The sequence below is a fragment of the Triticum aestivum genome, chromosome 2B (assembly GCF_018294505.1).
Source record: "Triticum aestivum cultivar Chinese Spring chromosome 2B, IWGSC CS RefSeq v2.1, whole genome shotgun sequence".
NCBI classification, from domain to species: Eukaryota; Viridiplantae; Streptophyta; class Magnoliopsida; order Poales; family Poaceae; genus Triticum; species Triticum aestivum.
Window position 1 is genome coordinate 741607947 of NC_057798.1, and position 72089 is coordinate 741680035.

At 45.1% G+C, this 72089-nt stretch overlaps 2 pseudogenes; one reads left to right on the plus strand and one right to left on the minus strand.

The window, feature by feature from the left end:
- The first annotated feature begins 6396 nt into the window (after nt 1-6396).
- LOC123039531 (uncharacterized) lies at nt 6397-11980 on the plus strand (annotated as a pseudogene).
- A 36248-nt stretch (nt 11981-48228) lies between these two features.
- Nucleotides 48229-49189, minus strand: LOC123039532 (probable inactive receptor kinase RLK902; annotated as a pseudogene).
- Between the last annotated feature and the right edge of the window lie 22900 nt (nt 49190-72089).

The window sequence follows — 72089 nt, forward strand, 5'->3', positions numbered from 1 at the left end:
CGAGTATTTGAAAGAAAAATTGAATTGAGGGGGAGAAGATGGAATTGGAGTTGCATGTTGCCGATGTCGTCGATGATCACAAGATCAAGATGGAGAAAATGCGCTTAAAGATTAGAAATATTAGAAAATATGCCATTGATAGTGAGGATTGGTATCATTATGCTGTTGGATCAATTGTTACCTTAGTTGCGATCTTGATCGCATTTGTTGTTGCATTTAAATGCTTTAGCTAGAGAGTTATTTGTTTGTTGCATTTAAGTGTTGTATGAACTTTATATGTATGAACTTTATGTATGAACTTGTATTAATTTGGTCTTTTTGGTGTTGTGTAATGAAGATGAGCCGACAATGGATGTACGATGACTGACGCTCTCCCGAGTTCATTAATGGCGTGCGTGCTTTTCTGCTTGCGGCTGAGGCAAACAAGCGAGCGGATGGTTTTATGCCTTGTCCATGTGCTGGCTGTAAGAATGATCACAATTACTCTAACTCAAGAACCATTCACATCCACCTATGTGAGTCCGGTTTCATGCCCCACTATAATGTTTGGACCAAGCACGGAGAAAGAGGGGTTATGATGGAAGACAGTGAAGAAGAAGAGGACGACAACAGCTATCCTGGCCATGGGTTCCCTGAATACGATGATACAACAATGGGGGAAGAAGCTGAGCCGGCAATGCGGGAAGAAGCTGAAGAAGAGGCATCAGATGAGCCCGCTGATGATCTAGGTCGGGCCATTGCCGATGCAAAGAGAAACTGCGCAAGTGAAAAGGAGAAGAAGAAGTTGCAGCGCATGTTAGAGGATTACAAGAAATTGTTGTACCCGAATTACAAAGCTGACAAGAAAAAGTTGGGCACCACACTGGAATTGCTGCAATGGAAGGCAGAGAATGGTGTATGTGATAAGGGATTTGGAAAGTTGTTGGTAATGATAAAGAATATGCTTCCAAAGGACAACGAATTGCCCAAGAGTACGTACGAAGCAAAGAAGGCTATCTTCCCTCTAGGGTTAGAGGTGTAGAAGATACATGCATGCCCTAATGACTGCATCCTCTACCGCGGTGAGTATGAGGATTTGAACGCGTGCCCAGTATGCGGTGCATTGCGCTATAAGATCACCCGCGATGACCCTAGTGATGTCGAGGGCGATCTCCCCAGGAAAAAGATTCCTGCCAAGGTGATGTGGTATGCTCCTATAATACCACGGCTGAAACGTTTCTTCCAAAACAAGGAGCATGCCAAGGCGATGCGATGGCACAGAGAAGACCGTAAGAAAGACAGAAAGTTGAGAGTACCCACTGACGGGTCGTAGTGGAGAAAAATCGAGAGAAAATACAGGGAGGAGCTTATAGGTGACGCAAGGAACGTATGGTTTGGTCTAAGCGCAAATGGCATTAATCCTTTTGGGGAGCAGAGCAGCAACCATAGCACATGGCCTGTGACTCTATATATGTATAACATTCCTCCTTGGTTGTGCATGAAGCGGAAGTTCATTATGATGCCAGTGCTCATCCAAGGCCCTAAGCAACCCGGCAATGACGTTCATGTGTACCTAAGGCCATTAGTTGAAGAACTCTTACAACAGTGGAATGGAACAGGTGTACGTGCGTGGGATGAGCACGAACAGGAAGAATTTGACCTAAAGGCATTGCTGTTCGTGACCATCAATGACTGGCCTGCTCTCAGTAACCTTTCAGGACAGACAATCAAGGGATACCGTGCATGCACGCACTGTTTGGATGATACCGACAGTATATATTTGAATAATTGTAAGAAGAATGTGTACCTGGGACATCGTCAATTTCTTCTGAATAGGCATCCTGTAAGAAAGAAAGGCAAGCATTTCAAAGGTGAGGTGGATCACTGGACGAAGCCTCGCCACCGTACTAGTGCTGATGTACATGATATGGTCAAGGATTTGAAGGTAGTCTTTGGAAAGGGTCCTGGCAAACAACCTGTTCCGAATGACGCTGACGGACGCGCACCCATGTGGAAGAAGAAATCTATATTTTGGGACCTGCCCTATTGGAAATACCTAGAGGTCCGCCGCGCAATCGACGTGATGCACGTGACGAAAAATCTTTGCGTGACCCTTCTTGGCTTCTTGGGTGTGTATGGGAAGACAAAAGATACACCAGAGGCACGGGAGGACACGCAACATATGCACGGAAAAGACGGCATACATCAGGGTCATGCTAGCTACGCTCTTACCAAAGAAGAGAAGGAAATCTTCTTTGAATGCCTGCTCAGTATTATGGTACCGTCTGGCTTCTCTTCGAATATAAAGGGAATAATAAATATGGTAGAGAAAAAGTTCCAGAATCTAAAGTCTCATGACTACCACGTGATTATGACGCAACTTCTTCCGGTTGCATTGAGGGGGCTTCTACCGGAAAACGATCGATTAGCCATTGTGAAGCTATGTGCATTCCTCAATGCAATCTCTGAGAAGGTAATCGATCCAGAAATCATACCAAGGTTAGAGAATGATTTGGTGCAATGTCTTGTCTGTTTTGAGTTGGTGTTCCCACCATCCTTCTTCAACATCATGACACACGTCCTAGTTCTCCTATGTGAAGAGATTAACGTTCTTGGTCCTATATTTCTACACAATATGTTCCCCTTGGAGAGGTTCACGGGAGTCTTAAAGAAATATGTTCATAACCGTGCTAGGCCAGAAGGAAGCATCTCCAAGGGCCATGAAAATGAGGAGGTCATTGAGTTTTTTATTGACTTTATTCCTGACCTTAAGCCGATTGGTGTTCCTGAATCGCGGCATCAGGACAGACTGGATGGAAAAGGCATGCTAGGAGGGGATCAAATAATATGTATGGACGGTCATTCTCTCACTCAAGCACACTACACAGTTCTACAGAATTCCGCCTTGGTGGCTCCTTACATGAACGAACACAAGAATTTTCTACGCTCCAAACACCCGGAGAAGTTTGTTGACTAGATTACACATGAACAAACGGGGACTTTCACCGACTGGTTGCAGACATGTGCCATGCATGACGCCACTATTGAAGATGACCTGTATTTCCTGTCCCAGTTACCATCTTCGGATATAATGACTTTCAAAGGGTATGAGATAAATGGGAATACATTTTACACGATCACCCAAGATAAGAAGAGCACCAACCAAAATAGTGGTGTCCGCTTTGATGCAACAACCTAGACGGGAAAGGAAACATATTATGGTTACATAGAGGACATATGGGAACTTGACTATGGACGTGGTTTGAAGGTGCCTTTGTTTCGGTGCAAATGGGTGAATATGACACGAGGCGCGGTAACAGAAGACCCACAGTACGGAATGACAACAGCGAATCTCAACAATCTTGCGTATGCAGACAAACCATTCATCCTAGCCAATGATGTGGCACAGATTTTCTATCTGAAGGACATGTCCACCAAGCCGATAAAAAGAAAAGATAAGGTAGCGAATGCATCATACGATGAGCCAAAGCGCCACACTGTTCTTTCTGGAAAAAGAAACATCGTGGGAGTGGATGACAAGACAGACATGTCAGAAGATTATGAAAAGTTTCATGAAATTGCTCCATTCACAATGAATATTGACCCGAGCTTCCAGTTAAATGATGAAGATTGTCCATGGTTACGGCGCAAAGGGACACACGCAAAGAAAAAGTTTCACACGGCCCAAAGATCCCACTCTGGGATGTGATCGGCTTCTCACTGTCATCACTTTCTTCTCTAGTGAGTATCCAGACTTATATATCTGGAAAGTCCTGCGTCGAACAAACCGGAGGGAATCTTTGCAATAGTTAGGGTACTTATGGGTTTTGGCATTTGAAACGCGAAGAAATTTTATGTGCAAACAAATTCTTTCATGCATTTACTAAATTTTTCAGCTAAATGACCCTGAAACTGAAAAACACTTCAAATGAACCTCTGTAAAGATTGAAAGTTGGCATGGTATCATAATTTTACACACATAGCATGTGCAAAAAAGTATAGAGGGTTATGGCAAAAACTGTATGCACTTCGTGTATAAAATGGACAATCTCTTTCGAAGTATCAGGGTTTCAAACGAAAAATCATCTGTTACAAAGGCATTTCATTTTTTAAATAACCTAAGTATTACCAGATTGAATATAATGATAAAACACACTAATATTAAACATAAGAAAAAAGAATCACTGAAAAATCTATTTTTAAGGTTAAGTTATTCACAAACTAGTGATTCACACAAATTTCAAATAACTCAAATATATTCAAATTTGAAAATACCGGCACTAACAGAAAGTTTGTAATTTTTTGTACCTAAAGCAAAAATATTCACAAAGAAACTCTAAATATAGCAAAAAACATCTCAAAAATAAATAAAAGAAAATAAATAAAGCATAAAAGAAAAAGATGAAGAAAAAAACTAAATAAAAAAGCGCGCCTACTGGGCCACAGCAGCCTGCATACGACTAGAAACCCAACCACGAGTTGGGCCAGGATGCAGGCCCGCTAGTCCAGTAGGCCCTACAGGGAATCGCAGCAGAGGTAGGCCCAGAAGGCCTACTTTAGGGAGGAGCTCGAGACAGCAGTGGCGGCAGGGCTTATAAGCAGGTGCAAGCGCCCCTCGGCTAGCGAGGTGGGACTAAACTTCTGCGCCCCTCGCCTGGCAGCGCACCACCTTTACTACCGGGTGGTCGCGCCAACCGGTACTAAAGGGGGTCTCTTTAGTACCGGTTGGAGCGACCACCCGGTACTAAAGGGGTGCCGTTCCCGCCACTTGGCCTGGCCAAATTTGACCTTTAGTACCGGTTGGTGGCTACAACCGGTACTAAAGGTCCCTCCTATATAAACAACACTTGGAAAAATTTCATTATCCCTCTGTTTCTTCCTCTGTTTCCTCAATCGATCGACGCCGTCGCCGCCCCCGTCCCGCACCATCCCCGTCGCCGCCCCCGTCGTGCGTCGTTGCCATTGCCGCCCCTGTCCCCGTCGCTGCCCTAGTCTCCATCGCCGCCCCCGGCCTGTCCCTGTCGCGCCGTCCCCGCGTCGCCTCCCCCGTCACGCTTCGGCACGTCGCCGCCCCCGACCGTCGCCTCGCCATCGCCGCCGCCCCGCTGTGAGCTCTCCCCCATCTACCCCGTCTCCCTCGCCCCCGGCCACCATGGGCGCCGCCCCTCCCCGAGCCCATACACACACAAGCATGAAGAACACACACACACATTTCCTTAAGTTAATTAGTAGATATGTATTTTTGTATGTTTAGTTAGTTTAGATGTTTTAGATTATTATTTTTTCACTAGTATATATGTATGAATGCATGTTAGATGGATAAAATTAGTGTTTAATTAGTATGGAATTTTTTATATAATTTTGTTTTTCTATTTTTTAATGGATGTATAGAAGTTGCTTTTTCTGTTTTTAGTGTTAGATGCTTAATTAGTATGAAATGACATATAGAATTTTGACATGTGCAATGATAGCATTCACTACAAGAAATATGTCAACTAGTGACCTTCTGTCAGTGACCCTGGAAGAATTGGTCATAGATCTATGACCATTTGAGACCAATTGGTCAAAAGCTGTTCGGGGGGCTCCAAACACTAAACTATAACGACCATTTTGGTCAGAAAGGTCGTAATTTCCTTACACGAAATGGTCATAAAGCAGATAGCACTGGCCCGCTGCCTTATTTCTAGATGATCACGACCAATATAGATGGTCATAACCTTGTAAATTGTGGTGGGTTGCTATGACTAGGCGCCACCTCATCAGTTTTGCCTATGTGTCAAGTCCATGTGGCAATTTTTGCCCCAGGTTGTGAAGCAACCTATATTTTTGTCAATCCCAAAATTCCCAAAAAAATCTGATAAATTCTTTGGGTCATAGCTTCGTCAAATATGTAAAAAATCTTCCTTGCCTAGTTAAAAAATAATTCAACAATATTCATTTTCCTATTCTGTTCAGAACAACACTTTGTGAAGGAAGTACCACTTTGGCATGTCCAAATAGTATCCATTTTCTACGGTGCTTTCCTATGCCCAAATAAACATCCTCCACCAAATGCCACCTCAATCCATTCATTATTTTGAGCACAGCTTCAACATTCGTATTTATGTCCAGTGTGGTACTTTGCAAAGCAAGTACCACCTAGGCTCCTCCTTTTGAGCTGAAAATTTGTGAAGACGGTCTTCTTAGTAACTGATCATCCTCAGCCAAAACTCACGGCCATTAGCCATGTATATTTCTCGTACTGCTAATCAAACACTTGGCTGCTAATTCATGTTTGAGCATCGATCGGTCTCCTCGTGAGAATCTTATGTTGTAATTTTCTTCCTAGCACCTACTTGGGGAGTGCCCAACCCACTAGACATGCCTAGGCTGCCTAGAACACATGGCAACGCCACGGTCACGCGGTGACCACGCGGCGGACATGCGAGTTTACGCGCTCTAGAGTTGGGGGCCTCGGCCACCGCCCAAACCTCGACGTATCGCCACCAAACCATGTATTTATGATTAAATAGGTACTTATGTAACTAGAAATGATTATTGGAAAAAATAAATAGCAAACTATGAGGCAGCTACAGTTCAAATTTGACCCGCTTCCAACTAAATCGGCAGAAATTTGTCTTTTTCACGAGAGGTGGATCAAAACTTTTTACACCCAATCATTTTGTCAATTGTGCATTAAATATGTCCTAGTATTTTAGAAAATTGATTCGGTCCAATTTTGCAACATTTTTTTGGGAGGTCCTTCACAAAAAAAACCTCCTTTTGGGCACTCGAAAAATGGAAAATGGTTTTTTCGTCCAAAGAAAATGAAAACTTCCTTAGGCAACATTGTTTGCCATTCCAATATGCACCCTTGTGCACAATATGAGATCATTTGAACAAACTATGCCATGAATGTGGCCATAAGATTGATCATTTCGCTTGAAAGCCATTGACCTCCACACGTGATAGCTCGTTTTTGAGAACTCTTTTTAAAAATAATTGCCGTATTACAAGTTTATTATTTTTCCTGGGAACTTGGCCACATATAATGACACAATGCGAAGGTTTCCCAATTTTTTGATTTTTTTGAATTTTTTATGCCCGTTTCAAAATGCGGTCAAAACGGCGGGAATGACCGTTCCTAGATAGTGGCTGAATCTTGGAATTTTTTTGGTGTTTCTATGATTAAGTAGATACTTATGTACCTAGAAATGATTTTTGGAAAAAAATAAAGAACAAACTACAAGGCAGCTACTGTTCAAATTTAACCCGCTTCCAGCTGAATCGTCGAAAATTTGTCTTTTTCACGAGAGGTGGATCAAATTTTTTTACACCCACCATTTGGTCAATTGTGAATTAAATACTTCCTAGTATTTTAGAAAAATGGTTTGGTCCAATTTTGCAACAATTATTTGGTAGGTCCTTCACAAAAAAACCTCCTTTTGGGCACTCGAAAAATGGAAAATGGTTTCTTTTCCAAAGAAAATGAAAACTTCCTTAGGCAATATAGTTTGCCATTCCAATATGCACCCTTGTGCACTATATGAGATCATTTGAACAAACTATGCCATGAATGTGGCCATAAGATTGATCATTTGGCTTGAAAGCCATTAATCTCCACACGTGATAGCTCGTTTCTGAGAACACTTTTTTTAAATAATTGCTGTATTACAAGTTTATTATTTTTCCTGGGAACTTGGCCACATATAATGACACAATGCGAAGGTTTCCCAATTTTTTGATTGTTTTTGAATTTTTTATGCCCGTTTCAAAATGCGGTCAAAACGGCGGGAATGACCGTTCCTAGCTAGTGGTTGAATGTTGGAATTTTTTTGGTGTTTCTATGATTAAGTAGATACTTATGTACCTAGAAATGATTTTTGGAAAAAAATAAAGAACAAACTACAAGGCAGCTACTGTTCAAATTTGACCCGCTTCCAACTGAATCGTCAAAAATTTCTCTTTTTTGACGAGAGGTGGATCAAAACTTTTTACACCCAACCATTTGGTCAATTGTGCATTAAATATGTCCTAGTATTTTAGAAAAATTATTTGGTCCAATTTTGCAACAATTATTTGGTAGGTCCTTCACAAAAAACCCTCCTTTTGGGCACTCGAAAAATGGAAAATGGTTTTTTCGTCCAAAGAAAAATAAAACTTCCTTAGGCAATATTGTTTGCCATTCCAATATGCACCTTTGTGCACAATATGAGATCATTTGAACAAACTATTCCATGAATATGGCCATAAGATTGATCATTTGGCTTGAAAGCCATTGATCTCCACACGTGATAGCTCGTTTCTGAGAACACTTTTTTTAAATAATTGCTGTATTACAAGTTTATTATTTTTCCTAGGAACTTGGCCACATATAATGACACAATGCGAAGGGTTCCCAATTTTTTGCTTGTTTTTGAATTTTTTATGCCTGTTTCAAAATGCGGTCAAAACGGCGGGAATGACCGTTCCTAGCTAGTGGTTGAATGTTGGAATTTTTTTGGTGTTTATATTATTAAGTAGATACTTATGTACCTAGAAATGATTTTTGGAAAAAATAAAGAGCAAACTATGAGTCAGCTACAGTTCAAATTTGACCCGCTTCCAACTGAATCGGTGGAAATTTGTCTTTTTTGACGAGAGGTGGATCAAAAATTTTTACACCCAACCATTTGGTCAATTGTGCATTAAATATTTCCTAGTATTTTAGAAAAATGATTTGGTCCAATTTTGCAACAATTATTTAGTAGGTCCTTCACAAAAAAACCTCCTTTTGGGCACTCGAAAAATGGAAAATGGTTTTTTCGTCCAAAGAAAATGAAAACTTCCTTAGGCAATATTGTTTGCCATTCCAATATGCACCCTTGTGCTCAATATGAGATCATTTGAACAAACTATTCCATGAATGTGGCCATAAGATTGATCATTTGGCTTGAAAGCCATTGATCTCCACACGTGATAGCTCGTTTCTGAGAACACTTTTTTTTAAATAATTGCTGTATTACAAGTTTATTATTTTTCCTGGGAACTTGGCCACATATAATGACACAATGCGAAGGTTTCCCAATTTTTTGATTGTTTTTGAATTTTTATGCCCGTTTCAAAATGCGGTCAAAACGGCGGGAATGACCGTTCCTAGCTAGTGGTTGAATGTTGGAATTTTTTTTGGTGTTTCTATGATTAAGTAGATACTTATGTACCTAGAAATGATTTTTGGAAAAAATAAAGAGCAAACTATGAGTCAGCTACAGTTCAAATTTGACCCGCTTCCAACTGAATCGGTGGAAATTTCTCTTTTTTGACGAGAGGTGGATCAAAACTTTTTACACCCAACCATTTGGTCAATTGTGCATTAAATATGTCCTAGTATTTTAGAAAAATTATTTGGTCCAATTTTGCAACAATTATTTGGTAGGTCCTTCACAAAAAAACCTCCTTTTGGGCACTCGAAAATTGGAAAATGGTTTTTTCGTCCAAAGAAAATGAAAACTTCCTTAGGCAATATTGTTTGCCAATCCAATATGCACCGTTGTGCACAATATGAGATCATTTGAACAAACTATTCCATGAATGTGGCCATAAGATTGATCATTTGGCTTGAAAGCCATTGATCTCCACACATGATACTCGTTTCTGAGAACACTTTTTTAAAATAATTGCCGTATTACAAGTTTATTATTTTTCCTGGGAACTTGGCCACATATAATGACACAATGCGAAGGTTTCCCAATTTTTTGATTTTTTTTGAATTTTTTATGCCCGTTTCAAAATGTGGTCAAAATGATGGGAATGACCGTTCCTAGCTAGTGGTTGAATCTTGGAATTTTTTTGGTGTTTCTCTGATTAAATAGATACTTATGTACCTAGAAATGATTTTTGGAAAAAAAATAAAGAGCAAACTACGAGGTAGCTATAGTTCAAATTTGACCCGCTTCCTGCTGAATCGGCGGGAATTTGTCTTTTTCACGAGAGGTGGATCAAAACCTTTTACACCCAACCATTTGGTCAATTGTGCATCAAATATGTCCTAGTATTTTAGAAAATTGATTTAGTACGATTTTGCAACAAATATTTGGTAGGTCCTTCACAAAAAAGCCTCTTTTCGGGCACTCGAAAAATGAAAAATGAATTTTCCGTGCAAAGAAAATGAAAACTTCCTTAGGTAACATTGTTTGCCAGATGCACCATTGTGCATAATATGAGATCATTTCTTTGAATTTTTCATGTGAAAAAGTTGAAGAAAAACAAAAGAATGCCGAGGTAGATGCTTTTTTGAAACATAATTTGTCTTTTTGATGAGAGGTGGATCGAAAGCATTTTACATCTGAAGATTTGGTCAACTGTACATAAAATGCAGTCTTGTAGTTTTGGAAAATGGAGTGGTGCTATAAACATTTTTGGCACTCCGAAAATAGAAAATGACCCCCCCCCTAAAAACTCATTTCTCATAACAATTTTTAAAAGATAATTGTCTTATTCCAATTACAAGTTTGTTAGTTTTCCTAAAAACTATGTCACATTTGGTGACACAATGAGAATGTTTCTTTCTGAATTTCTCATATCATAAAATTGTTTATATGATTCAACACGTTTTTTTGAAAAAAATATATGGTTTAACACCTTATTTTTAGTCAATTACGACCAATTTAGAAGGTCATAACGTGTACTGGTTTATGATTGGTCCATGGACATGTCACGCGGATCGTGCTCAAACACCGTCGGATGCTCTCAGATCGGACGTCAGCCCTTTCTCCCTCACCCCTCCCCCTATTTGTCTCAAAAAAAGGAAAAGAAAAAAGAAAACTCCCTCACCCTCTCACCCCACGAACCCTAGTGCTCCAGATCCACCTCACGCGCTCCCTCTCCCACATCGCCGCCGCCACCCTGCCGACTCAGATCCGACATCGCCGCCCGTGTACCACCACCCGCTCCTCCTCTCCTCCCGGAGGACGTCCGCCGCTCTTCCTCCGCCCGTCCCGGAGGCCTCAGTCGGCGCCCTCCGCCGCATGGCCGCCGCGCTCGTCCCGCCCTCGGCGCCGCACCTCCACCGCCATGTCTGTTGGCTCCTCGCCGATGCCTCTGCCCCTTCCTCGTCCAGCGCGCCGCTCGGGAACAAGCACTAGAAGGACCTGGTGGTCGCCGTCCGGGACGGCATGCTCATCCTGCGGCCCGAGACGGAGGCCGTCGTGGACATGGTTGCCACCACCGACTACGAGCGGGGGTCCTGTTCCTCTCCCTTGTCGTCCTCGGCGGTGGCATCGCGGCTTGGCGCCATCGTCGTGCCCTGCGTCGACGTCTCGATCAGCTTCATGGATCGACGTCTTCACGGTACGCACGAACACATGTGTGAAATCCACAGTCAACAGTTTGGTGTACGCGCTGACTACTGAGTCATGAGCCATGCGTGTGGTTGTGCTTGTGCAGAGGTTGGTCGAGTAGGGCTGGAGTTCATGCCGTTCTTGCTATCCCTGTCCGTGTTCCTCTTTGGCACCTCCTGGTTCATCTACGCCCTGCTCGGCCTCGACCCCTTCATCTTCGACCTCATCCTGGTGAGATTTCCATCCAACCCTCCCCGTCCCCATGTTGCTCTTTCTAGTTAGTACTCATCCGAGAGAGTTACAGTACCAACCGTTAGAATCCTCTTTCTATTATTCAGTAGGTCTCCCGCTGTCGACTTGTTGCGCATAAACATCACCGTTGATTTGCTTGATATTCTGGTACATGATCATCATATATTGAAATCTGGGACTTGTTTGAGAGTTCAGACTCCCTATTTCGGGGCAGCAACAAGGAAATTTCAGGCCTGTTTGTAGTGATTCACAAGGATTTGCAACAACTCTTATTTTTGTGTACTTAATACGGAGGTTGCAACAACTCTTCTACAACACTAGAGTTTTGTTTCCCTGTACTTTTGTAACATATTTAGTCCTGACTGAAATTTTGTCATGATTAGGTTGAAAATATTGGAGCTGAATTGGTCAGGTTGAAAATACTGGAGCTAAAGAGGTTGATTATTGGGTAGTTAGTCCAGTTTTATTTAGATTAAATGTCGGGTGGTAGGTGCGACATATGCCAACGGGTGGCTTATCATTGTGGGAGCCAATAAGACGTCGCCGGTGCCTAGAAACGGGATGAGGCGAAGACATGCATGCCGGCAAATCTTACCCAGCTTCAGGGCTCTCCGTGGAGATAACACCCCTACTGCTGCTCTACGGGGTCTCCGCATGATCACTAGGTGAACAAGTAGCTACAAGAGGCTCCTTGAGCTGTTTTGGTGAGAGGAAGAAGAAGGGCACGGCTAGCTCTCCTCTTCCCTCTATGTCATGTCTAAAACTCTGAGAGATCAACCCTTTGCATGGGTGCCCTGGGGGGGTTTATATAGGCCTACCCCCCAGGGGTACAATGGTAATCCGGCTGGGCGCGGGTCCTAGCCGTTAGTGTCTACGCTCGCCGGCTTCTCCGCCGGCCGCTGGGGCCCGCCGACAGGTGGGTCCTGCCGGCTGCCGGTTTCCTGGTCGACAGGCTGGCCCGCCGCTGGGGGCCTTGTCGGGGGCTGGTTACTGTTGCCTCAATCCTGATGACGAGGGCTTTGTCGAGGTAAGCATGGCTACAATGCCGCCGCTTTGGCGGCGATCACTGTAGCCTTACCCCATCTTGTCTCCTTAATGAGGTGCCTCCTTCGCGGGAGGGAGCAAGCCGGCTACGGGGAGCCGGCCATATCTCAGGCCGACTAGAGGCGGCCTGGCTGCCTTCGGGTATCTCTCTGACTGGAGGGGCCCGCCGTCCGCGGGCCATGCTAACAACCTGCCGCGCGTGACATCATGGTCAACATGGTAACAGTGCCGCGCCGGACGGGTGATGGTCGCCCCGTACGGCGCACTGTGGCCATGCGCGCTCCGGGATTCGGGGGTGAGAGGCTTCACTGTAGCCACGCCCTGTCTCATCGCCGTTATGTGGGTGCAAAGTGTGAGGGTGCGGTCTTGGCCGCATGCTGGGGGGCCAGCTTCTTGGAGTCGGCCTTCTCGTGGCCGGCTTCGTGGTGTCGGCCCTCTGGTGGCCGGCTCCTTGGGAGTCGGCCCTCTTGTGGCCTTCTTCCTGTAGGTTTTTAGGGCCGGGCCGACTCCCGGTAGCCGGCCTGAGAGACAGCCGGCCGAGGGAAGGCGGCCCCGCGTCTTGGATGTTTGAGGGCTTGATTGGCCCATAATTTTTCAGAAGTGCTGGGGGGAGCCGACTAGGCTACCCGTGGTCATTTACTCCGACAGTAGTCACCGAAGCTTGTTGAGCTTCGAGGCTGAAGAGAGACGAGAAGCTCGATCAGCTTCCTGCCCTGAAGAGCTGGCAGCTAGGAGCCGACTTTGAGTAGATGCGTTGTCTTTGGAAGGTCTGGCAGCTTGAAGGCGGGAACCAGATGGCACGCGAGCCAAATCATGCGCTGACCGCCTGCCACTTGCGCGCCACATGGCAACCGTCAGCAGGGAAGGCCTGCCAGCCCACGCGCGCGACGGGACGTCACCGCAGGCCGGGGCCCGCCACTCCTAGGCCTCGGCCCATGTGCAGATCTTCTGCGGCCTGAACGGACCGCTCACCTTCCCGCAGCGGTTTCAGCACGCCTTTAGGGCGCGATAATCACGGGACGTGGGGGAGTGGCGTAGTTAATCCCACGTCCCCCCATGCCTCGCCTCCTCGGCTCCGCCGCACAAGCCTATAAGTAGGGGGAGGAGGGGGAGCGGCAGACGCTCGCACGCTCGCCCTCGCTCCACCCTTCCTTCTTCTTCCTTCTCCTTTCCTCCGCTGCCGCAGCGCCTCGCCTTCGTGCTGTCTCGCCGTCGACCTTCTTGGCTCGCTGTAGCTCCGCCGCGGCTGGTTTGCGCATCCTTCGTCGCTTCCTCGTCCCCATGGCGCTATCGAGTTCTTGGGATGGTTCCAACGTCCATGAGGACCACATCGACTGGCTCCGCAGGACGCGGCGGCTGCCGGGCACAAGTTACGTGCAGGCTCGCCTCGCACCGGAGACGGAGGTCTCACCGGCGCCGGAGGAAGACGAGCGGGTAATCTTCCGCTCGCACTGCCTACGCGGCCTTGGCCTGCCGGCGAGCGGGTTCTTCCGCTCCTTCCTCGAATTCTACCATCTCCAGTCGCATCACCTCACCCCCAACACGGTGATGCTGCTGTCGGCCTTCGTCACCCTGTGCGAGGGTTCTCTTGGCGTCCTCCCCACCCTCGAGCTCTGGGGGGATTTTTTTCAGTGCAAGCTCGGCACTGTCACTGCGGGCGTACCCGCCCCCTGTGGCGCCTTCATCGCCATGTGGAGGTCGAGCGACAACAACCCGTTTCCGCCCATTCCGCTGATCCAGTCGGTGAAGCTCTGGTAGCAGTCCTACTTTTACGTGAAGAACGTCGCCTCGCAAGGCGACTTTGTCAATCAGCCGGCTTACGTAGCCGGCCCGCCGGCTGGGAGGCAGCCTTCATGGTCCTTCCGAGACAGGCCGCTGTCTCCGGCTGGGGCTGCTGCCGTCACCCAGCTTCGGGTGATGGTCCAGTCGGAAGGCCTGGTCGGGGCCGACCTGGTGGCCGCCTTCGTGGAGCGCCGGGTGCTCCCGCTCCAAGGCCGGCCGCATATGATCTGCCAGATGAGCGGCCGCTTCGACCCAAGCCGGCTGAGCACCAAGGAGATGCCTCATGATGAGGTATCTTACATGGTGAACTACATCTCCAACTGCAAGCTCACCGAGGACTGGCAGTACGACAAGGGGCCGTATTCTCGAGCCGATCCCCCGCCTTCGATAAGTTTCCCCTCACTTCTTCACTTGTTGCCGGGCTCACAATGGCCGACTCCTGACCGGCCAGCTTATTTTTTGGCAGAGCCCCCTTCTTCGACCAGCAGCCGGAGCCACAGGGCCAGAGCACCAATTTACGCCTGACCGCGTGGCGGACGACGTGGATGATCCGGACTTGGGGGCGGCCGCCATGGGCGACGCCATCATAGGAGGAGGCGGTGAGGCAGGAGGCGCCGAGCTCGGAGCCGGCTTCGGGGACTGGCCGGATGACGACAATGCCGAAGTTGTTCCGCGTCGTTAGCTGGCGTCCGATCGCCAAGGGGCGGGCCCATCCGCGGCGCCGCTGCCCGAGGCGGCACGCAGAAACGCCGGGGCGCGCCGACTCTCTTTGGAAGCCGGCCGAAGAAGCCCATGGGTTCCACGGCGGCCACCAAGCGGGACGAGGTGGCCGTGAAGGCGGCCTGCTTCCGCAAGGTGGTGAAGCAGCCGAAGGCGGTTTCGGTGTGAGTATCGAATTTCCACACTTTTCTTTCTTCTCTTTGGTTGAGGCTCTTCTGAGCCTTTTCTTGATTGGTCAATCAGGGCGCTGCTTTCCCTCGAGCGGGTTCCTGCCGCCTCCATAGTCGGACCGCCGGGAGGGTCTTCGAGCTCCCGCCGCGTGGATCCCCGCGCCAACCTCATGGAGGCAACGGAGCGGAACGCGCGGGAGGCGCGGGAGGAGCGGGAAGCGGAGGAGCGGAGGGCCGCCCAGGAGGCGAAGGAGAAGTCGGCCGAGGCGCAAGCCGATGCGACGGCCAAGGCTCAGGCGGAGGCCGCGACTGCGGAAAGGGAGGCGGAGGCCCTGCGTAACCAGCCTCCGCAGCTCATCATCCCCCTCCGCACCGTGGCCCCCAATGTCCCAGTGCCTCAATCGGAGGAAGCCGGCCGTGACTGGCTGGCGATGGAGAGGGAGGAGGGCGACGTGATCAGTCTGGAGGGAGAGGTGGTGCCGTCGGCGCCGATTGGAGCGGGCCAAGGTGGCCGATCTATCATGCCGCCCGAGCAGCCGGCTGGAGGCAAGCCGGCCGTGGGGGCGGATCTCGTGGTTCAGTCGCCGCCTCGTCGGCGCGCAGGGGAGGCGACCTCAGCGCCGGAGCCGCAGAAGGCTGTGGGAGCCAGCTCGACGGCTCAGGATCTGGAGGCGGCCAGCGCCAGCACGTCTGAGTGGACATCCAGCGGTGGGATGGATGAGCTGAACGTGGCGGCTCTGGAAGTCCGGAGTCGGCTTCAGGCCCAGGACGCCTTGTTGAAGCGTATACTCAAGAGTTCCTCACGACACGGGCGGTCATCCGGGTGAGTCCTCCAGCCTTGGTCGATTGCTTTCTTGATTTCTTCCGTGGGGGCGCGTCGGTGGACCCACTGGATGTAGTCCCCGAGTTCCGAGTCGGCTGCTGAGTAGGCGGCTTGGAACTTCTAGTAGGCTTCGATTGCTATCTTGTTCTTATTCGCACCTCCGTCCTGTTTCTAGGAATATATAATCTCCGCATTGCTGCCTTCAACTCCCAGGCCCAGGAGCTGAACCAGAAGACCGCTGATCTGACTGATAGCCGGAGTGAGTGCTTTGTTTCTTTTATCTCACGTGGGGGCGCGTCAGCGCACCCACTGGGTGTAGTCCCTAAGATTCGGGCCGACTGCTGAGCAGTCGGGTCGGATATTTCCTGACGACTTCTTCCTTATTGCTTTTTTCTTTTTCTCCATGTTTGCAGGGGCCAACGCCGACTTGAGGGAGCAGCTAGGCGGGATCCAGACTGCCCTTCGTGCCAAGGAAGCTGAGTGCAACGCCTTGGCCCAGGAACGTGACCTCCTGGCCAAGAAGCTGGCCGACCAGGAGGAGAGCCATAAGGCGACCCTGAAGAAGGCGCAGGACAGCGAGGCCGCCCTCAAAGCCGAGTACGAGACCGAGGCGGCGGGCTGGGCTGAAGCGAAGCAAGCGCTGAGCGAGGGCTATGTACGGGTTCAGGATTTGATCGACGGTAGGCCGCCTTCCTCTTCGTCCCTTTGCTTGCCCTCTGGTTTATCTTCTGATTTTGTGCTGCTTCTTTCTTCTTTGTGCAGATTACTTTCCTGGTTACTCCGTCGCCGCCTCCCAAGCCATTGAGGCCCACCGCGAAGCACGCCGGCAGGCAGGGGTCGAGATCGTGCCGGATGCTAGCCGGATGCTTGAGGAGCAGCTTCTGGCGATCTAGGCCTGACTGCAGCCGGCTCACCGCATGCTCCGCCGCCTTCAGCGTGCCGGGGCGCAAGTGCTGGTCGCCCTTTGGCCCGGCGATGCGGTCCCTCGCACCCCCAGTCGAACTGCCGACTGGCTGGAGGTTGCAGTCGGCCGCTTCAAGGCCTGGAAGGCTTCTGCTGCTTGGTCCGGTGCTAGGCGGGCGCTGGAGTTCGTCCGAGCATGGTATCCTGGGCTGTGCTTGGCCTAGCTGAGCACCTGGCGGCAGGAGGCTGACGAAGAGCTGGTGGCGGTGCGGCCGGCTATCATCCAGCGCGCCTCGGCAATCGCCGACTACACCGACACCATCGCCTTTTCTCCTGAGGTAAACGATGACGGCGTCGCTCAGCCGGAGGAGTGGTTCGGGCTGAACCCGACGGAAGGTGAAGACTCAGCGGAGGAGATCGCTTCCAGCGATGAAGACGAAGATGAAGGAGGGGAGGGTGGCGAAGACGTCATGCCAGATGGCGAAGCGACCAGCTAGCTTCAGCCTGATCGTGCCTCCAGCAACGAGGCGCGCGCGAGCGTGCCGTCTGCCAGAGGTGATGATCAAGTCGAGACCCGCCAGCCGGCCACTCCTCCGGCTGGCACTGCCGCCTCCACCGACCTGCCCGACTCGCCCGTCGTTCCCTTGGACTGATCTGCCGTCCTTGCTTTCCTGCTTGTTACTCTTTGAACAACTATTTATTAAGTTTGCGCAGTTCCACCCACTGGGGGTGTATTCAAACTATGTTGAATGCCGGCCTTTCGAAGGCTTTTTGTGTAAATATAATCATGCATGTGCTTGACTTCCATTCATGTTTGCTTTTTATCCTTAGGCTGTTTCCTTTGCCGCCTTCCCCTGGTCACCGCCCTCTCAGCCGGACAGCTGCTCTGCAGTCTGTGGCTAGGGAGGGACTTGGCCGTTTTTTGGGAAGACAAGTACTTGAGCTATCTTAGATTGTAGCAAGGTGAATGGGAAGCCGGCCAGCCGGCTGCTTTGGCAGCCGGTCGGCGGGGGGGGGGGGGGGGGGGGGGAAGCCGGCTTTCGCTATATAAGTTTGTTAGTCCTTAGCCGTTTTTCATGTGGGCATCCTTTCCAGCCTTTGACTCTTGCCAGCCGGACAGCCGATTCTTCGAGCTGCGGCTTTCGACAAGAGGGGGCTTGGGTGCTGGTACACTACTTGTCTAACTGCAGGTGGAACTTGAATATAATTCAAGGCGTCAAGTCCCCGGGCCGACTGGTCGAACCCGGTGCCAAACGAGAAGAATGAATGTAGTGACATAATCATAAGCATGATACTCATCATTCATAGATAAAAGAGGGTAGTCCCCGAGTGCTCCTCGGGGGCCCATTGTCTCATACTTAGTACAAAAGGTAGCGTGATACATACTGTATTTTAACTGTAAAATCTTCGGAGGAGGTTGGCGTTCCATGGTCGTTCCGACTCCTTGCCGGAATCATCTCTCTTTCGTGCCTTCGGCTTCTGCGCGTCGATCAGGTAGTAGGAGTCGTTTCCTAATGCTCTGTTGATGACGAAGGGGCCTTCCCAAGGGGCCGAGAGCTTGTGCTGGCCGGCTATTCGCTGGATCAGCCGGAGCACAAGGTCACCCTCTTGGAAGGATCTTGGCTTGACCTTCCGGCTGTGGTAGCGGCGCAAACCCTGCTGGTAATGGCGGACCGGCTGAGTGCTAACAGCCGGCTTTCTTCCAGCAGGTCGACGCCGTCTTCTCGTGCTACCTTGGCCTCCGCTTCCGTGTACATGGTCACCCGAGGCGAGTCGAACTTGATGTCAGTTGGGATGACAGCCTTAGCACCATATACAAGGAAGAAAGGGGTGAAGCCGGTTGACTTGTTCGGGGTAGTGCGCAAACTCCAGAGGACGGCCGACAGCTTGTCGAGCCAACAGCCGGCCGAATGTTCCAGTGGCACGACCAGTCGGGGCTTGATGCCGGAAAGGATGAGGCCGTTTGCTCGCTCGACTTGGCCATTTTACTGCGGGTGGGCAGCGGACGCTAAGTCCAGTCAGATGCCTTGTGTCGCGCAGAAACGTGCCAATGCTCCCTTGGCAAAATTCGTGCCATTGTCGGTGATGATGCTGTGTGGCACACCGTACCGGGTTGTAATATCTGTGATGAATGTCATGGAAGTCGGCCCATTCAGCTTCTTGATCGGCTTCGCTTCAATCCACTTGGTAAATTTGTCCACGGCGATGAGCAGATGTGTCATGCCGCCGCGGGCCGCCTTGAACGGGCCCACCATATCTAGTCCCCAGACAGCAAAAGGCCAGGTGAGGGGAATGGTCTTAAGTGCAGAAGCTGGTAGGTGTTGTTTGGAGCTGGAGACTTGGCACCCTTTGTAGTGTTTGACTAACTCCTTGGCATCATCCAAAGCAGTTGGCCAAAAGAATCCATGGTGGAAAGCTTTGGCAACAAGTGATCTTGAGGCCGCGTGGTGGCTGCATTCGCCTTGGTGAATGTCCTTGAGGATTGCTATGCCCTTCTCCGGCTCGACGCAGCGCTGGAAGACTCCAGTGACACTGCGCCTGACGAGCTCTTTTTTAACAATTGTGTATGCTCCGGCTCAGCGTTGGACTTGTCTTGCCGCGATCTCGTCAGCCGGCAGTTCTCTGTTTACCAGGAAGTTGAGGATGGGCTGGGACCATGATGGAGCTGTGACTTCTTCTATAGCCAAAAAGGCTACTGCGACCAGGACGGGTGGGCTGGGTGGTGAAGAGCTGGAGTCGGCCACCGCCTGCTGTGTTGATGCTGTCCCCGGGTCGACTGCCATAGTCCCCGGGCCGGGTTCTGAAGTCCTCGGGCTGGGTGCAACTATGGTAGTTCCCGAGCCGCCTGTTGAAGTTCCCGAGCCGCCTATCAAAGTCCCCGAGCCGCCTGCTTGGTTCCCCAAGCCGGGTCTGACCGCGTCGGGGTTAGGCGGCACGAAGATGGAATTAGATTCTGGAGACGGCTTGATAGACGGCTTGAGGAGGCGTTGGAGAGAGACGCCGGTTGGTATAGCTTGTCGAGTGGAGCCTATTCGTGCCAGGGCATCTGCTTGCTCGTTGTCGGCCCATGGCATGTGGAGGAACTCGCATCCTTCAAAATACCCGCTGATTTGCTGAACGAGGAAGTGGTAGCTTGCCATGTTTGTGTCCTTGGCGTCCCAGTCGCCAGATGATTGCTGGACTACCAAATCCGAGTCGCCGTAGCACAGGATCCGGCGGATGTCGAGTTCTTTGGCTAGCCGGAGCCCGTGTATGAGCGCCTCGTACTCGGCCACATTGTTAGAGGCGCGAAATGAATTTGCAATGTGTATCTGAGCTTGTCACCTTTGGGAGAATGAGGATGATGCCGGCTCCCAAGCCGGTGCGCATCTTGGACCCATCGAGTGCATCCGCCAATGAGTGGAGTCGGGAGGTACTGGCTCTCGGCCCAGTCGACAAGGAAGTCGGCCAATGCTTGGGACTTGATGGTGGTGCGAGGCTGGTAGAAGATCGTGTAGGGGGCCAGCTCAATGGCCAATTTTGCCACCTGGCCAGATGCATCCCGGCTGCCTATGATCTCGGCGAGCGGGGCAGTGCACACGACCGTGATGGGGTGCTCTTGAAAGTAGGGCTTGAGCATCTTGGCGGCGAAGTACACACCATAGCACATCTTTTGGTAGTGCGGGTAGTTCTGCTTCGAGGTGGACAGTACTTCACTTAAATAATACACCGGCCTCTGGACTGGCTGAGCTCGGCCTTCTTCCGGGCACTGGACCACGATGATGGTGCTGACTACCCGGCTGGTAGCGGCAATGTAAAGGAGCATGGGCTCTTTCTCAGTCGGCGCCGCCAAGACAGGCGGCGTGGCCAGCATCTTCTTCAGCTCGTGGAAAGCTTGGTCAGCTTGGTTGTTCCACTCGAAATTAGTGGTTTTCTTCATGAGTCGGTAGAGGGGGAGAGCTTTCTCTCCAAGCCGGCTGATAAAGCGGTTCAGGGAGGCCAGGCATCCGGTAAACTTCTGGACGTCTCGTAGTTTAGTGGGAATCTCCATTCTCTCAATGGCTTTGATCTTCACTGGGTTGCATTCAATGCTGCGTTCAGAGACTAGGTAGCCTAGAAGCTGGCCGGCTGGAACCCCGAACACGCATTTCTCGGGGTTGAGCTTGATTTGAAACTGGCGCAGGTTCTCAAACGTCTGCTTGAGGTCTTCCAGCAAGGTGCCGCGCCTCTCTGTCTTCACCACAATATCATCTACATAAATGTGGGCATTTCTGCTGAGTTGCTTGAGGAGGCATTTCTGCATGCAACGCTGAAAAGTGGCACCGACATTTCTCAAGCCGAATGTCATAGTCAGGTAGCAGAAAGCTCCGATTGGTGTGATGAAGGCGGTCTTCAGGCGGTCGGCTGGATCCAACTTTATCTGGTGGTAGGCTGAGTAAGCATCCAAGAAACTCAACAGCTCGCATCCTGCTGTGGAGTCTATCACTTGATCAATCCTTGGCAGGGCGAAGGGATCTTTGGGGCAGGCTTTGTTGAGGCTAGTTTAGTGTATACACATGCGCCACTTGTTATTCTTCTTCAGCACAAGGACCGGGTTGGCGAGCCATTCCGGAAAGAACACCTCCATTATGAAGCCGGCTGCCAGAAGCCGGGCTATCTCTTCTCCTACAATCCTTCTCTTCTCCTTCGACAGTCGGCGGAGGGGCTGCTTGACTGGTTTTGCATCTGCTCGGACGTGTAGCTTGTGCTCGGCGAATTCCTTCGGAACACCCGACATGTCCTTGGGGGACCATGTGAAGATGTCCCGATTCTCACAGAGGAAATCGACGAGCTCGCCTTCCTATTTGTTGTCCAGGTTTGCCCCAATGACGGCAAACCTTTCTGGGTGCTTCGGGTCCAGAGGTATCTTCTTCGTTTCTTTGGCCGGCTGGAAAGAACCTTGGGCATCACACTCCTTGGGGTCGGGGGACAGGGCTGGCTGCTTGCCGGCCATGGCCATGACTCGGTCCAACATCTTCTTTTCTTCAGTGATCACAAGGGACTCGGCCAGCCGGCTACTGGTTGCCGCGCACTCGGAGGATTTCTTGTAATCACCAGCTATGGTGATGATGCCCTTGGTACTCGGCATCTTCATCTTGAGGTAGGCGTAGTGGGGTACAACCATGAACTTGGCCAGGGCAGGTCGGCCAAGCAGTGCATGGTAGGGGCTCTCGAGGTCCACCACTTCAAACCAGATCGCTTCTCGGCGGAAATGATCCTTGTCCCCAAAGAGAACATCTATCTTGATCTTGCCGATTGGTGAGCAGGATAGGCCGGGTACAATGCCATGGAACACGGTCCGACTAGGCATGAGCTGCTTTGTCTTGATGTTTAGCTTCTCCATGGTGTCATGGTATAGGATGTTGATGCTGCTCCCGCCGTCTATCAGCACACGGGAGAAACGGGCAGCACGCCTGTCTGTTGCGAGGGTGGCGTCCAAAACCAATGCATAAGAGCCGGGAGACGGCATCACCTCTGGGTGGTCGGCCCGGCTCCAGCTGATAAGCCTTTCTGACCAGTGCATGTACTCAGCACTACTAGGAAAATGCCTACTAATGGCGCACCTAATTTGGCCATTAATGGCGCATTAGTGGTGCGCCATTAGTGCCACGCCATTAGTATATTTTACTAATGGCGCACCAGATACTAATGGCGCACCATGTGGTGCGCCATTAGTATACCATTCGGTGCTCCACTAGTATTCCCTCCAGGTGCGCCACTAATAACCTTATAGGTGCGCCACTAGTAATAAAGGAAGGTGCGCCACTGATAAGGGCTTAATGCACCACTAGTAATGTATTTGGAAAACAAAAAAATCTAAATTTACAGAAAACAACCTATAAGGAAAAATAATTTAAAAACAAAAAATGAAATAAAATCATAATTTTTATTATAGTAAGAATATTACAATGTCTTTACAAGTTTCCAGTAAAAGGAAAATTGCAAGGAAATAAAAGAAAATCCTAAAACTAATCTTCTAATCTTTTCTTCTTTTTCTTCACTTTATCCCTGCAAAATGGAACAAAATAAACAGAAACACAAACAAACTATTTATAACATGTCAATACTGTCATTTTTTATGCAGAACTAGATATGAGCATATATTTCCAGAATTACATGGTGTGAAAATTGTATGAGTAAGATTATAATGGAAATGAATTTCGATAGGAGCCCACTTTCGACGAGTATTTATCTGACAGAGCTAAATAATTAGGGCATTTACCTTTTGATAATATTATTATACTATACTACCAGTATACTACTCCACTTGGATTTTTTAGATGAGTAGATCTGAGATAGACATTTGTTCAAGTGGCTATAGGTAGGCTTGAAGAATTCTCATCGGTTCAAGTGGCTACAGGTAGTTGCACAGCTGGAATATAGACTACTAGTACTATTTGAAAAGAAAACAAGAGTAAATCTGAACGTACTAGTCAGATCCGATCACATTGAGCTAGAAAGAAAATTCATCAGGAAACAGATGGCCGGTGACTTACTTCCAGACGTTGAGGATCTCGTTGTGCCCGGCGAAGACGCCGCGGAGCGCGTCGTGGACGGACTGCTCACAGTGATAGCTGCCGCAAATGAACTCGTTGTCCTGCAGGTAGTCCAGCAGCCAGGAATTAAAGATAGGAGGGCTAGAACTGAAAGAACTAACATCTTAGAAAGCAACAGGAGATAATTCATATATGCAAAATACATATGAAGTGGTCTTCACCAAATTTGTTGAAACATGAACGAAATGTTTTAGCAGTACCAATGATACATGTCAAATTAATTGTTCCTGTCATGAAAATGTAAAAGTAGTACTTGCATGCCAATGAAGACTTGCTAGTGTCAGATTCTATGAGGTTCAGGACATGTGTAATTGTGCCAAGTTCACTTGTAATGCCATTATTCATGATCTGAACTTTATCCTCCATAAAATAAAATAACCGTTGATCCATGCGAATGTTACTTAATTTTGAAGCTACTGTTAATTTATAAACTGAATATAAAGTGAGTTTATAAATTCAGAAACAGAAAATTCAGTTAGGCTACTATTAACTAGATTTTGGAGTGTATACTTAACAAAGGCTTCATTTGAATGTACAGTCAAATTAAAAAAAATGTGTTCATGGGGCAGCAGCACTAAGAACTGAAAGAAAAAGGTGCAGAAAAAAGCCACTGAAAAACAATATCAGAAGTAGTGCAGACGCTGTTGAGGCGCTGACTGAACCATTGATAATACTACCGGCATTGTCATGTTTTCAATGCTACAACCTACTTATCAATCTTACCAGAATAGCTCTGATATTTCATAGTACTGCATATGTGCATAAGATTCTATCATTAAAGGGAATAGAACGTGAATGCACACTGACTGACCTGCAAATCTTTCATTTTGATGCCAGCGGCAATGGAGATCAGAAGCTTTTCTTCAGACAACAAGGGCTTGAGCTCAACCAGAACCTGCTTCACTGCAATTTCATATGTGGATAATCTCATAAGCGTGCAAAACAAAAGCCCAAATCGTTAAATCTGAGGCATCAGCGATTGCTTTCAGGGACTAAGAAAATACTATCTGGAGAAGAAACACATCAATGATTGATTGCCTTGAGGGGCTAATGATACGAGTTTGTACACTTACCAATCTGGGGCTTGACGGAGATGACGATCACATCGTTGTCATCGACAACCTACGACGAGAAGGAAAAAACATCACATGAGATACGGAGTGGCTGTCAAGCGTGAACACGTGACAGAGACAGAGATGCTTGGCTGCTTCGAGCGGAGTGAGGGAAGGCGGGGTGAATCAGATGTGGGGATGAGCAGGAGGCCGGCGGACCGACCTGGGCGTTGTATGAGAGGATGGTGGCGCCGAGGGAGGCGAAGGCGGCGCCGCGCTCGGGGCGGCGGTGGGGCGCGATGCGGACGGCGGAGGCCGGGAGGACGCCCGACGCCGTGACGCCCCGCGCGATGCTCTCGGCCAGGTTCCCCGCGCCGATGAAGCCCAGGCGGAATGCGTCACCGCTGCTTGCGGAGGCGGGGGCGGGGGCGGTGGGCTGGGGAGGCGCGGCCGCCATTGCGAGGAGAGGGGAGAGAGGGGCGCAGCGGCTGGAGAGTGGTGAGGCTCCGCACTGGGAAGCACCTTGGCGGAGACCTCTCGGGAGGCGGGCCGGGCCGAAGGGAGCAGCCACCGCAGGGACCCTCCACCGCGGTGGGGCGGCGCCGTCGAGGCGGGAGACGGCGGGCGGAGCCTGGCTGAGACCTCCATCGGCAGGCAAGCGCTCCGGTTGGTGGGGAATTTTCACCTCGCCTCTGTCGCCAGTGGGGGTGGGGGAGAAGAAGAGGGAGGCGGAGCTCCTTGGATTGCTCATCGTGGAAGGTGGCTCGCCGTGGTCAGGAGGGAGAGGAAGAGGCGGGCGGCCGGGGCTTCCCGATCTAGATCGAAGTTGAGGGAGGTGGGTGGGTGTGTCAGGAGGAAGGGGGAGGGGAGAGAACGTGACTAGAGGGAGGGGATAAGGGGTGATAGCAATGGCGCACTGGTAGGGGTGCGCCATACGTGTAGATAGCAATGGCGCATCTCGTACTAGTGCGCCATTACTAGTTAAAACTAGTAATGGCGCACGGTGGAACAGTGCGCCATTAGTAGTTTTGCAAAAAAGGAATAAAAAATATAATAAAAAAACAACATTAGTGGCGCAGTTTCCGACAGGTGCGCCATTACTAGTTACAACTAGTAATGTCGCACTGTGTCTGGATGCGCCATTAGTATGTTTGGACAGGCGCACTAGTTCAATTTTTTTTGATACTAATGGCGCACCTTGGGCCAGGTGCGCCATTAGTAGTTTCAACTCTAATGGCGTATCAGAAGGTGGTGCGCCATTAGTATATACTAATGGCGTACCGCTTGTCTGGTGCGCCATTAGTGTCAATCCCATCTATAGCCCTTTTTCTAGTAGTGGGGGTGTTGGAGGCGACCGCGTTGACTTCTTGGTGCTGTCGGCGCCGGCTACGCCGGTCTTCGGGCTGGCTTGTAAAGATGACGTAGGCAGGATGCTCGTCAGGGAACTCGTCTTGAACGGCTCCGACTGCTGGTCGAGTGGCCGGCTGTTGAGGAGCCGGAGGCGGCTGACCGCAGGCGGAGGCGGCATTAGCCCTTCGCCCTTGGAGATTCGCGTGAGCCAGTGGCACTTCTGGGTCGTGTGGTTGGATGGCTTCGCGCCGTTGTGGAACTTGCATGGGGCATCAAGGGCCTGCTCATAGGAGAAGGCCGGCTGCCAAGCCGGTCTGCCGCCCTTCTACTTCTTGGGCGCGGGCCGCCCTTCGGGTGGTTCGTCTTCGACTGTGGCCACCTGCCGACTGGTTGAAGGCGGCATGGGGCCCTTGCACTTGTTGTCGTTCTGGTACGGGCGTCGGCTGGAGTCCCCAGCCAACGTCTTGGGAGCCGGGTTGAGTAACTTCCCGGAGGCGTCCACTCGGAGCTCGGTTTTCATTGAGGAGTCGGCAGTGGTGTACTTGTCTGCTATGACCAGCAGCTCGTCGAGGGTAGTCGGCTCATCGCAGAGGAGTTTGTGCTTGAGGAGGGTGCCTTCTCAACACCCGGCGGTGAAGTACTCTATGGCTTGAACCTCGTGCACCCCCTCGCAAGAATTGCGGAGCTCGGCCCAATGCGTGAGGTAGTCGCGAGTTGATTCAGTGGGTCCTTGTACGCACAAGGAGAGCTGTCTGGGCTTGGGAGCCCGCTTGTAGGTGCTGGTGAAGTTGCGGATGAAGGCTTCTGTGAAGTCTAGCCAGCTGCTGATGCTGTAAGGCTTGAGGCTGTTGAGCCAGGTTCATGCTGTGCCTTGGAGCATGAGGGGGACATACTTTACGGCAACACGCCAGTTGCCGTTTGCTATGCTAACCGCAGTGGAGTAGTCGATCAACCAATCCTCCGGCTTCACAGAGCCGTTGTACTTGGGCGTGTCTCTTGGGAGCGAGAACCCTTTGGGGAAGGGCTCATCGCGGATGCGGGGGCCGAAGCAAGGTGGGCCGACATTGTTTTCTTCTTCTAGCACCAGGGATTGCGCTAGGCGGTCAATCCGATGGCGGGCATCATTCTCGCCGACTCCTTCACGGCGGCCTAGTCGGCAGCTGAGATTCGGATGCATGACAGGCGGCGGGGTGGGATATCTCTCCCCACGAGGCGGAGGTGGAGGCGGGTTGCCCCGTCGCTCCATGGCTCGAGGGTGGCCTTCTGCATCAAGCTCGATGGAGATCCGGGTTCGGCTGCAGCTGGCAGCCGACTCTTTTTCTTGCCGCGCGCGGGTGTTGCCCGCAGTCGGTGTCCGTGACGTTGCGCCGCGCTCTCGGCGCGGGGGAGGACTCTCCGTGTGGACGCCAGCTTCGTGCCGCCGCGCAGTTGCATCGATTAGCTTCTGGATGCGTCTGGTCATGTGGGGGAGCTCTTCGGCCCCCAGTCCATTCAACTCGTCTACGGCCGCCTGGGCAGCGCTCAGGTTCTCGAGGGGCGTGGCATAGACCGGGCGGTCGGCTCCCAGCATGTCGGCGATGGCTGCGCCACGCTGCTTGATGGCGCCGATCCGACTCGGCCCATCAGGAGGCGGTGCACCGAAGGCGGCGCGGTCGACTTCGCGCTGGTGAGCATTCGTGAGGCGCCTCATGGAGGCTATCTTTTGGCCCTCCGTAATGAGGGCGAGGCGGCGTGCCTCCAGTGTCTCGGCGTCGGCCGGGAGGGGGACGGAAAAATCGTGGATTGCCGCTTGCAGGGTGTCGTGGGCGTTCTCTCTAGAGGCAACGCCGTGGCTGATGACCAGCACCTCGGTGTTGGCACTTCCACAGCTGTCGGCTCGGGGGAGCGGGTCGTTGAAGATCACAAAGTTGGTGGGGAAAGCGTCAAGCGATGCCGTGTCGGAGTCGACAAGCATCGGGTCGGTGGAGCCAACCGACTCTAAATCTACAGCAAGCTCGCTGGAGACGTGGAGTTGGCCGAGGAGGCTGACGAGGTGGCTCTCAAGGCAGCCTGTGCCCGCGTCGGAGGCGGGCTCGTCAGAGATGCAAGCCTCGCTAAGAAGATCGGCGAGGCAGCTCGCCGCGCAGGCATCAGCGACGTCTTGCAGCGCGTCGGGGCAAGCGCCATCGGGCGAGCCGGGCTGGCTACGCTCGCTGGGAAGGAAGAGGGTTCCCGTCCAGAACAGGTCTCCGGACGATGGTGCACCACGCCCCACGGTGGGTGCCAAATGTCGGGTGGTAGGTGCGACATATGCCAACGGGTGGCTTATCATTGTGGGAGCCAATAAGACGTCGCCGGTGCCAGGAAATGGGATGAGGCAAAGACATGCACGCCGGCGAATCTTACCTAGCTTCGGGGCTCTCCGTGGAGATAACACCCCTGCTGCTGCTCTGCGGGGTCTCCGCATGATCACTAGGTGAACAAGTAGCTACAAGAGGCTCCTTGAGCTGTTTCGGTGAGAGGAAGAAGAAGGGCACGACTAGCTCTCCTCTTCCCTCTATGTCGTGTCTAAAACTCTAAGAGATCAACCCTTTGCATGGGTGCCCTGGGGGGTTTATATAGGCCTACCCCCCAGGGGTACAATGGTAATCCGTCTGGGCGCGGGCCCTAGCCGTCAGTTTCTACGCTCGCCGGCTTCTCCATCGGCCGCTGGGGCCTGCCGACTGGTGGGTCCCGCCGGCTGCCGGCTTCCTAGTCCACAGGCTGGCCCCGCTGTTGGGGGCCTTATCGGGGGTTGGTTACTGTTGTCTCAATCCTGATGATGAGGGCTTTGTCGAGGTAAGCATGGCTCTAGTGTCGCCGCTTTGGCGGCAATCACTGTAGCCTTACCTTATCTTGTCTCCTTAATGAGGCGCCTCCTTCAAGGGAGGGAGCAAGCCGGCTATGGGGAGCCGGCCATATCTCAGGCCGACTGGAGGAGGCCTGGCCGCCTTCGGGTATCTCTCTGACTGGAGGGGCCCGCCGCCCGCGGGCCATGCAGACAACCTGTCACGCGTGACATCATTGTCAACATGGCAACAGTGCCGCGCCGGACGGGTGATGGCCGCCCCATACAGCGCACTGTGGCCATGCGCGCTCCGGGATTCGGGGGTGACAGGCTTCACTGTAGCCACGCCCTGTCTCATCGCTGTTATGTGGGTGCAAAGTTTGAGGGTGCGGTCTTGGCCGCATGCTAGAAGGCCGGCTTCTTGGAGTCGGCCTTCTCGTGGCCGGCTTCGTGGATTCGTCCCTCTGGTGGCCGGCTGCTTGGGAGTCAGCCCTCTTGTGGCCTTCTTCTTGTAGGCTTTTAGGGCTGGTCCGCCTCCCGGTAGCCGGCCTGAGAGACAGCCGGCCGAGGGAAGCCGGCCCCGCGTTTTGGATGTTTGAGGGCTTGATTAGCCCATAATTTTTTAGAAGTGCCGGGGGGGGGGAGCCGGCTAGGCTACCCGTGGTCATTTACTCTGACATTAAATATGTGTGATTCAGCTGTGAGATGCCCAAGTTTGTATTTTGATTTCTGGAACCCTGCTGTTTAGATGAGGTATTCTTGTCCTTTTGAACGGTTGGCACCCCAGATTCGTGTTTCGTTTGTTGAAAACTATAGTTGTGTTTACTGTAGAGTGTAGACTTGTGGCATGTACTCTGACAAAATATTTGAAGGGTTAAATAATGCTGAAATGCCCTGCTGCTGTGTAGCTCTACTGATGATGCAGATTGACGATCTTTTATGCTTGTGTTTGATTTGATGCCATGTCTACTTGCTTGCTTAATCATGAAGTAAATTGCTCGGTGCAGTTATTTTCTCTTAAGATTTTTGCACTGTATGTCATCTAAATAAAACTACACGTAGTGATCTTCTTGTATGAGTATATATGTCTGCATTGCATGTTGGTTTTGTGAAAATATGTTGATTACTTCCTAGGTACTGCATATTTTGTTTAGCTTGAGGGTTTGTATGCACTAGTATTACTCTGTTTAGCTTGAGGTTTGAAGCTCTAGTATGCTTAGAGTGACCGGTTTCATTAGTCTCTTAATCGACAAGTGAACTGGACTATTTTACTGTATTTCTGTCATACTCCTTTCATTTATTTAGTGACTGCAGACTAGGAAAATTCCATGTGTACCTTAATCCTTGTGGTTCTTATTTGTTCCCGGTTTGGTGAGCTTGCCCTGAGGTCTGTGGCTGCGTGCAGGGACCAGGCCCATGGTGGTGAGGGACTACTACGACGCGCTCGGCGTGAAGAAGGACGCCGGCCAGGGTGAGATCAAGAAGGCGTATTACGCGGTATGGCTCACTACAATTGGGTCTGGCACTTATATTGTAATCTTTGGCTTGTCTAAGACTGAACTTCAAGGCTGCTTGTGGGTAGTAATTTTATTTGGTAGATGCTCGAGGCCAAAAACACACACATTATGTACTAAATGTGGTCACGTAAGCTCGTGCTTAGAAATCAAATATTTTTGCTACAAGCATTTACAATGGTACGAGCAGAAATCTCTGGTGGAGCAAGCCTTTTTGTTGCAAACATTTTACATTCCAATGCTTGGTGGTAGCCACTGTCCAAAAATAGACGAATTGTTCAGACTTTAGGCTTATTAGGGGGTGCGTTCTTCTGATTTGCGATTCTGATAGGACTTCTGCTCGTACGATTGGTCGATTCTGTCCAACTGAATTGATGATAAGAGCATTAAACACTTAGGAAAAGTACTTGGCTGTGTGCAAAATTTGCTTTTACAAGAATTAATTTTTTCTATCTCTAATTGATGTTGACGACAACAGTTATGTTCTATCTCTGATTTGCTGATGACATCTCCATTCATTTCATCCAGTGAGAAAACATGGCACCATCCATGAGTCTTGCATCGAAAGTTCTGCTCCCCATTGGAGCGCTCCCCTCGAGCGGCGTCGCGCAAAGGCCGGTGTCTGTGACCGCCTCACTGGAGCACAAGAGCGATTATAAGAGGAAGCTCCTGAAGTGGTTGCCTCCCTAGCCTTACTGCTGCTACTGGTTGCTTCCGCGTCCCCTTCCCCTACAATGCTATATTGCATCATTGTTCTGCACTGTTTGATGTGTCTCATTCCTAGTATTGTTATGTTCAACCACATTGCTAGTGTTTAGAAATAACACCTACTCACTATGCAAATGCATGCAACATATTCTGAAATTCATTCAGTTTGACTGTGTGTAAACACTATAGTGTACAACTATCAACTTGTTTCACTATTCAGTTTGTCACCCATTCAGCTTTCTTACTGGGGTATCTTTCTTGTGAGAGTTTACTTGATAGTACAATATGTTAGAAGAAACTACCATGTCTCCGAAATGAATCATTGATCGCTCTTTATACACTTACAACTCGGTTTCTTTCATATAAGTTCTGCTGCCTTTCTTTAAGTTGAGCTACTGCCCTGTTAATTATTGTAACAAACATTATCATTTGCCAGTTTGCTCTGTGTTGAGAACTGACCAATAAGTTTTGTTTGCCAATTAGCTTTCTGTGTGCATGCTGTTAATCCCCATTTTACTAATTTCTGAATCAAACATTATTATTTCTGTCCTCAACAAGTCGCGGCGCCATGTTCTCTTTTTGTTCAGTTAGCTCTATCAAATATAATCAACCTGCCTATGTTCCATTTTGCTATTTGTACTTAGGTAGAAAAAGCTAAATTCTGTACATGTACATGTAATGCTGAAGCTATATTGGTTGCTTGTTTCTTAATTTTTTCTTCTGTAATGATGATCTGAAATGCCATGCAGGTCACTATTGGTGCTGCTGCTGCTGTGGTTGTTGGAGGTGTTGCTGTTGCATCTGGCGGAGCTGCCGTTGGGGCCCCAAAAGGTAACCTTCATCAGCCACAACCCCACAACAATGGCTCAAGGTTTTGTGCCCCATCACCCCTCTTTCTAAATTACTGAAATGAACCAAGATCTCATATATTTAGGAACAGAGGTAGTAGTAAGGTTAAAATAGAACAACAAGGGATGTTTCTAATTTGGTTATGCTAGAATAATGCATCAACTCGTGGTATTCTTGGATGTTACTCTAAGGTGTCAAAATGACAGTAAAACCTAGGCTCTTGCATGGTTGTTGAATTAATTTTTCTATTTTTATTGCTAACAAATATTGCCTATGTTGAAACTCTAAACATGTGGATGTTCCTCTCATTTACAGGAATTCTACCCGAAGAAATTCAGAGGAAGCTTGAAGCCCCAGTTAGCGACTTGCTTTATATGTTATTAACTTGTAATGCTAAATTTGTTGAGAATTTTGATGTACTGTTGCACATGTTACTCGAATGCTGGTAGTTATGTATATATACTCACTGTATTATCCGTTGTTTACTTGAAATGCATTCTTGGGCTGAAAGTGGGTGAAAAAGTATATGTTGTATTGAATTTGTGCTGATTGTGTATGTCTATTCTACAAAAGAAGATGCACGGTCCAAATGGAAGAAGTACTGAAATGTCCACTGGACCTAATCTATTTGGGCTTTGAAAAGAGGCCCAAAACATACTGGAAGCAAGTAAGGCTAAAAATTAAATAGAAATGCGTAAAAAAGGCCGAGGCCCAAAAAAGAAATAGATAGTAAAAGGCCATGGCCTAGAAAAAAAATGCTAAAATGTTGGGCTTGGCCCGCGAAGTTGACCAAAAATTCATAGGATAAAAATATAAAAAGGCTAAATTATTGGGCTAGGCCCATGTAGAACAGCGAATCGGACCGGGCTGAATCTTTCAACGACCTTTTCAATTGGTCTAAATTTTGCCACGTCAGATTGCCACGTCGGATCCGACGTGGCCTGGGCAGATAGCCAGTGACCAAAACAAAAGGTCATGGGTTCCACGACCTTCTGTTTTGGTCGTAAACGTCTACGACCTTCTCACAGAGAAGGTTGTTAATTTTAGTTTACGACTGCCAGCTTTTGACCTTCTCTTTTTGGTCACAAAAAGGTCGCAAATGAAAAACTATGACCTTTCAGCGGCCAATAGTGAGGGTCACGAGTTGACATATTTCTTGTAGCGATTTTTTAAATTTGTATATATATATATATATGTATGTATATATATAAAAGAAATCCCAATCCAATAATTTTAAAAATGTTACATTTGCATATAGTATTTGTTTTCGGTGATGCCCGGCCCGCATCCTCGCTGTCGACTCGTTCGCGACGATGTCCTACTTCAGAGGACCCATGTCTGGGACTGGGCTCCGCCGGGCTGGCACTGGGAGGTGCTACCTTTAGGGGTGCACCGCTTGGTGAGGAACCCGGCCCGGGTCCCGTCGTCGACCCTGATCTCCTTTGGTGGCGTTCATGTGGGCCATGTTCGGTGCAGAGGGAGCCGGCCCCGCCGGAGGTGGTGCGTCGCCGTGTCAGGGAGGAGGACGAGCACGTACGTCGCTACATGGTTGCTATGGACGTCGGGTTCTCCAATACCTGGCAGGTTCTTTGGGGAGATGATCGGAGCTATGATCCTGTGATGGTTCCTTCTCTTTGGGTGTCCACGGATCTATGATACTGTGATGGTTCCTATGATTCTGTAGTATTCAATCTTTATTAGCTAGCTAGCTAGTGATGTATTCGATATATAATATTCGAGATGATGTATTCGAGATTATATACTATTCAAGACGATGCATTCGAGATTATATATTATTCGAGACGATGAATATTATGTACTATGATTCAGTTTTTCCTTATTGATTGCATGCATGCATTGTGATTTGAATACTAAATTGTTTTATATTTCTTCTGGATTAGTTAAATAAAAGCTATGGCGGACAATACTGGCAGAGAGGGAGAAGAGACCCTGTTCGAGATCATACGCTCCCCTCGCGGGCCAAGTGATCAGAATGAAAAAGATGACGGCTCCCAATATCTGAACAATACCGGGGAGGGTGATGATATGATATTCGATCGCGACGACCGAATTGATGAAGTCATGAACTATGATTATGATGGCACCAACAATGTTGATCTTGAAATAACAGAGACCGGTGAGGTATATTTATATAACCAGGCATCTGGTGATCATCACATGTTTTTAATGATTTGAAGATATATTGACAAATTGATGTTTCTTCTTTCAGCCATCCGGATCGAGCAAATCTGCTTCTACAGGCAGTAGGACAGTGCGAGGCCCGAGCAAAAAGTTGAAGGAGGGCATAAAGTACAACATCGATGCCATCAAAACTAATGGCGAACCAAGCGCGCCTAAGAACATTGCAAACAAGTTCATTCGTCAGTGCGGAGTTCTTGTGAAGGACCAACTCCCGATCTCCATTCAAGAATGGAAAGAGCCAACAAAGAAACGTCCAGAGTTACTTTTGTCGACGACAGAGCAAAATCTCTACTTTGGGAAAAACTCATGGAACATTTCACCCTAACAAATCATTTCACGGATGCAGATGTGCAGAAAGTCAAGGACGCTGCTCTTAGGAAGATGGCAATTGCATTCAACACCTAGAAGAAAACTGTATGGGCCAACTACGTCAAAGGAGGAAAGAAGACTCCAGAATTCAAGGGAACACTAGAGAAGCAAAGAGAACACTGGCCCGCTTTCATGAAATTCAAGGAATCAGAATTATCTAAGGAACGGTCGAGAAAAAACAAGGCTAATGTCGCAAGAAAGGAGTAGTTCCATAGGTTGGGGCCAGGTGGCTACGCGGTGGCAATGCCTAAGTGGGAAAAGTCTGAGCAAGAGATGCTTGCTGCAGAGCTCACTCCAGTTACATAGAGCTGGCCTCCCAGGTGCAGAACTTGGTTCTATGCGCATGGGGGGCTTTGGACCCGAAGACAGGCCAGGTTTCGAAGAAGGCATGTCTTAAAGGAGCCAAAGATAAGTTACTTGAAGCAATAGAAGATGCTCGAAAGGGGGTGTTCACGCCCAACAGAGAGAACGACGAGCTTACGCGCACCCTGGGAAATCCTAAACACCTAGGAAGAACACGAGGCAAGGGCGTTGTTCCATGGTATGAGGGATTTTTGGACTGGAACACCGACTATAGAAGCCGTGCGGGAAGGAAGAAGCTGGAGGAGGAGCAGAGGAAGCAGGAAGCAGAACGCCTTCAAGGCCTAGAATCAGCGCACACGGACTTCGAACTCAAATTCCAGCGGTAGCAGCAGTAGATCGACTCACTTAGCTAGGAAAGGGGGTCTCAGCAGCGGCAGCAGCTAGCGGATGATCCAGCATTGGATAGCATCGTCCCATCCATGCCGAGAAGCAGCGTTGGTTCCGCCCCGGGTGACGCACTACTGGATAGATACCCTGTGGATGAGATCATGGAGAGCACTAACTATGAGCTACACTTCAAAATGAAGAACATATCCATGAAGGTGGCGGACGCCATTGCTTATACAAATTCCCCTGATGCAACCTTCCATTGCAACCTGATTCCAGCCGGCTATGCTCGTGTCGTGGTTGATGAGGTGGTGGACCAATATTCGGGGCTAGATCTTGACATTCCTGGAGGTGACGAGGAGCACACAATAGGAGAGGCCAACATCGTATCATCCTATGGAGAAAGGATTGCATCATCTTTCGAAGGCCACCGACACCGCGTCAGCTGACTCCTCCTCGAAGTCCGCCACCGCGTCAGCAGACTCCCGCTCCTCCAAGTCCACCAACGTGTCAGGCCACTCCTCCTCCTCCAAGTCCAGCACAGCGTCAGGCCACTCCTCCTGCTTCTAGTCCGGCACAGCGTGAGACCACTCCTCCTGCTTCAAGTCCGGCACAGCGTCAGACCACTCCTCCTACTTCAAGTCCGACACCGTGTCAGGCCACTCCTCCTGCTTCAAGTCTGGCACAGCGTCAGGCCACTCCTCCTGCTCCAACTTAGCCACATTAGCCGTCTCCGCCGCCTCAGCAATCGGGGAAGAGAGCCACCACAGCTATGGTGCGTAGCGGTATGAGTTGAGGTAGTACTGGAGGTACAGGCGGAGGCAAGCGATATAAATATGGTCCAAGCCTCACTCCTCTTCCTCAAAGGCCTTACGACATGATTGAGGAGCAAAACGCAGCCATAGTGAAGGCCCAAGTGGACGCCCATTTTGGACCGAAACCGGCACCGCTGCCAAGGGAGAAAGCGCCTGAGGAAAAGATTAACCACTTTATTCGTATGGCTAGACCACCAGCTCCCAAGCCTGTTGACTCAGACTATGAGTGCCAAATCAGGAAGGCACATCGAGCACGACTATAGAATGAGCCGAGCTCGAGCTCGAGCCAAGCAGCTGGCAAAAAATGCGGGAAAACCATTCCCAGCTGGGAGAACAGGCGGTGCAATCAATCCCCCCGCTTGTTGTGCCAACACATGAGAGTACCGATGCCACATGTGGGAAAACCGTTCCCCAGCTGGGCAATCAGCTGGTAATAACCGATGAGCATAGAAGCTAGGCTAAAATGCTCGGTATCACTATTGGACAACTCCTCGAGATTGAGCCCATGTCTCCGCTTAGAGAGGAGGACATAAAACGGAAATATGTCCGCGGCCAACCTTTTGTCAAGCCTGAGGAGGTCAAGAACCTCCCAACGAGAATGTATGAATTGCATGATTGGTACATGAAACTTACCAAGAGTTCCAATCGAGAGTCCCTCATGGTTCAAGTCAAGGAGGAGCATTACTTCCATGGGCTAGCTGTCTCCGTTGATTATTCAAAACTATTTCAGTTATTCAATCAAGATGCACGCGACAAATCTATCATCAGTTGCTATTGTCTGTAAGTGATTTATTTCTGTAATTTAAGTCTCAAGCTAGCTATAGTGCTCATTGATCGATCATTACCTGTAATTTTATCCTCACTATATTCTTTTCTGTGCTATTATGCAGGATGAAGATGTATGAAATGAAAAAAGCTGGACGATATGGCATTGGGTTCATTGACCCAAATTCCATTAATGAAGACACATGGATATTGGAATGGTATAAAGCAGATGTAGAGAAAAACATGCTAGAGTTCTTCAAGCGCCTCAATACCAATGAAGATATACTACTTCCTTACAACTTCCTGTGAGTCACACTGTCTTGTACTACAAATTTTGTTTTTGCTTACTAGCTAGCTAGATGTTAATAATTAAGTGTATAGGGTTTAGGGTAGTTGATTAGTGTTATGCACATGCCCGCTTAATTAAGATATGCAAACGTGTGCGCATGCAGTTACCACTGGATCTTGTTAATCATTAAAGTTCAAGAAGGAAGAGTTGAAGTACTGGACTCAGTACTTAAAAAACAAAGTGACTACTCAATCTTAAAGGAGATAGTCAACAGGTAATTTCAATCATTATTAACTATACGTCGGCCTCTTTAGTTCATCATTTCCTGATATCAACTATTTAATAACTCCTTTAATTATTCATTTTCTTTGCCGGTGGGCAGGGCTTGGGAAAAGTTCATCAACGTGACTCCAGGTCCATGGAAAAAAACTTTATTGGTTTTGACCGAAGGTAAGTAATTAAGTAGTACTAGCTAGCTACCATCTCTTTAATTCTTGTTTCAATACCATTAATTAATTATCATGCTTGATTAATTATTATCTGATTAAATTCCATTCTCGTAAAGGCCCTGAAGCGGGCGTCGAGGACTGATCTGTGTGCATACTACGTTTGCGAGAACATTCACATGATGGCGTCCGAAAGGAGCAAATCTGATAGACAGCAATGGGTATGTTTGCCAGAACACTATTCAAAACTTTTACATGATTATCGATATCTAGTCACACAACTAATACACATGCATATTGATCTCCTTCTTACCAGTTCAAAGACGTGCAGGAGCAGCTCCTACCAACGGAGCGCATACTAGCAATTCAAGAGGAAATAGCGGGATTTTTGCTTGACCAGGTCATAGATCCCAAAGGAGAATACCATTAACCGCTACCGCCCCCATGAACCACTCCCAATTGTCATCGTTCTCCGAAGGCACCAAGGCAACATGTAGGATAAATTGTATACATACATACATACATACATACATACATACATACATGTGTATGTGTGAATAATGGTGGTTGTGAGACATTCGATGATATATATATATATATATATATATATATATATATATATATATATATGATCGGTTCTACAAGAAATTCTATTTATATATATGCATAACGTGTACAATATGTAGTATCGTAAAATACCAGCAAACGAAAAAGAATTAAATGAAAAACACAAAATTAAAGGAAAAATAAATCATGAAACAAAAACCCCTCAAACATTTTAGTACCGGTTGGTGTTACAAACCGGTACTAAAGGGCTCCCCGCCACCGGCGCTGGCTCGTGCCACGTGGTGGCCCTTTAGCGGCGGTTCGTGGAGAACCGGTACTAAGGGGGGGGACCTTTAGTCCCCACCCTTTAGTGCTGGTTACAGAACCGGCACTAAAGGCCTCTACGAACCGGTGCTAAATCCCGGTTCTTCACTAGTGCCTTCTCCTGAAACATACATGAGTTAAAGCAAACATGATTGCATGATCTTCATTAGTGTTTCTTCCCTGGCGATAACTTAGGGGGAAAATCGTATATCTAAACATTGCAGCTTAGTTGGTAGAATCATGAACCCAACGTCTCATTTTGGAATATTGCAGAGTTTATATTCCGATAACATGTGGGGCAGGTGATCCATTACAAACTTGCAATGAAAACATTCTCTTTCAAGATAGAAGTTCTCGACTAGAACCAGCTGAAAGGGGGTCCTAAAAATATATGACATTTGAATGCAACTGTGACCAAGTGATAACCCACAAGTATAGGGGATCGCAGCTTTCGAGGGTAGAGTATTCAACCCAAATTTATTGATTCGACACAAGGGGAGCCAAAGAATATTCTTGAGTATTAGCAGTTGTGTTGTCAATTCAACCACACTTGGATAACTTAGTATCTGCAGCAAAGTGTTTAGTAGCTCAAGTGGTATGGTAATAAAGGTAACGGTAGCAAAAGTAAAGATAAATATTTTTGGGTTTTGTAGTAGTTGTAACAGTAGCAACGGAAAAGTAAATAAGCGAAGAACAATATGGGAAAAGCTCGTAGGCAATGGATCAGTGATGGATAATTATGTCGGATGCGATTCCTCATCCAATAGTTATAACATAGGGTGATATAGAACTAGCTCCAGTTCATCAATGTAATGTAGGCATGTATTCCATAAATAGTCATACGTGCTTATGGAAAAGAACTTGCATGACATCTTTTGTCCTACCCTCCCGTGGCAGCGGGGTCCTAGCAGAAACTAAGGGATATTAAGGCCTCCTTTTAATAGAGAACCAGAACAAAGCATTAGCACATAGTGAATACATGAACTCCTCAAACTACGGTCATCACCGACAAGTATCCCGGTTATTGTCACTTCGGGGTTGTCGGATCATAACACATAATAGGTGACTATAGACTTGCAAGATAGGATCAAGAACACACATATATTCATGAAAACATAATAGGTTCAGATCTGAAATCATGGCACTCGGGCCCTAGTGATAAGCATTAAGCATAGCAAAGTCATAGTAACATCCATCTCAGAACATAGTGGATACTAGGGATCAAACCCTAACAAAAATATTGATTACATGGTAAATCTCATCCAACCCATCACCGTCCAGCAAGCCTATGATGGATTTACTCACGCACGACGGTGATCATCATGAAATTGGTGATGGAGGATGGTTGATGATGACGACGGCGATGAATCCCCCTCTCCGGAGCCCCGAACGGACTCTAGATCAGCCCTCCCCAAAAAGATTAGGGCTTGGCGGCGGCTCCGTGTCGTAAAACATGATGAAACTTTCTCTCTGATTTTTTGCTCCCCGAGACGGAATATATGGAGTTGGAGTTGAGGTCGGAGGAGGTCCAGGGGGCCCACGAGATAGGGGGGCACACCCTAGGGGGGGCGCCCCCCTGTCTCGTGGACAGGCCCTGGGCCTCCTGGTGTATTTCTTTCACCCAATAATTCTTATAAATTCCAAAAAGTGCCTCCGTGGATTTCCAGGACATTCCAAGAACTTTTCTTTTCTACACATAAAACAACATCATGGTAGTTCTACTGAAAACAGCGTCAGTCCGGGTTAGTTTCATTCAAATCATGCAAGTTAGAGTCCAAAACAAGGGCAAAAGTGTTGGGAAAAGTAGATACGTTGGAGACGTATCAACTCCCTCAAGCTTAAACCTTTGCTTGTCCTCAGGCAATTCAGTTGATAAACTGAAAGTGATAAAGAAAAACTTTTACAAACTCTGTTTGCTCTTGTTGTTGTAAACATGAAAAGACAACATTCAAGTTTCAGCAAATATTGTGAACTAACCATACTCACAATAACACATAGGTCTCATAATTACTCATATCAATAACATAATCAGCTAGCGAGTCATAATAATAAAATTCGGATGACAACACTTTCTCAAAATAATCATAACATGATATTACAAAATGGTATCTCGCTAGCCCTTTCTAAGACCGCAAAACATAAATACAGAGCACCTTTAAAGATCAAGGACTGACTAAACATTGTAATTCATGGAAAAGAGATCCAGTCAAGTCATACCCAATATAAACCAATAAGAATGAATGCGAATGACAGTGTGCTCTCCAGCGGGTGCTTTTAATAAGAAGGGTGATGACTCAACATAAAAGTAAATAGATAGGCCCGTCGCAGAGGGAAGCAGGGATTTGTAGAGGTGCCAGAGCTCGATTTTAAAATAGAGATTGAATAACATTTTGAGTGGCATACTTTCGCTGTCAACGCAACAACTATGAGATGGCTGTATCTTCCATACTACATGCATTATAGGCAGTTCCCAAACAGAATGGTAAAGGTTTATACTCCCCCAACCACCAACAAGCATCAATCCACGGCTTTCTCGAAACAACGAGTGCCTCCAACATACAACAGCCCTGGGGGAGTTTTGTTTAATTATTTTGATTTGCTTTGGTCTTTTTGGATCATGGGACTGGGCATCCCGGTTACCGGCCCTTTCTCGTGAATGAGGAGCGGAGTCCACTCCTCTTGAGAATAACCCACCTAGCATGGAAGATATAGGCAGCCCTAGTTGTAACATGATCTACACGAGCATACAAAACAAAATTTCATTTGAAGGTTTGGAGTTTGGCACATACAAATTTACTTGGAACGGCAGGTAAATACCGCATGTAGGAAGGTATAATGGACTCATATGGAACAACTTTGGGGTTTAAGGAGTTTGGATGCACAAGTAGTATTCCCGCTTAGTATAAGTGAAGGCTAGCGCAAAACTGGGAAGCGACCAACTGAGAGAGCGACAAAAGTCATAAACATGCATCAAAATTAATTCACACCGAGAACAAGCATGAGTAGGATATAATCCACCATGAACATAAATATCATGAAGGCTATGTTGATTTGATTCAACTACATGTGTGAATATGTGCCAAGTCGAGTCACTCGATTCATTCAAAGGAGGATACCATCCCATCATACCACATCATAATCATTCTACTAGCATGTTGGCACGCAAGGTAAATCATTATAACTCATAGCTAATCAAGCATGGCAAAAGCAACTATAATCTCTAAATGTCATTGCAAATATGTTTACTTCATAATAGGCTGACTCAAAAACGATGAACTCATCATGTTTACAAAAACAAGAGAGGTCGAGTTCATACCAGCTTTTCTCATCCCAATAAGTCCATCATATATCGTCATTATCGCCTTTCACTCGCACGACCGAATGATGTGTATAATAATAAGAGTGCACGTGCATTGGACTAAGCTGGAATCTGCAAGCATTCAACTCAAGAGAGAAGACAAGTAATATGGGCTCTAAATTAAATAAACAATCATGCATATGAGAGCCACTAAGCATTTTCCATATAGTCTTCTCGACCCCCAAAAGGAAGGAAAGAAAATAAAACTATTTACATGGGAAACTCCCAACAAGTAAAAGAGGAACGAGAAATCTTTTTGGATTTTCATTTAGTTTCTACTACAAGCATGGAAATTAAACTAACTAATTTTTTTGGTTTTTCTTAAGGTTTATCAAACACACAAGAAGAAAACTAGAAAAAGAAATTTAAACTAGCATGGATGATACAATGAAAGAGTATGAGCACCGACGACTAGTGTGTGAACATGAATGTAAAGTCGGTGAGAAATACGTACTCCCCCAAGCTTAGGCTTTTGGCCTAAGTTGGTCTAGTACCAAGGACCGCCTGGCTGATATCCATAAGTGAAACTGGGGTTGTACAGAGATGCAGAGGCGACCGCCTCCTGACCAGCAGCGTGTTGGCGAGCTGCCTCCATTCCCCTCTCATATTCAGTGGCTTCTTCCCTAATGACAACATATCTTCCTTTTGCCTGATAATCAAAAAGGTAGGGAGCAGGAAGAGTGACAGGGACGACGTCGCGTTTGTCATAGATTAGTCGATAATGGAGGAATTATTCATTCCTCTCAAGAAAATGATGATTAAACATAGCTTCTTTATCCAAATAAACAGGAGGTAAAATCATGTCCCCCTATCGTGGAGCTATATTAAGAAAGTTAGCCACACGGGTTGCATAAATTCCTCCAAATAAATCTCCCTTTCTACTATTATTCTGCAACCTACGTGAAACTATTGCCCCCCAAGTTATAACCTTTATAACCTGACACAACACTCTTGAGGACACAAAGATCAGGAGCACACATGTGACATACTTCGTCCTTACCGTTAATGCATCTACCAATAAAGAGAGCAAAGTAATGTATAGCAGGAAAATGAATGCTCCCTATGGTAGGTTGCGATACGTCCCTAGATTCTCCCACAGTAATACTAGCAAGAAAATCTCTAAATTCAGATTTGGGAGGATCATTAATATTACCCCACTGCGGGAGTTTGCAAGCAGTTGTGAAATCATCTAAATCCATAGTATAAGATGTATCATAAATATCAAACATGACACCAGGAGAATTACGCGCACAGTTATATTTAAACCTCCGCACAAAAGAATCAGTCAACTGATAGTACTGCGGACACTTATCTTGTAAGAAGTCCTCCAGCTCGGCATTACGCACATATGCGTCAAATTCCTCCTTGAAGCCAGCTTCGACCATAAATCATCGGATGGCCACTCACAAGCCCGTACATTTGCCTCCCTCGGCAATTCAACATCTTGCTCACGTGTAGCAATCCTTGGCCCTTTCTTTGCCGAGGAACCTCCTTGGTACATTCTTCTAAGCATATTTCTTTTTCTGAAAATTTCTGAAATTTTAGTAACTTCAAAAGAAAGGTGAATAAAACTAAACAAGATTGATAGCAACTACTCCCACAAGTGCCTAGAGCCTATACCATGCATTGGAATTGCTTGGGACCTCAAAAATTTAACATGCAACCTCAAGAACATGGTCACCTATGCAGCAAAAATTTGCAATGAATAAAGACTAGAACAAAAACTAATTGGACCAATGGAGGAGTCACATACCAAGCAACAATCTCCCAAAGCAGTTTTGTGAATGGAGATTTGAGCAAGGAGATCAAAAATCGCAGCAAAATGAGCTAGAACTCGTGCTTGAGCTGGATGGGGATTTTTTTGGGTGGAAGATGAAGTGTGTGGGTGCTGGCATAAGTGGAGGGGAGCCACCAGGGGCCCACGAGACAGGGGGCGCGCCCTACAGGGGGGCGCCCTCCTCTCTTGTCGTCTGGTGCTTGCCCTTCCTGCAGTGTTTTCAGTGCCTAAAATCCTCAAATATTCCAGAAAAAATCATACTAGATTTGCAGGGCATTTGGAGCACTTTATTTTCGGACTATTTTTTAATGCACGGATAATTCAGAAAATAGATGGATAATACTATTTTTGCTTTATTTATTCTAAATAATAGAAAGTAAAAAGAGGGTACAGAAGGTTGTGCCTACTAATTTCATCCATCTCGTGATCATCAAAATGAACCCACTAACAAGGTTGATCAAGTCTTGTTAACAAACTCATTCCGAATAACACGGAATCGGAGAAATTTCGAATAACACTAAGTTACCTCAACGGGGATATGAAAATCCCCAACAATAAGAATATCATACTTTTTCTTGACAGCGGGGAGAGGAAATTCAAAACCTCCAATAATAATAGTTGAAACTTTTCCAATAGAATTGATGCTATGGACTTGAGATTGTTTCCTTGAAAAATGTACCATATGCTCATTACCATTAACATGAAAAGTGACATTGCCTTTGTTGCAATCAATAACAGCCCCTGCAGTATTAAGAAAAGGTCTACCAAGGATAGTAGACATACTATCGTCCTCAGGAATATCAAGAATAACAAAGTTCATTAAGATAGTGACATTTGCAACCACAACATGCACATCCTCACAAATACCGACAGATATAACAGTTGATTTATTAGCCATTTGCAAAGATATTTCAATAGGTGTCAACTTATTCAATTCAAGTCTACGATATAAAGAGAGAGGCGTAACACTAACACCGGCTCCAAGATCACATAAAGCAGTTCTAACATAATTTCTTTTAATGGAGCAAGGTATAGTTGGAACACCCGGATCTCCAAGTTTCTTTGGTATTCGACCCTTAAAAGTATAATTAGCAAGCATGGTGGAAATCTCAACTGTCGGTATCTTTCTTTTATTTGTGATGATATCCTTCATATACTTAGCATAAGGATTTATTTTAAGCATATCAGTTAAGCGCATATGTAAGAAAATAGGTCTAATCATTTCAGCAAAGCGCTCAAAATCCTCATCATCCTTTGACTTGGATGGTTTAGGAGGAAAGAGCATGAGTTTCTGAACCCATGGTTCTCTTTCTTTACCGTGCTTCCTAGCAACAAAATCTCTCTTATCATAATGTTGATTCTTTGATTGTGGGTTATCAAGATCAACAGCTGGTTCAATCTCTACATCATTGTTTTTGCTAGGTTGAGCATCAACATGAACATTATAATTAACATTATCACTAGGTTCATGTTCATCACCTGATTGGGTTTCAACATCAGAAATAGAAATATCATTGGGATTCTCAGGTGTATCTACGACAGGTTCACTAGAAGCATGCAAAGTTCTATCGTTTTTCTTCTTCTTCTTTTTAGAAGAACTAGGTGCCTCTAAATTATTTCTCTGAGAATCTTGCTCGATTCTCTTAGGGTGGCCTTCAGGATACAAAGGTTCAGTCATTCTACCAGTTCTAGTAGCCACTCTAATAGCAAAGTCATTTTTATTATTCAATTCATCAAGAAAATCATTTTGAGCTTTAAGTACTTGCTCATCTTGAGTAGCAATCATAGAAGCATATTTGCTAACGCGGTGAAGTTCATCTTTAACTCTAGCCAGATTATCACCTACGCGTCCTATCTCGAAAGCATTATTATTTAACTCTCTACCAATATAAGCATTAAAACTTTCTTACCTAGCCATAAAGTCATCAAATTCATCTAAGCAAGGGCTATGAAATTTAGTAGAAGGTATTTCAACTTTATCATATCTATAGAGAGAATTTACCTTTACTACCTGTGTCGGGTTAGCAAGACAATGTGGTTCTTCAGGCGGTAAATTAAGACCATATATTTCTTCAATGGGAGGTAAATTCTTAACATCTTCAGCTTTAATACCTTTTTCTTTCATTTATTTCTTTGCCTCTTGCATATCTTCAGGACTGAGAAATAAAACACCTCTCTTCTTTGGAGTGGGTTTAGGAATAGGCTCAGGAGTTGGCTCAATTGGTTCAGGAATTACTTCAGGAACTGGCTCGGAAGAGTCCAATTATTTTCATTATTCAACATATTATTCAATAATATTTCATCTTCGTCGACTCTTCTTTCCCTGAAAACACAACCAGCACCACTATCCAAGTAGTCCTTGGAAGCATCAGTTAGTTCATTATAAAAGATATCAAGTATTTCATTTTTCTTAAGAGGATGATCAGGCAAAGCATTAAGTAACCAGAGAAGCCTCCCCCAAGCTTGTGAGAGACTCTCTTCTTTGATTTGCACAAAATTATATATTTCCCGCAAGGCAGCTTGTTTCTTATGAGCAGGGAAATATTTAGCAGGGAAGTAATAAATCATATCCTGGGGACTACGCACACAACCAGGAGCAAGAGAATTATACCAAGTCTTAGCATCACCCTTTAATGAGAACGGAAATATCTTAAGGATATATAAATAGTGAGACTTCTCATCTTTAGTAAATAGGGTGGCTATATCATTCAACTTGGTAAGATGTGCCACAACAGTTTCAGATTCAAGTCCATAAAAAGGATCGGATTCAACTAAAGTAATAATATCAGGATCAACAGAGAATTCATAATCCTTATCAGTAACACAGATAGGTGAAGTAGCAAAAGTAGGATCGGGTTTCATTCTAGCATTAAGAGACTGCTGCTTCCATTTAGGTAATAATTTCTTAAGATCATTTCTATCATTGCAAGCAAGAATTTCCATAGCAGCTTTTTCATTCATAACATAACCCTTAGGAACAACAGTTAATACATAATCATTGGGAACCTTCATCATCACTATCATCAGTAATAGGATCTTTAGTAATTTCACCCCCCTAACTCTAGCAAGTTGTTCATCTAGAAATTCACCTAATGGCAAAGTAGTATCACGCACAGAAGTAGTTTCATCATGCATAGCAGAAGTGGCATCATCAATAGCATGCGACATATCAGAATTCATAGCAGTAGCAGGTTTAGGTGTCGCAAGCTTACTAATAACGGAAGGAGAATCTAGTGCAGAGCTAGATGGCAGTTCCTTACCTCCTCTCGTAGTTCAGGGCAAAATCTTGGTCTTAGCGCCATTCTAGTTCTTCATAGTGATCAACAGATATAAATCCCAAGTGACTCAGAGAATAGAGCTATGCTCCCTGGCAACGACGCCAGAAATTGGTCTTGATAACCCACAAGTATAGGGGATCGCAACAGCTTTCGAGGGTAGAGTATTCAACCCAAATTTATTGATTCGACACAAGGGGAGCCAAAGAATATTCTTGAGTATTAGCAGTTGAGTTGTCAATTCAACCACACCTGGATAACTTAGTATCTGCAGCAAAGTGTTTAGTAGCACAAGTGGTATGATAATAAAGGTAACGGTAGCAAAAGTAAAGATAAATATTTTTGGGTTTTTGCAGTAGTTGTAACAGTAGCAAGGAAAAAGTAAATAAGCGAAGAACAATATGTGAAAAGCCTGTAGGCAATGGATCAGTGATGGATAATTATGCCGGATGCGATTCCTCATGCAATAGTTATAACATAGGGTGATATAGGACTAGCTCCAATTCATCAATGTAATGTAGGCATGTATTCCGTAAATAGTCATACGTGCTTATGGAAAAGAACTTGCATGACATCTTTTGTCCTACCCTCCCGTGGCAGCGGGGTCCTAGCGGAAACTAAGGGATATTAAGGCCTCCTTTTAATAGAGAACTGGAACAAAGCATTAGCACATAGTGAATACATGAACTCCTCAAACTACGGTCATCACCGAGAAGTATCCCGATTATTGTCACATTGGGGTTGTCGGATCATAACACATAATAGGCGACTATAGACTTGCAAGATAGGATCAATAACACACATATATTCATGAAAACATAATAGGTTCAGATCTGAAATCATGGCACTCGGGCCCTAGTGACAAGCATTAAGCATAGCAAAGTCATAGCAACATCAATCTCAGAACATAGTGGATACTAGGGATCAATCCCTAACAAAACTAACTTGATTACATGGTAAATCTCATCCAACCCATCACCGTCCAGCAAGCCTACGATGGAATTCTCACGCGCGGCGGTGAGCATCATGAAATTGGTGATGGAGGATTGTTGATGATGATGAAGGCGATGAATCCCCCTCTCCGGAGCGCCAAACGGACTCCAGATCGGCCCTCCCGAGAGAGATTAGGGCTTGGAGGCGGCTTCGTGTCGTAAAACGCGATGAAAATTTCTCTCTGATTTTTTCTCCCCGAGACGGAATATATGGAGTTGGAGTTGAGGTCGGAGGAGGTCCAGGGGGCCCACGAGATAGGGGGCGTGCCCTAGGGAGGGGGCGCCCCCCTGTCTCGTGGACAGGCCCTGGCCCCCCTGGTGTATTTCTTTCACCCAATAATTCTTATAAATTCAAAAAAGTGCCTCCGTGGATTTCCAGGACATTCCGAGAACTTTTCTTTTCTACACATAAAACAACATCATGGTAGTTCTGCTGAAAACAGCGTCAACCCGGGTTTGTTTCATTCAAATCATGCAAGTTAGAGTCCAAAACAAGGGCAAAAGTGTTTGGAAAAGTAGATACGTTGGAGACGTATCACCAAGCAACTTTCAATCACTATGATGTGCAAATTTCTTGGTTAGGAGTCAGGACTTTGTGGATTGCCTCGATCAGTTGCATGACATCAGGCATTGTAGGCCTCGAGTCGGCGTCTTGACTGCAACAGTTTAGCGCGAGCTGCAGAAGTTGCATCATGCTCTCCTTTTCCTCGTCCTTCTGCTCCTGTCCTAGGAGCTCCACTTCGAACACCTCCATCGTCCACTCCTCACGTAGAATGGACAACACCCACTGTGCAAAATCTAACCCCTCCTCATTCTGTGTGCTAATCCTTGTCAGAGAGAAGCTCCAGCAGTAGGATGTCAAAGCAGTACACATCGGCTTTTTGAGAGACCCTCCTATCGCTAGTGACCTCAGGCGCCTTGTAGCCGGGGGCATTGGAATACACGCCAAGTGTCATTAGGCCATGCTCCGACACACATGCACCGTGGGTGCTGGTAAGTAGGATGGAAGACTTGATGTTGCCATGGCAGCCCGATGGTCCAGCTAAATGGATAGCTGTCACACCGCGCATAGCAGCAAGTGAGATGGCTGACCGCTGCTCCCAGTCTAGCAGAGATGGGCCGAAGACTCCGTCACCTAGATTTACACACCATGAATTACTGATGTTTCAAAAACATTTAAAAATCAAGCATAAGTTAGCATTGTAGAGTGTTATGGTGTACATTACCGTGGAGCACTTTTGATAGGCTATCCATAGGGATCACATCATACACTAGCAACTTCTCAACCCTGCAGTAGTAATACCACCACAGTGGCACAATGTGTTTGTTCCGGATGGCGCCAATCAACATGACACGCTGCTCAAAGTCCGCCTTTGGCAAGTCCTCACACCCTTCAGCCACTTGACCACAAGCTCATATCCACTCTCAAGCATCACTTTGTATGTTATCCCTACTGTACCCTTGCCCAGAACTTCAGTCAATGCTTGAAGCAGGTCTTCCAAGTCATTTCTTGTCATTGTCGACGTAATGATACAAGTTCCCACATTAGGGCGAGAACTACCATTGCTTTTCTATGATAGTATCTCGTACTATCCTAGTGAAGGATGTTACCCAGATTTCCATTAGGAATATACTCCATGATGACCATTAGGGCATTTTCATCTATACAACAGCCGACTAATCTGACGACATTCTTGTGATTGATCTCACTGTGAATGCTCAACTCTTTGGCAAAATCTTCTTTTGCACTGAAGATAAACTTCTTGACTGCAACCATACTTTTGTCCTCAAGGACCCCTTTATAAACTTCTCCAAAGCCACCTTTACCGAGTATAGTTTCATAGTTGTTGGTAAATCTTCGTTTCTCATCTTTTGTAAAATATTTCAGATTATGATTGCTATGTGCAGTCCATTTCAACCTATGCTCTTCCGGGATGAGCTGTGTTACTATATTTTCTAGCTGATCCATCTTTGGAAGTACCAAGGAACCCGTTCAACCTTGGCAGACAATTTGGCGCCTTGCAGGTCTTTCCATTCGGCTTCTGGGCATGATTTCATGTGTCGCCTTGTGATAACCCACAAGTATAGGGGATCAATTGTAGCCTCTTTCGATAAGTAAGAGTGTCGAACCCAAGGAGGAGCTAAAGGTAGAACAAATATTCCATCAAGTTCTATCGACCACTGATACAACTCTACGCAGGCTTGACGTTCACTTTACCTAGAACAAGTATGAATCTAGAAGTACTTTGTAGGTGTTGTTGGATAGGTTTGCAAGATGATAAAGAGCACACAAATAAAAAGTAGGGGCTGTTTATGTAAAGACATAATAAAGTAAATATAGCGAGTGTGGAAAAGTGGTGATAGGAGTTGAAAAATTTTCCCTAAGCAATTGACTACTTTACTAGACCGATAGCAAGTTTTATGTGGGAGAGGCCACTGCTAGCATGTCATCCCTGACTTGGAATTCTATGCACTTATGATTGGAACCATTAGCAAGCATCTGCAACTACTAACGTTCATTAATGTAAACCCCAAACATAGCATTAAGATATATTGGCCCCCCTTCAATCCCGTATGCATCAATTTCTATGCTAGGTTGAAGCTTCTGTCACTCTTGCCCTCCAATACATAGTCCTATCAACATACAACTAACCCTATGGTGTGATCCACGCGCGCGCTCATATGATGGGCACCAAAGGACAGCAACATAACCACAAGCAAATTAAATCAATCATAGCAATTCATCAACCACCGATAGGACAACGAAAATCTACTCAGACATCATAGGATGGCAACACATCATTGGATAATAATATGAAGCATAAAGCACCATGTTCAAGTAGAGAGTACAACGGTTGCGGGAGAGTGGACCGCTGTAGATAGAGGGGGGAAGGTGATGGAGATGTTGGTGAAGATGGCGGAGGTGTTGGTGTAGATCGCGGTGATGATGATGGCCCCCGGCGGCGTTCCGGCGCCACCGGAAGAGAAGGGGAGAGGGGGCTCCTTCTTCTACTTCCTTGACCTTCTCCCTAGATGGGAGAAGGGTTTCCCCTCTGGTCCTTGGCCTCCATGGCATGGGAGGGGCGAGAGCCCCTCCGAGATTGGATCTGTCTCTCTGTCTCCCTCTGTTTCTGCGTTCCCCTATTCTGCCCTTTCATTGTTTCGTATATATATGGAGATCCGTAACTCCGATTGGATTGAAACCTTCACCGAGATTTTTTTTCTCCGAAAAAATTTCCTTTCTGGCAGCCGAAGAAGAGCAGCAACCGCCTTACGGGTGGCCCACGAGGGGGCAGGCGCGCCCCCTGCCTCGTGGCCACCTCGGGCACCGTCTCGCATTGATTCTTCTTCCCATATTTTCCAAATATTCCAAAAATATTCTCTGTCGGTTTTTATCCCGTTTGGATTCCGTTTGATATGGGGTTTCTATGAAACATAAAACATGCAACAAACAGGAACTGACACTAGGCACTGGATCAATATGTTAGTCCCAAAAATAGTATGAAAAGTTGCCAAAAGTATATGAAAGTTGTATAATATTGGCATGGAACAATCAAAAATTATAGATACGACGGAGACGTGTCAGCATCCCCAAGCTTAATTCCTGCTCGTCCTCTAGTAGGTAAATGATAAAAAAGATAATTTTTGATGTGGAATGCTACCTAGCATAATCTTGATCATGTATCTAATCATGGCATGAATATTAAGACACGAGTGATTCAAAGCAATAGTCTATCATTTGACATAAAAACAATAATACTTCAAGCATACCAACCAAGCAATTATGTCTTATTGAAATAACATAGCCAAAGAAAGCTCATCCCTACAAAATCATATAGTCTGGCTATGCTCCATCTTCACCACACAAAGCATTCCAATCTTGCATAACCCCGATGACAAGCCGAGCAATTGGTTCATACTTTTTAATGCGCTTCAACCTTTTCAACCCTCACGCAATACATGAGCGCAAGCCATGGATATAGCACTATGGGTGGAATAGCATATGATGATGGAGGTTTGGTGGAGAAGGCAAAAAGGAGAAAGTCTCACATCGACGCGGCTAATCAACGAGCTATGGAGATGCCCATCAATTGATGTCAATGTGAGGAGTAGGGATTGCCATGCAACGGATGCACTAAGAGCTATAAGTGTATGAAAGCTCAAACTGGAAAGTAAGTGGGTGTGCATCCAACTTGCTTGCTCATGAAGACCTCGGGCATTTGAGGAAGCCCATAATTGGAATATACAAGCCAAGTTCTATAATGAAAATTCCCACTAGTATATGAAAGTGATAACTCAAGAGACTCTCTATATGAAGAACATGGTGCTACTATGAAGCACAAGTGTGGTTAAAGTATACTAACATTTCCCCTTCTCTCTTTTTCTCTCATTTTTTTATTTTCTCTATTTTTCTTTTTTTCTTTTTTTGGTGGGCTTCTTTGGCCTCTTTTTTTATTTGGTTCTTTGGCCTCTTTTATTTATTTTTAAAGTCCGGAGTCTCATCCCGACTTGCGGGGGAATCATAGTCTCCATCATCCTTTCCTCACTGGGGCAATGCTCAAATAATGATGATCATCACACTTTTATTTACTTACAACTCAATATTACAACTCGATACTAGAACAAAGATATGACTCTATATGAATGCCTCCGGCGGTGTACCGGGATGTGCAATGATCTAGCGTAGTAATGACAGCATCATGCTAGCTATGATCATGCAAAGCAATATGACAATAAATGCTCAAGTCATGTATATGATAATGATGGAAGTTACATGGCAATATTCTCGGAATAGCTATGGAAATGCCATGATAGGTAGGTATGGTGGCTTTTTTGAGAAAGATATAATGAGGCTTATGTGTGATAGAGCATATCGTATCACGGGGTTTGGATGCACCGGCGAAGTTTGCACCAACTCTCGAGGTGAGAAAGAGCAATGAACGGTACCGAAGAGGCTAGCAATGATGGAAGGGTGAGAGTGCATATAATCCATGGACTCACATTAGTCATAAAGAACTCATATACTTATTGCAAAAGCTTATTAGCCCTTGAAGCAAAGTACTACTACGCATTCCCCTAGGGGGATAGATTGGTAGGAAAAGACCATCCGCTCGTCCCCGACCACCACTCATAAAGGAAGAAATCAAAGAACACCTCATGCTCCGACTTCGTTACATAACGGTTCACCATACGTGCATGCTACGGGACTTGCAAACCTCAACACAAGTATTTATCAATTTCACAATTACTCAACTAGCACGACTCTAATATCACCACCTTTATATCGCAAAACTATTGCAAGGAATCAAACATATCATATTCAGTGATCTACAAGTTTTATGTAGGATTTTATGACTAACCATGTGAATGACCAGTTCCTGTCATCTCTCTAGATATAAGTGAAGCAAGAGAGTTTAATTATTTCTACAAAAGATATGCCCATGCTCTAACAAGTATAAGTGAAGCAAAAGAGCATTCTACAAATGTCGGTTTTCTATGTGAAGAGAAATAGGCAATCCAAACTTCAAATGATATAAGTGAAGCACATGAAGCATTCTATAAAGCCATACTCAAAAGATTTAAGTGAAGTGCAATGACCATTCTATAAATCAACCAAGGACTATCTCATACCAGCATGGTGCATAAAAGAAAAATGAAAACTAAATGCAAAAGACGCTCCAAGACTTGCACATATTGCATGAACGAAACGAATCCGAAAATATACCGATAGTTGTTGTAGAAAGAGGGGATGCCTTCCGGGGCGTCCCCAAGCTTAGACGCTTGAGTCTCCTTGAATATTTACTTGGGGTGCCTTGGGCATCCCCAAGCTTGAGCTCTTGCCTCTCCTTCTTCTCCTCACATCAAGACCTTCTCGATCATCGAACACTTCATCCACACAAAACTTCAACAGAAAACTCGGTAAGATCCGTTAGTATAATAAAGTAAATCACTACTCTAAGTATTATTGCAAACCAATTCATATTTTGTTTTTTCATTTTAGCTACTGTAGTATAACTTTTCCATGGCTTAATCCACTGATATAAATCGATAGTTTCATCGAAACAAGCAAACTATGCATCAAAAACAGAATCTGTGTAAAACAGAACAGTCTGTAGCAATCTGAACATTCACCATACTTATGATACTTGAAAAATTCTGCCTAAATTAGGAAAAATAAAAAAAATTTATAGAAATAAAGTGCAAGAAGTTTCAGAACCGTTTGACATTCCAGTGAAAAATGTAAAATCGCGCACTACAGCCAAAGTTTCTGTCCCGCACCGCACAAACCAATAAGTATTGTAAACATCCTGAAGGCAAACCTTGGCACATTATTTTTATAATACAATGGAATTATACAAGGGGATAATTATTTTTGTTGAAAAGTTTCTGTAATGAAGATTCACAAAGTTTCCATGGGCATGAACAAAGTTCAAGGACGTCCCCCACTTTCACAATGCTCGTCTATCTCACTTTCACTTTTCTTTTTGAAAAGTTTTGGGTTCCCCTCTTTATTATTATTTTTGTTTTTAAACTATATGAAAGCACACAACAGAAATAAATTGCTCTCTAAAACTTTCGGGTTGTCTCCCTGGCAGCGCTTTCTTTAAAGCCATTAAGCTAGGCATATAGTGCGCAAGTAATGAATCCACCCGGATCCCAAGGTATATCAAAGCCAATTTGAATCAACAATGATTTGTAATTTAGTAGTGAGCACAAAGCAACATATATCATGTAATGACGAAGTCTAACTCTCTTCCTATGCATCGGCATATCATAAAAGAACAATTCATGCACACATAGTAAAGGCCAATGCATAGTATAAGCAGTTTCTTGCAATTTTATCATATTGGAAACATAGAGAGGTGGAGACATAGTTCCTCTATCATAATAATTGCAAGTAGGAGCAGCAAGCACATTCATATTATATCTATCAAAATCATCATGTGCAGCGGTAAAAGGTAACCCATCAATATAATCCTTAATAAAAGCAAACTTCTCCGATATAGTGTAGTTTGGAGAATTCAAAAAGATAATAGGACTATCATGCGTGGGTGCAATAGCAACAATTTCATGTTTAACATAAGGAACTATAGCAAGTTTATCTCCATAAGCATAATTCATATTGGCATCTTGGCCACAAGCATAGAAAGCATCATCAAAAAGGGATATTTCAAGAGAATCAACGGGATCATAACAATCATCATAGCAATCATCCTTCGGTAAGCACGAAGGGAAATTAAACATTGTATGAGTTGAAGAGTTACTCTCATTAGAAGGTGGGCATGGGTAGCTAATCCACTCTTCCTCCTTTTGTTCTTCGCTCTCCTCATCATCTTTTTCATCCAATGAGCTCACAGTTTCATCAATTTCTTCTTCCATAGACTCCTGCAAAATATTAGTCTCTTCTTGGACAGCGGAAGAGACCTTGATATATGGTTTAACATAGGCATCAGAAGCATAATTCTCATAACAATATTCAAGTATGGCAAAATTTTCAGATTTGTAAAGAGTAGCATCATACTTTTCAATCAAAGAAGCAATTTCATAAGCACCCTTAAAAGCAACAAATTATTCCATTTCTTGAACATTATAGTAATTATAAACACCTTTAGCATATGAAGATACGATTCCATTATCACTAAATAAACATTGGTAGGGAAGGTGTTTCTTAGGGTGTTCAGAACAACAAGTAATATCATATATTTCGCACAAATTCCAAGCATAGCATTGCAAACGATGAATTTGATCCAGTAAATGTTTCCCTTTTTCAGATATGCGGTGTCACACATAACAAGCATGCTCATCTAACAATTTGCCCTCAACTAAGCTAGTTGGTGTTTCAGCACGAGCACATAGGGATCGAAGATTATCCAAGTAATAAGCTTCAGGAGTGTGATAGATTTTGAGTGGTTCTTCAACCATTGGTTCAGTAGGTACAACTAATTTTTTTGGTATTTTGCGTTTCCTACCCATAACTAAAGATAGAAAACAACTGAGAACAGCAAATAAAAATTACTTAGTGATAAAGCAAACAAGCACACACGAGAATATTCACCCCACGCTATTGCTCCCCGGCAACGGTGCCACAAAAAGGTCTTGATAACCCACATGTATATGGTATCAATTGTAGCCTCTTTCGATAAGTAAGAGTGTCGAACCCAACGAGGACCTAAAGGTAGAACAAATATTCCCTCAAGTTCTATCAACTACCGATACAACTCTACGCACGCTTGACGTTCGCTTTACCTAGAACAAGTATGAAACTAGAAGTACTGTGTAGGTGTTGTTGGATAGGTTTGCAAGATAATAAGAGCACGCAAACAAAAAGTAGGGGCTGTTTATGTAAAGATACAATAAAGTAAATATAGCGAGTGTGTAAAAGTGGTGATGGGAGTTGCGAAATTGTCCCTAAGAAATTGACTACTTTACTAGACCGATAGCAAGTTTTATGTGGGAGAGGCCACTGCTAGCATGTCATCCCTGACTTGGAATTCTATGCACTTATGATTGGAACCATTAGCAAGCATCCGCAACTACTAAAGTTCATTAAGGTAAAACCCAACCATAGCATTAAGATATATTGGTCCCCCTTCAATCCCGTATGCTTCAATTTCTATGCTAGGTTGAAGCTTCTGTCAGTCTTGCCCTCCAATACATAGTCCTATCAACATACAACTAACCCTATGGTGTAATCCACGCGCGTGCTCGTATGATGGGCACCAAAGGACAGCAACATAACCACAAGCAAATTAAATCAATCATAGCAATTCATCAACCACCGATAGGACAACGAAAATCTACTCAGACATCATAGGATGGCAACACATCATTGGATAATAATAAGAAGCATAAAGCACCATGTTCAAGTAGAGGGTATAGCGGGTTGCGGGAGAGTGGACCGCTGTAGATAGAGGGGGGGAAGGTGATGGAGATGTTGGTGAAGATGGCAGAGGTGTTGGTGTAGATCGCGGTGATGACGATGGCCCCCGACGGTGTTCCGGCGCCACCGAAAGAGAAGGGGAGAGGGGGCCCCTTCTTCTTCTTCTTCTTCCTTGACCTCCTCCCTAGATGGGAGAAGGGTTTCCCCTCTGGTCCTTGGCCTCCATGGAATGGAAGGGGCAAGAGCCCCTCCGAGATTGGATCTGTCTCTCTGTCTCCCTCTGTTTCTGCGTTCCCCTATTCTGCCCTTTCACCATTTCGTATATATATATATGGAGATCCGTAACTCCCATTGGATTGAAACCATCGCCGAGATTTTTTTCTGAAAATTAGCTTTCTTGCGGCGGAAGAAGAGCAGCAACCGCCTTATGGGTGGCCCACGAGGGGGCAGGCGCACCCCCTGCCTCATGGCCACCTTGGGCACCGTCTCGCGTTGATTCTTCTTCCCATATTTTCCAAATATTCCAAAAATATTCTCCGTCCGTTTTTATCCCGATTGGATTCCGTTTGATATGGGGTTTCTGCGAAACATAAATCATGCAACAAACAGGAACTGGCACTAGGCACTGGATCAATATGTTAGTCCCAAAAATAGTATAAAAAGTTGCCAAAAGTATATGAAAGTTGTATGGCATGGAACAATAAAAAATTATAGATACGACAAAGACGTATCACCTTGCAGATGTGCAATTTCCGGCGCTGAAACGCCCTATTAGTGTAATAAATGTCTCAAATCTTGCATGAGGGTACGAAAATGCGGGGGCCACTAGTAGAAAAAGGGTCAAATGTTCAGCTCATTAGTCCCAGTTTGAATTTGAGTCGGCACTAATGTAACCATTAGTGTCGATTCCAATGGCTAGGTGGGCCACTCTCATTAGTACCCGTTCGTGCCGAACTTTTAGCACCGGTTCGTGCCACGAGACGGTACTAAAGAGAGTGGTGGCAGGATGTTGTCACTCTGGGGCCCCTCCAGCACGTTTAGTACCGGTTTGTGCCTCGAACCGGTACTAAAGGTCGTCCTATATAAACCCTTCGTCAACCCGCGCTCTATTCTCCCCCTTTCCCCTCAACTCTCTGTTCTTCCCTTCTCCTCTCGAGCTCATCACAAATTTTGCCCAAATTTTGTCATGATTTGAAGGCCCCCATCCATTCAAATGATCACAAAGGTTAGCAACTTTGTCCTTTCATCTCTCATTGCTAGATTAGCTCTTGCAATGGTTTATATAGTAATTAATTTGTGGGTTTTAGTAATTTGGGAGGAATTATATATATGTGGTAGTATTTGATTTATATGCAATTTGAGGTCAAAATAACACTTAGGTTGGATATGTAGGTGTGGTTTACATAGTGCCTTCTAAATCTCCGTCGTAACCACCGTCGATCGCCCGCACCGTCCCGTCGCCGGCACTCACCCCGGGCATAAAAACCGAAGACCGAAGACCGAACCTGAAAAGACCGAGACCGAACCCGAAAAGACTGAACTAGCAAAGACCGAATAAAAAACGGTCTACAAAAATAGAAGACCGAACTAGGTATGGTCTGTTCGGTCTTGTTGTTTTGAGGACCGAATAGCCCGTATAGACCGAATTACTAAAGTCCATCCTAAGGCCCGTCTAGCCAGCCCAATGGTCACACACAACTACACGAATACAGACCTCACGTCCTTAGTCCTCACTTCACGATTCACAGGAACCAATCGGCACCGTGACTCACTCCCGTTGCTCTTTTTCTCTCCCACTACAAACCCTAGCCGCCGCGCGCCGCGCGCCGCCCACCGCTGTGGCCCGATGCCCCATGACGACTGACGACCGCAGCACCGAGGCGCGCCACGCGCCCTGACCGATGAAGTGCAGCGCCCACAGCAGCAGCCCTGACCGGTGAAGACCGGCGCCTGAGCGGCAGTCCTGACCGGTGAAAACCGGCGCCCCGCGTCGACAACCTCGACCCCCCGTCGGTCGCTCCACTTCCCGCGACGGGGTCGTCCGCCGCCGGTGCTCCACCTCCTGACGGCCTATTCAACAGGTGCAGTCCCTGACCACCACTCATCCTCTTCCACACTGTTCGCTGGCTCACCGCCTGCTGCCATCTTTCGGTTCTCCACATCACAGCTGATGGTTACTTACTTCATCTCTCTATGTACATATATGATATATGATTCCCATGAAATCAGCGCTCCTGCGAGTGTTTTGTCGGCAATACATGCCTTGCTTTCTGTCAAATGTTAGCACTTGGAGACAACAAATAGAACTCTGTACTGTACTACACTTAACTAGATTAGTGTCAAATGTTAGCACAAGATTATTTCTGTAGTCATTTGGGTTGTTTTTGCAACCATAGTAATTTGTTTTCTATTTATTTCTGCACTTCAACTTCTATCCATGCAGTCTTGTAAAAGCAACACTTTAAAATGGAACATTCAGAGTGCGGATTTGGGCAAGATAACTGAGAAGAATCACACACTTTAGCTGCTTCAATACTTTAGTACTACTAGTAGGAGTAGAGAATTTATATCTATAATCCTCTTTGTTATTGCAAGATAAATCCTGGGTACATAATTCCTATGTACATAGTAAAGCATTTGTGCTTGTTTCCTAAAACTAGATATATACATGGTATATATCATTTTGGTAGCTGATACGAGATACACAAGGATGGGTTATATGCACCTTATGTTCTTATTTGCTCTTGTCAATGTTGTTTGACAGACCAATGTCCTCTTTTGTGTAGATGTTTCCTATACCGGAATCTAAATATGACGAGGAGTTGAATGAGAAAGATGCCGAAGCAAAAGGTGCCAAAGGTGCCAATCTAGAAGCTGCTCAAGATGACAAGCCAAAAGAACAGAAGAAAATGACGTCATGAATCTTGTTGTTGGACCATGAATTACGAATCTTCTTACTCTGTGTCATATGAATCTTGTTACTTGCTGTCAAGTATAAACATGTATTGGTATTTTGTTGTTGTCAAATATAAACATGTATTGGTACTGGAAGTAACCGTTGTATCAATTAATTTGGTCTGTTTGGTCTGGACCAAAGACCGAATAGTAAAGACCGAAGACCGAATAGTGAAGAACCGAAAAGACCGAAATTATTTCGGTCTTCAATTCTGGAAGACCGAATTCTTGAAAGACCGAAAAGACCGAACCGAACAGACCGAAAAGACCGAACGCCCAGGGCTAGCCGGCACCACTTTGTGGTGATCCTCTTGTTCTTATCTTTTTTATATAAAAAATTCATGTTTGTGTGATTTGGATATATAGTTACTCGTATAATTATCTTACCGTATGTTGTTTGTTATACATAGTGCCATGGTTTTGATATCCGTCCCCGTCGGCCCTCGTCCGTGTTATGATTCGGATGTGGTATATTCTCTTTTAAAACTATTTGTTGTATTTCATGTTTATGACAAATTATGTCCATCAAGTTGACATAGATGTTTTTATCTAGGAGGTATGTGAACAGGAAATTCCAACCAACCCTATTGTCGAGAGGTTAAATTTATTTGAAAGAGAAAACGAGTATTCAAAAGAAAAATTGAAAAGAATTGAGGGGGAGAAGATGGAATTGTAGTTGCATGTTGCCTATGTCATCGATGATCACAAGATCAAGATGGAAAAAATGTGCTTAAAGATTAGAAAGATTAGAAAATATGCCATTGATAGTGAGGCTTGGTATCATTATGCTGTTGGATCAATTGCATTTAAATGCTTTAGCTAGAGAGTTATTTGTTTGTTGCATTTAAGTGTTGTTTGAACTTTACATGTATGAACTTTATCTATGAACTTGTATTAATTTGGTCTTTTCGGTGTTGTGTAATGAAGATGAGCCGACAATGGATGTACGATGACCGATGCTCTCCTGAGTTCATTAATGGCGTGCATACTTTTTTGCTTGTGGCTGAGGCAAACAAGCAGGCGGATGGTTTTATGCCTTGTCCATGTGCTGGTTGTAAGAATGATCACAATTACTGTAACTCAAGAACCATTCACATCCACCTGTTTGAGTCCGGTTTCATGCCCCACTATAATGTTTAGACCAAGCACGGAGAAAGAGGGGTTATGATGGAAGACAATGAAGAAGAAGAGGACGACGACAGCTATCCTGGCCATGGGTTCCCTGAATACGATGATACAACAATGGGGAATGAAGATGAGCCGGCAATGCGGGAAGAAGCTGAATAAAAGACATCAGATGAGCCCGCTGATGATCTAGGTCAGGCCATTGTCGATGCAAAGAGAAACTGCGCAAGTGAAAAGGAGAAGAAGAAGTTGCAGTGCATGTTAGAGGATCCCAAGAAATTGTCGTACCTGAATTGCGAAGCTGACAAGAAAAAGTTGGGCACCACACTAGAATTGCTGCAATGGAAGGCAGAGAATGGTGTATCTGACATGGGATTTGGAAAGTTGCTGGTAATGATAAAGAATATGCTTCCAAAGGACAACGAATTGCCCAAGAGTACGTACAAAGCAAAGAAGGTTGTCTGTCCTCTAGGAACGTTGGAGTTGCAGAAGATACATGCATGGCCTAATGATTGCATCCTCTACCGCGGTGAGTATGAGGATTTGAACGTGTGCCCGGTATGCAGTGCATTGTGCTATAAAATCAGCCGCGTTGACCCTGGTGATGTCGAGGGCGACCGCCCCAGGAAAAAGATTCCTGCCAAGGTGATGTGGTATGCTCCTATAATACCACTACTGAAACGTTTCTTCCAAAACAAAGAGCATGCCAAGGCGATGCGATGGCACAGAGAAGACCATAAGAAAGACGGAAAGTTGAGAGTACCCACTGACGGGTCGCAGTGGAGAAAAATCGAGAGAAAGTACAGAGAGGAGTTTGTAGGTGACGCAAGGAACATATGGTTTGGTCTAAGCGCAGATGGCATTAATCCTTTTGGGGAGCAAAGCAGCAACCATAGCACATGGCCTGTGACTCTATGTATGTATAACCTTCCTCCTTGGTTGTGCATGAAGCGGAAGTTCATTATGATGCCAGTGCTCATCCAAGGCCCTAAGCAACCCGGCAACGACATTGATGTGTACCTAAGGCCATTAGTTGAAGAACTCTTACAGCTGTGGAATGGAACATGTGTACGTGCGTGGGATGAGCACGGACAGGAAGTATTTGACCTAAAGGCGTTGCTGTTCGTGACCATCAATGATTGGCCTGCTCTCAATAACCTTTCAGGACAGACAAACAAGGGATACCACGCATGCACGCACTGTTCGGATGATACCGACAGTATATATTTGAATAATTGTAAGAAGAATGTGTACCTGGGACATCATCGATTTCTTCCGAGCAGGCATCCCGTAAGAAAGAAAGGCAAGCATTTCAAAGGTGAGGTGGATCACCAGACGAAGCCTCGCCACCGTACTGGTGCTGATGTACATGATGTGGTCAAGGATTTGAAGGCAGTCTTTGGAAAGTGTCCTGGTAGACAACCTGTTCCGAATGACACTGACGGACACGCACGCATGTGGAAGAAGAAATCTATATTTTGGGACCTGCCCTATTGGAAAGACCTAGAGGTCCGCTCCGCAATCGATGTCATGCACGTGACGAAGAATCTTTGCGTGACCCTGCTTGGCTTCTTGGGTGTGTATGGGAAGACAAAAGATACACCGGAGGCACGGGAGGACCAGGAATGTATGCATGGAAAAGATGGCATACATCAGGGTCATGCCAGCTACGCTCTTACCAAAGAAGAGAAGGAAATCTTCTTTGAATGCCTGCTCAGTATTAAGGTACCATCTGGCTTCTCGTCGAATATAAAGGGAATAATAAATATGGCAGAGAAAAATTTCCAGAACCTAAAGTCTCATGACTACCACGTGATTATGACGCAACTGCTTCCAGTTGCATTGAGGTGGCTGCTACCGGAAAGCGTTCAATTAGCCATTGTGAAGCTATGTGCATTGCTCAATGCAATCTCTCAGAAGGTAATCAATCCAGAAATCATACCAAGGTTAGAGAATGATTTGGTGTAATGTCTTGTCAGTTTCGAGTTGGTGTTCCCACCATCCTTCTTCAACATCATGACACACGTCCTAGTTCACCTATGCGAAGAGATTAACGTTCTTGGTCCTGTATTTCTACACAATATGTTCCCCTTTGAGAGGTTCATGTGAGTCTTAAAGAAATATGTTCATAACTGTGCTAGGCCAGAAGGAAGCATCTCCAAGGGCCATGAAAATGAGGAGGTCATTGAGTTTTGTATTGACTTTATTCCTGACCTTAAGCCGGTTGGTGTTCCTGATTCACGGCATAAGGGCAGACTGGATGGAAAAGGCACGCTAGGAGGGGATCAAATAATATGTATAGATGGGCGTTCTTTCACTCAAGCACACTACACAGTTCTACAGAATTCCACCTTGGTGGCTCCGTATATGTTCGAACACAAGAATTTTCTACGCTCCAAACACCCGGAGCAGTCTGACGACTGGATTACACGTGAACAAATGGGGACTTTTGCCGGCTAGTTGCAGACACGTGCCATGCACGGCGCCGCTATTGAATATGACATGTATTTTCTATCCCAGTTACCATCTTCGAATATAATGACTTTCAAAGGGTACGAGATAAATGGGAATCCATTTTACACGGTCGCCAAAGATAAGAAGAGCACCAACCAAAATAGTGGTGTCCGCTTTGATGCAGCAAGCAAGACGGGAAAGGAAACATATTATGGTTACATAGAGGACATATGGGAACTTGACTATGGACGTGGTTTGAAGGTCCCTTTGTTTCAGTGCAAATGGGTGAATATGACACGAGGCGGGGTAACAGAAGACCCGCAGTACGGAATGACAACAGTGGATCTCAACAATCTTGCGTATGCAGAAAAACCATTTGTCCTAGCCAATGATGTGGCACAGATTTTCTATGTGAAGGACATGTCCACCAAGCCGAGAAAAAGAAAAGATAAGGTAGCGAATGCATCATACGATGAGCCAAAGCACTACATAGTTCTTTCTGGAAAAAGAAACATCGTGGGAGTGGATGACAAGACAGACATGTCAGAAGATTATGAAAAGTTTCATGAAATTGCTCGATTCACATTGAATATTGACCCGAGCATCCAGTTAAATGATGAAGATTGTCCATGGTTACAGCGCAAAGGGACACACGCGAAGAAAAAGTTTCACATGGCCCAAAGATCCCACTCTGGGATGTGATCGGCTTCTCACTGTCATCACTTTCTTCTCTAGTGAGTTTCCGGACTTATATATCTGGAAAGTCCTGCTTCAAACAAACCGGAGGGAATCTTTGTAATAGTTAGGGTACTTATGTGTTTTGGCATTTGAAATGCAAAGAAATTTTATGTGCAAACAAATTCTTTCATGCATTTACTAATTTTTTCAGCTAAATGACCCTCAAAATGAAAAACACTTCGAATGAACCTCTGAAAAGGTTGAAAGTTTGCATGGTATCATAATTTCACCCACATAGCATGTGAAAAAAAGTATAGAGGGTTACGGCAAAAACTGGATGCACTTCGTGTACAAAATGGACAATCTCTTTTGAGGTATCAGGGTTTCGGACGAAAACTCATTTGTTACAAAGGCATTTCATTTTTTAAATAACCTAAGTATTAAGAAATTGAATATAATGATAAAACACACTAATATTAAACATAAGAAAAAAGAATCACTGAAAAATCTATTTTTAAGGTTAAGTTATTCACAAACTAGTGATTCACACAAATTTCAAATAATTCAAATTTAAACTATTCAAATTGGAAAACTACCGGCAGTAACATAAAGTTTGTAATTTTTTGTACCTAAAGCAAAAATATTCACAAAGAAACTCTAAATACAGCAAAAAACAACTCAAAGATAAATAAAGCATAAAAGAAAAAGAAGAAGAAAAAACTAAATAAAAAAGCCCGCCTACTGGGCCACAGCGGCCTGCATACGACTAGAAACCCAACCACTAGTTGGGCCAGGATGCAGGCCCGCTAGTCCAGTAGGCCCAATAGGGCATCATAGCAGAGGTAGGCCCAGAAGGCCTGCTTCAGGGAGGAGCTCGAGACAACAACAACGGAAGGGCTTATAAGCAGGTGCGGGCACTCCTCAGCTAGCAAGGTGGGACTAAACTTCTGCGCCCCTCGCCTGGCAGCGCACCACCTTTAGTACCGGGTTGTCGCTCCAACCGGTACTAAAGACCCCCCTTTAGTACCGGTTGGAGCCACGACCCGGTACTAAAGCGGTGCCGTTCCCGCCGCTTGGCCTGGCCAAATTTGACCTTTAGTACCGGTTGGTGGCTACAACCGGTACTAAAGGTCCCTCCTATATAAACAACACTTGAAAAAATTCATTATCCCTCTGTTTCCCCGATCGATCAATGCCGTCGCCGCCCCCGTCCCGCGCCGTCCCCGCCGCCGCCCCCGACACGCGCCATTGCCGTCTGATACGTCCATTTTTCATCATGCTTTTATATCGATATTTATTGCATTATGGGCTGTAATTACACGTTATGTCACAAATACTTATGCCTATTCTCTCTTATTTTACAAGGTTTACATGAAGAGGGAGAATGCCGGCAGCTGGAATTCTGGGCTGGAAAAGAAGCAAATATTAGAGACCTATTCTGCACAACTCCAAAAGTCCTGAAACTCCTCGGAAGTTATTTTTGAAATATTAGAGAATGCTGGCAGCTGGAATTATTTTTGGATCTCGACGAAGGTAAGGAGTCAGGTATAACACCTAAGTTTGATTGTGTTGAATCTTTTATGGATACCGATGTTTTCCGTGAATTTAGCACTAAATATGGACTTGACTCTGACATAGTAGCTTCTTTCTGTGAATCATTTGCTACTCATGTTGATCTCCCTAAGGAGAAGTGGTTTAAATATAATCCTCCCATTGAAGTAAAAGTAGTTGCACCTATTAAAGTTGAAGAAAAGACTATCACTTATAATGATCCTATTGTTCCTACTGCTTATATTGAGAAACCACCTTTCCCTGTTAGAATAAAGGATCATGCTAAAGCTTCAACTGTGATCAATACAAGTAACATTAAGACACCCAAGCCCCCTGAGCAAATTAAAGTTGAACCTAGTATGGCTATGGTTAAAGATCTCTTGGCTAATAATATTGATGGGCATGTTATTTACTTCTGTGAGGAAACTGCTAGAATTGCTAGACCTGGTACTAAAAATAAACATAGACCTGTTGTAGGCATGCCTATTATTTCTGTTAAGATAGGAGATCATTGTTATCATAGCTTATGTGAGATGGGTGCTAGTGCAAGTGCAATACCTGATTCCTAATACAAAGAAATTATGCATGATATTGCACCTGCTAAGATAGAAGAAATTGATGTTACAATTAAGATTGCCAATAGAGACACTATTTCACCAGTTGGGATTGTTAGAGATGTTGAAGTCTTGTGTGGGAAAGTTAAATATCCTGTTGATTTTCTTGTTCTTGGTTCCCCACAAGAAATCTTTTGTCCCATTATATTTGGTAGACCCTTCTTGAATATTGTTAATGCCAGGATAGACTACGAAAAGGATGTTGTCACTATTGGTTTGGGGGATATGTCTCATGAGTTTAACTTTGCTAAATTTCGTAGACAAGCCCGTGACGAGGAATTGCCTAGTAAAGATGAAATTATTGGAATTGCCTAGTAATGACCCTTTAGAACAATATTTTCTATACCATGAAAAAGATATGTTTATGAATGAAAGAAGGGAAATAGATGAAGTATTCTTTAAATAGGGACTTATTTTGAAACACAACTTGCCTTTTGAAATCCAAGGGGATCCTCCTCCACCCAAGGGTGATCCCGTGTTTGAGCTTAAACCATTACCCGATACTCTTAAATATGCTTATCTTGATGAAAAGAAGATATATCATGTTATTATTAGTGCTAACCTTTCAGAGCATGAAGAAAAGGAATTATTGAAAACTCTGAAGAAGCACGGTGCTGCTATTGGATATACTCTTCATGATCTTAAGGGCATTAGTCCCACTCTATGCCAGCACAAAATAAAACTGGAGAAAGACACTAAACCAGTTGTTGATCACCAACGACGGTTAAATCCTAAGATGAAAGAAGTGGTAAGAAAAGAAATACTAAAGCTTCTGGAGGCAGGTATAATCTATGCCGTTGCTGATAGTCAGTAGGTAAGCTCTGTCCATTGTGTCCCTAAGAAGGGAGGTATCACTATTGTTCCTAATGATAAATATGAATTGATCCCACAAAGAATTGTTACAGGTTATAGAATGCTAATTGATTTCCGCAAATTAAATAAAGCTACTAAAAAGGATCATTACCCTTTACCTTTTATTGATCAAATGCTAGAAAGACTATCCAAACATACACATTTTTGCTTTCTACATGGTTATTCCGGTTTATCTCAAATACCTGTGTCAAAAGAGGATCAAGAAAAGACCACTTTTACTTGCCCTTCCGGTACCTTTGCTTATAGACGTATGCCTTTTGGTTTATGTAATGCACCTGCTACCTTTCAAAGATGCATGATGGCTATATTTTCAGATTTTTCTTAAAAGATTGTTGTGGTTTTCATGGATGATTTCTCCGTATATGGAACTTCTTTTGATGATTGCTTGAGCAACCTTGATCGAGTTTTGTAGAGATGTGAAGAAACTAGCCTTGTCTTGAATTGGGAGAAGTGCCACTTTATGGTTAATGAAGGTATTGTCTTGGGGCATAAAATTTCTGAAAGAGGTATAGAAGTTGATAAAGCCAAAGTTGATGCTATTGAAAAGATGTCGTGTCCTAAGGACATTAAAGGTATAAGGGGGTTCATTAAGGACTTCTCTAAAATCTCCAGGCCTAGAACAACACCTACAACATAATCACTAGCATCACACATAATTTCAAAAGGTAAATTCCAATCGGGTGGCTGAACAATAGGTGCAGAAATCAAAGCTTTCTTAAGTATTTCAAATGCTTCTACACAATCATCATGAAAGACAAAAGGGATACCTTTAAACACCGGCCTATAAAAACCGGCATGACCAAGGAAACTTCTTATACCTTTAATGTCCTTGGGACACGACATCTTTTCAATAGCATCAACTTTAGCTTTATCAACTTCAATACCTCTTTCAGAAATTTTATGCCCAAATACAATACCTTCATTAACCATAAAGTGGCACGTCTCCCAATTCAAGACAAGATTAGTTTCTTCACATCTCTGCAAAACTCTATCAAGGTTGCTCAAGCAATCATCAAAAGAAGTTCCATATACGGAGAAATCATCCATGAAAACCTCAACAATATTTTCACAAAAATCAGAGAATATAGCCATCATGCATCTTTGAAAGGTAGCAGGTGCATTACATAAATCAAAAGGCATACGTCTATAAGCAAAGGTACCGAAAGGACAAGTAAAGGTGGTCTTTTCTTGATCCTCTTTTGACACAGGTATTTAAGAGAAACCAGAATAACCATCCAGAAAGCAAAAATGTGTATGTTTGGATAATCTTTCTAGCATTTGATCAATAAAAGGTAAAGGGTAATGACCCTTTTTAGTAGCTTTATTTAATTTGCGGAAATCAATTATTATTCTATAACCTGTAACAATACTTTGCGGGATCAATTCATCTTTATCGTTAGGAACAATAGTAATACCTCCCTTCTTAGGGACACAATGTACAGGACTGACCCACTGACTATTAGCAACGAGATAAATTATACCTACCTCCAGAAGCGTTAGTATTTCTTTTCTTACCACTTCTTTCACCTTAGGATTTAATCCTCGTTGGTGATCAACAACCGGTTTAGCGTCTTTCTCCAATTTTATTTTGTGTTGGCATGGAGTGGGACTAATGCCCTTAAGATCATCAAGAGTATATCCAATAGCAGCACGATGCTTCTTCAGAGTTTTCAATAATTTCTTTTCTTCATGCTCTGAAAGGTTAGCACTAATAATAACAGGATATATCTTCTTTTCATCAAGATAAGCATATTTAAGAGTATCGGGTAATGGTTTAAGCTCAAACACGGGATCACCCTTGGGTGGAGGAGGATCCCCTTGGATTTCAAAAGGCAAGTTGTGTTTCAAAATAGGTCCCTATTTAAAGAATACTTCATCTATTTCCCTTCTTTCATTCATAAACATATCTTTTTCATGGTATAGAAAATATTGTTCTAAAGGGTCATTAGGAGACACGGCAATAGAAGCAAGACCAATAATTTCATCTTTACTAGGCAATTCCTCGTCACGGGCTTGTCTACGAAATTTAGCAAAGTTAAACTCATGAGACATATCCCCCAAACCAATAGTAACAACATCCTTTTCGCAGTCTATCCTGGCATTAACAGTATTCAAGAAGGGTCTACCAAATATAATGGGACAAAATTTATCTTGTGGGGAACCAAGAACAAGAAAATAAGCAGGATATTTAACTTTCCCACACAAAACTTCAACATCTCTAACAATCCCAACTGGTGAAATTAGTCGTCAACCGTGCTTCCGCACGGGCTAGAAATTTTGGAAATTTCATCCATTGTTAATATGATAATATGATAATGGAAAGATAATATGATGGAAAGTACTGGTCCAAGATGTATTTGGGAGACCCTGACATTCACCAAAGTGACAACTTATAAAAAAAAATCTTTTCTATCAATAAAAAGAAGTAGTTTTTCTATCCAAATGACAGTAGGCAAGGCTACTCGAACGTCATTTTCCTCTATAAAAAAGTTGAATTATATACAACAGATGGATATGTGCAAAGCCGAACTGGCTGCAGTACTATATATGTTTTTGGAATGTACAGTGCTATCTAATTTTTGAAACACCTACGAATTTGTATAGAAAATAGCCGTACTGTATGCATAACTGAAGGAGGGGAAATCAGAAACCTCCGTTCTGTCCTCAGGTATAAACTAATTAGAAGAACTAAAAAATGTGAGATTTATGACTACCATTGAAAAAAATTCAGCGTGCAGGTGATTTGAGTATAACTCATATGAATTTGATTGCTCATCGCAGAATGCATGCGGATCAGTCTAGGAATCCAAGTGATCATTGTGTTTTGTATTTTCTTGATGCTTCATTTGAGCCTATAAAATCCACCTTTTTCAAGAAAAATAATCTAATTGATCAAAAATTTCATTCAGGCTTAGAATCTTTTTTTTTTCTAAACATGAGGCATCAGGAGAATTTATTTGTACGTGTTTCCTCAGAAAACAATGGTACACTTTAAAAAATTCAAGGGAACATGTACGTGTCCATTGTTTTTGTGGAATTTTGAATGCGGACTTCTTTTATAGCGTGGGGCTTGAGGACTTCTCATTTATGCGTATCTTTTCTAGGAGAGCGTACTTTTTTTTCATTTTGAAACGGGAGGCAAGTGTATTTTGTATTGGTTCAAGCTAAATGTGAGCATTGAGGACACTTTTGCATTAGTCTGGGTTTAATTTTTTCATGTACGTGTTGTATTTTCTATGTTGTCTGTACATGCCTATGTCGAGCATTATTTAATATTCATTCGTCGATGGATGACATGATGTGTAGTTGTTGCCCGTAAATGTCTTCCATGTCCCGTGCACCTGTGTCGCCTCAGTATGCTGATCATGTAGATGAAACGGCGAGAGCTAACTCCCTCGCAAAAAAAACGCGAGAGCTAACTCCATGTTTTTTTATTTGTAACTCTACATTTTTTTCAGTTGTAACTCTTTTTTTTGCGGGGGTTTCAGTTGTAACTCCACGTTCTTTTTTAATGGTTTCTGTGTCCGGCTAGAGGTTTTTTTTTTGGGGAGGGGGGGGGGGGGGGGGGGGGGAGGGGGTTTTTTGAGGGGGGTGTCCGGCTAGAGGTTTGAACACAGGGAATCAGGGAATCAGGCAAACGTTATTTTAGTCGGATCAGCCACATGCATTGAATCTAAACTCAAGTGTCCAGATCGCAATTGTATCCTTTTTTCTTTTATTTGGGGGGAGGGGGGTCCTTATTCTTTATTTTTTTAATATCTATTGCATTGCATGTCCGATTAGCTTACTATTAATCACGTACATACCAAACTTTTCTCTACATCATGATCTAATAGCCTGATTATTTTTTGATGATATGGATTATTGGAGAATTCTGTGCGTGATTTCATAGGAGGTTTTTTTTCTGCTAGTCATTACTTACGTGTTGGTTGGGTCAGATTGTGTCTTTTTACGCGCAAAAGCAATGTAACATAAATCGTAAGGTGAAGATAAATCAATTACGATTGAACGGTTAAGATATTCTTAATGATGTGGATTAACATGAGAGTTCGTATGGTGCCTCCAATTAGTAAATATAAGATAAGATAGTATCTCTATTGGCAAGCTTAATTGTAAAATCAATTTCTTCTATCTCAGCGGGTGCGATATCATGCATAATTTTTTTGTATAAGGAATGAGGTATTGCACTTGCACTAGCACCCATAGCACACAAGCCACGATAACAATGATCTCCTATTTTAACAGATATAACAGGCATGCCTACAACATGTCTATGTTTATTTTTAGTATCTGGTATAGCAATTCTAGTAGCTTCATCACAGAAGTAAATGACATGCACATCAGTATTATCAGCCAAGAGATTTTTAACCATAGCAATACAGATTCAACTTTAATTTGCTCAGGGGATTGGGTGTCTTAATGCTACTTTTATTGACCACAGTTGAATCTTTAGCATGATCCTTTATTCTAACAGGGAAATGTGGTTTCTCAATATAAGTAGTAGCAACAATTGGATCATTATAAGTGATAGTCTTTTCTTCAACTTTAATAGGTGCAACTACTTTTACTTCAATGAGAGGATCATATTTAAACCACTTCTCCTTAGGGAGATCAACATGAGTAGCAAAGGATTCACAGAAAGAAGCTCCTATCTTAGAGTCAAGTCCATACTTAGTGAAATAATTCACGGAAAATATCGGTATCCATAAAAGATTTAACACAATCAAACGTAGGTGTTATACCTGACTCCTTACCTTCGTCGAGATCCCAATCTTCAGATTTGCGTTTAATTTTTTCCAATAAATCCTATTTGAATTCAATAGTCTTCATCATAAAAGAGCCAGCACAAGAAGAATCGAGCATGGAGCGATTATTGAGAGAAAGCTGAGCATAAATTTTTTGAATAATCATTTCTCTTGAGAGCTCATGATTGGGGCATGAACAGAACACTGACTTAAGGCTCCCCCAAGCTTGAGCGATGCTTTCTCCTTTGCGAGGCCAAAAATTATATATACAATTACGATCACAATGAACAAGATGCATAGGATAAAACTTCTGATAAAATTTCAATTTCAATCGGTTATAGTTTCATGATCCCATATCATCACATAGCCTAAACCATGTCAATGCCTCTCCCTTCAAAGATAAATGGAAGACCTTCTTCTTGATAACATCCTCGGGCATACCTGCAAGCTTAAATAATCCACCAACTTTATCCACATAGATTAAGTGCAAATCAGGATGCAATGTTCCATCTCCTGTAAAAGGATTAGCTAGGAGTTTCTC